The sequence below is a fragment of the Pinus tabuliformis genome, chromosome 6 (assembly GCF_031772625.1).
Source record: "Pinus tabuliformis cultivar Carrire ecotype Pingquan chromosome 6, CPIR1, whole genome shotgun sequence".
Taxonomy (NCBI): Eukaryota; Viridiplantae; Streptophyta; class Pinopsida; order Pinales; family Pinaceae; genus Pinus; species Pinus tabuliformis.
In genome coordinates, this window is record NC_142292.1 from 83804391 (window position 1) to 83876479 (window position 72089).

Here is a 72089-nt window from a genome sequence, read left to right on the forward strand (position 1 = left end):
GGAGGATGAGAATTTTATGCAGAAGTATCCAGAACTACTCAAGCGTTGAGGACAACACTTTTTTGAAGGAGAGGGGCATGTTGGGTCCCTATAATACTAGTGATTACCCCATTACTATTGTATTTATACCCCTTATTTATATTGTTGTGCCTCCATTGCCCCCATATTGTTATTAATGTGCCCATAGAATCTCTCTATTGTTATTTTTGTGGCTTTATATTATTATTGTTAGGTCGGCTGGATTATATTGTGACTCCTTAGACTCCTATATATAGAAAGGAGGTTTTGTCATTTGTATCATCCAAGAATTGTTCATTTATGTAATGTAAAGGAGGTTGCCCCCTCGAAGAGGCTGAATTCTAAGGCGTTGATCTATCTTTTCTATCTTTTCTTGAGCTGGTTTCATAACACAGACTAGTGGCATTAGAAAGAGGACATAGAAGGCTACTACAGGTCACAATTTCAGAACTGGATGATTCGAAATTACAGAGATACATCAGATTCAATATCAGGCTTCTATAAAGTAAAAAAAGGTGTGTAGTTTTTTTTTAAATTTTTGCATAAGCTTGGTTTGAAGGAATTCAAAGGGCATAGTAAAGCATTATTATCGATAACTTATGCCCCGAGGAAAGAAAATGCAAACACCTAGTAAGGAACCTGAAAGCTCTAGCATGACTCATGAAGAAGAGGAAGAAATGCTAAATGATATATCAAAATTACAAGAACAAGTGCAACAAATGTCACGCCCACAAAAGCTAACAGATGCTAAGATAAATGGCGTGGAATCTAAGATAAAGGACATGGAAGCTAAGATGGAAGATCTGAAGGAAGATTTGAGGACATATTTGAAGACAGACATGGCAGATTTGAAGACAGATTTAACAAAATTTCTACAAGAAATACTTACTAATGGTGAAAAGGTTGTAAAGGAAACTCATGATGTGAACAAAAGAAATGTTAATCATGATTCCATAGACTCTAATGTTGGATCGAAGACCCACCATATTCCAAAAATCGATATGAGGAAGTTTGATGGCAAGGATCCCGCCACATGGATATTACAGATGGAGCAGTTCTTCGATCTCAATAATGTGCAAAACACACAAAAGGTACGTATGGAAACTTTATATTTGGAACCAAATCAGTTTGTATGGTATCAATGGCTTTGCTCTCGTAAACAATTTATCACTTGGGCAATTTTTACGGAAGAATTGATAGCACATTATGAGGATACAAAAAGCAACACTTTTTTTAGCCAATTGATAAGTCTCAAACAAAAGGGTTCAATAATGGAGCACATTGAGGAGTTCCAAAAATTGAACATAAGGGTAAAAGATATTCCAGAGGAGCATAGGATTGATGTGTTCATAGGGTCTTTAAAGGATAATATCCAACATGATGTTCGCCTTTGGGAACCTGATTCATTAGAGAAGGCATTCAGGTTAGCAAGGAAAATGGAAAGCAAAATTATGGCAACCAGGAAGCATACCACTCACAACTATAAAGACGGAAGTGTTGTTGCCCCTAGTCTTCCACAACCTATAAGGTTGACACCACAACAATTGGAAGAAAAAAGAGCAAAAGGGCTTTGTTACAGTTGTGATAGCAAATACACTAAAGGTCATAAGTGTGCTGAGAAGAAATTATTCTACATAGATTGTGAAGAGGAAGAAGAAAAGGAGCAAGAAAGGTCAAAAGAAGAGGATATACTCCAGGAACAAAGCCTAGATGAAGAACAAATAAATCCGACCATATCTTGTAATGCATTGGCGGGAATTACCACTCCTCAAACCATCAAGATAGAAGGACAAATCAAGAAGAAAAAGGTAATAGTGTTGATTGATTCAGGAAGCACCCACAATTTTATTCATTGTAGGGTAGCAAAAGAATTGAATTGCTTCCTATATCCAGCACCAGAGTGTCAAGTGATGATTGCAAATGGAGGAACAATAAATTGCTCTGGAAAGTGCCATAATATCAAGCTATCCATGGGAGAATATGTATTGACTAGCCCAATGCTTTCCATTCCAATGGGAGGTGCTGATGTTGTACTAGGAGTCCAATGGCTACAATCCTTGGGTACAATAGCTTTTAATTTTCAAGAACTTTTCATCAAATTTTCTACGGAAGGAAAGGAAGTTGAATTAAGGGGTATTGCAGGGAAACCAGGAAAGATAATCAGCTCTAATGGTATGACAAAGCTTCTAAAAAAGGAGCAAAGGGGTGTAATTGCACAATTATGTTCGCTAGATGTTTCCACATTAGAATCATCTATTTCTCCAGATCTCCAAAAAGTCCTGGACAATCATTCCAAGGTATTTGAGACTCCCAAAGGTCTCCCACCTATGCGTGATCATGATCATGCTATTCATCTGATTCCAGGAAGTGTTCCTCCAAACATCAGGCCGTACAGATATCCCTATGTCCAAAAAAGTGAAATTGAACGTATGGTTGCAGAAATGCTAGAGGCTGGTATAATTCAACCGAGTCAAAGTTCTTTCTCTGCTCTAGTAGTATTGGTGCACAAGAAGGATGGATCATGGCGCATGTGTCCGGATTATAGGGAGCTCAACAAGCTCACTATTAAAGATAAGTTCCCCATTCCTGTCATTGATGAATTACTGGATGAATTGCATGGATCAATTTACTTCACCAAGTTGGATCTTCGTTCAGGATATCATCAAATCAGAATGAAGATTGAAGACATTCCGAAAATGACATTTAGAACTCATGAGGGTCATTATGAATTTTTGGTCATGCCTTTTGGCCTTACCAATGCACCTTCAACATTTCAAGGTTTGATGAATTCAATTTTCAAACCATTCCTTAGAAAATTTGTGTTAGTATTTTTTGATGATATACTAATCTACAACAAGTCTTGGAAGGATCATGTTGAACATGTTGACAGGGTGCTACAACTATTGGAGGAGAAACAATTATATGCCAAAAGATCCAAATGTTTTTTTGGAGTCCAGGAGGTGGAATATTTGGGTCATATTGTATCTCATGAAGGAGTTAAGGTAGACCCTAGCAAAATTAAAGCCATTAAGGAATGGAAAATCCCCACATCCATAAAGCATCTGCGAGGATTTCTTGGGTTGACAGGGTATTATCGCAAGTTTGTTAAGAATTATGGGAGAATAGCAGCACCTCTAACAACATTATTGAAGAAAGATGCATTTTCATGGACTCCGAAAGCAACAAAGGCCTTTGAACATCTTAAAGAGGCAATGTGCCAAGCACCGGTCTTAGCTACACCGGACTTCACAAAAACCTTTATTGTGGAATGTGATGCTTCAGGAAATGGAATTGGTGCTGTTCTAATGCAAGATGAAAGACCCATTGCTTTTGAAAGTCGTCCAATCAAGGGAAAGTTTTTAAGAAAAGCTATTTATGAGAAGGAAATGTTGGCAATACTCCATGCACTTAAGAAATGGCGACCCTACCTAATGGGAAGACACTTCAAGGTAAAAACGGATCATGATAGCCTTAAATACTTTTTAGAACAAAGATTATCCTCTGAAGAGCAACAAAAGTGGGTCACAAAGATGTTGGGTTATGACTTTGAAATCATCTACAAAAAAGGGAAGCAAAATGTGGTGGCAGATGCACTCTCAAGAAAGGATGAGGATGTGGAAGCATTGTTGTGCTCTATTTCTATCATCCAACCAGATTGGATAAATGAAGCAAGGGAGGAATGGAAGAATGACGAAGAAGTGTGGGCACTTATTCGAAAGCTACAACAAGATTCTAGTACGTCTGATACATTTAGCTGGAAAAATGATTCTTTATGGTACAAAGATCGCTTATACCTCTGTAAGAATTCCCAGCTAAAACAAAAGATTCTTATGGAATTGCACACTTCTCCCTTAGGGGGGCACTCAGGATTTTTAAAAACTTACCACAGGGTTAAGAAGGAATTTTTTTAGGATGGCCTTAAATCAGATATTCAAAATTTTGTGGCAGAATGTTTGGTTTTCCAACAAAATAAAGTTGAAACAATTAAGACACCGGGAATATTACAACCTTTATACATTCCAAGCCAACGTTGGGAGGAGGTATCAATGGATTTTATCACAGGTTTACCCAAGTCTGAGGGAAAGAGTGTCATCATGGTGGTAGTTGACAGACTTACCAAGTATGCACACTTTTGTGCATTATCACATCCATTTAGAGCCAGTACAGTTTCTACTGCATTTATGGAAACAATTCAAAAGCTACATGGAAACCCAAAGATTATTGTAAGTGACAGAGATCCCATTTTCACTGGAAATTTTTGGACAGAATTATTTTCTCGTCTTGGTACTCAGTTAGCTCATAGCTCATCTTATCATCCTCAATCTGATGGGCAAACTGAGATAGTAAACAAATGTTTGGAAGGATATCTTCGTTGCTTTGTATCTGATAAACAGACACAATGGGTCAAATGCTTGCCTCTGGCTGAATGGTGGTATAACACTTCCTTTCATACAGCAACAAAAATGGCTCCATTTATGGCACTTTATGGGTATCAACCACCATCCATCACATCATATTTAAGAGAAAATTCTAAGGTTTAGGCAGTGGAACATCACATCGAACATCAACAACAAGTCCTCCAACTCTTAAAGGATAACCTCGTGTTGGCACAGAATAGAATGAAACAACAGGAAGATCAACATCGCAGTGAAAGAAGTTTTGATGCAGGTGATTGGGTATTCCTATGGCTACAACCATATAAGCAAATGTCGATTGGGAGCTTCCTGCAGCTTCTCGATTGCACCCAGTTTCCATGTTTCATGCTTAAAGAAAGTTATAGGCGACAAGCTCCCAGTTCAAACAATATTGCCAGAACTTGACGAGGAAGGAAAAATTATATTGGAACCAGAAGCAGTTATAGAAACAAGAACTCGACAGCTACGAAATCGATCAATTTCAGAGTACCTTATCAAGTGGAAGAACTTATCCGCTGAAGATTCCACATGGGAGGATGAGAATTTTATGCAGAAATATCCAAAACTACTCAAGCGTTGAGGACAACACTTTTTTGAAGGAGAGGGGCATGTTGGGTCCCTATAATACTAGTGATTACCCCATTACTATTGTAGTTATACCCCTTATTTATATTGTTGTGCCCCCATTGCCCCATATTGTTATTAATGTGCCCATAGAATTCCTCTATTGTTATTTTTGTGGCTTTATATTATTATTGTTAGGTCGGCTGGATTATATTGTGACTCCTTAGACCCCTATATATAGAAAGGAGGTTTTTTCATTTGAATCATCCAAGAATTTTTCATTTATGTAATGTAAAGGAGGTTGCCCCCTCGAAGAGGCTGAATTCTAAGGCGTTGATCTATCTTTTCTATATTTTCTTGAGCTGGTTTCATAACACTCTCCTCACAGCCATGAGTTTGGAAATCACGTCCAGACTCTCCCCCAAGCACCTTCTATTCTTTATGTTGGATCTAGTCCAATCATAGCCAATATTATGGGCCTCAGGACTTTTGTCCAGCCACTATCTCTATACTCTCTGGTCAACTGTATCGATCAAATTTACCACTTGTTTGTTCCACCCAACTCTAGGACCATTTTCTGCTCTTCTTCCCTCTCTATATTACCCTTCTCAAGTAGAGGATAATTGCTTCTTTTAAATAAACAAAACAATTTTATTTTTGTTAAAATATTACTACCCATAATCTAGATAATTACCATCTTTATTATTCATCAAAATATAACAATATTTAAAATGTATTTTAGTAAAAAATTCACTTAATGATCACAATAATCTTTTATGCAACTAGGGGTGGGTTGATGCCTCGAAAATCGTTTCATCAACATTGGGGGATAACCACCCAGTCCGGACCTTAATACAGCTCCTTTTCCGTTTGGGATGGTGGCTCCAACTGGATATAATGGTACCAGTGTCCCAGTAATGAATAAAGAGGGATGGATGAGTGACTGGTTTTCTAATAAGTGATAATGAATGGATGACTTAATCTAAAATCGAAAATACAAATGACTATTCTATCCCGGGAAGCTTCTATTCTTAAGTGCAACATTTGATGATCTCTGTTCATCAATAGGCATATAGATGACTCTATTCAATAAACATAGACATTCATTCATATAATAATTGGTTTGTTCAAATAGTTGAACAAAGTAATTAATAAAACATTGTTACACTTATCTTTTTATATTACTGATACATGTATGATTAGAAATAAAGCACGCTGTAAACATCCAATAGCGGAAAGTATAAAGAATGTTGTTAAAACACATGCATATATTCAATAATAGCAAGAATGATCAAATAACAATTCACATAAAAAGAATGAATTCAGATATAGATAGTAGTACATATGAGCTGAAAATCATTCCCAACATCAATCGCAATTCGGATTCCTTCTTCCGACTCAGAAATACTTTTAAATAAAGGCAGTAGTGCACATCCACATAAAAGCTTTGTTATCAAAAATTGGAATAATTGGCCTAGTCTTTATAAAAAAATATATCTAAAGTACAGTAGTGCAACTTTAGGTTTAAGTCATATACAAAAGCTTACGACCCTTTCTAAATAAATGAAAGGGTCTATAAATACCTAATTGAACTAACTAACTACAAAATTAAAGTGCTACTAAATTGGTACAACTTGATCTTGAATATCTCCCCCAAAGCAATCTGGTAGTCGGCAGCATGATTCATCACTCTGGTTGTTTGCCTTTCGACTTGAGTTGGCATATCGCTAGCATCGGTTCCACTTCTTGAGGGCGGCTGAGACGAGAATTGAGTTGAGCAAAATAGGTGGCATCGTGTATATCGGGAATGATACACCCGATTGCATCTATTAGGGACTTGAGGGCAGCTCTCTGGCTGTATGGTTTTACTAGGAACAACCAATAGGTGTCCCAAGTTAAACTTTTAATACCTGTGATCAATCTCCTATTCTTTTCCAACTCTTGATAACATGATTGCTCCAATGTTTTGGCTGATAGTAATTTACCTGGTGTACATTGAGAGATCATATTAGATAAATAGAGAGTACTGTTAATTAATTCAATCAAATCACTTGTGGATAGTTTGCATCTAGAAACTGCTCTCTTTGCCTTCATCAACTGGGACTGCCACTCCATAAATAGAATTTCTTTATGGGATTCTAGGATTTCAGTCAAATTTGTTGCCTGTCCCTCATTAGTGTCCTGCCAAGTAAGAAAATATGTTAAGGTCTCATTGGCCTGCTCTAAGTCTTGTCTAGCATCGATTGTTTTATCGATTATTGATGTTGTTATGTCACACAGGGGTTCAACTTGAGCAATTTTATGACACAATAATCTTATTTGTGTTACCAGTGCCTTATTAATCTGTAGTGATTCTACTCTGAAATCAGCAGGCTGCGGAAGACTCTTGAACTTATCTATTTGACCTAATAATTGAGAAATTTGCTCATCTTTTGTCTTTACCATCTGTTCATTCATTGTCTCAATTTTGCTAATGCCTCCTATAGTTTTTTCTGCTTTTGAATCGCACTCGAATCTACCCTCTATTTCTCTTCATGCAGCTGCTTGTTCAATTAATTATTCAATTGTTGCTGTGTGGACAATTGTTGTTCTAATTGTTCTGCTTTCTGCTATGCCTCCAATAGCTGTGCTTGTAACAAAGCGATTGCCTGGTCTTTTTCTTTTATCAAATTACTCACTTCCGATGCCTTGTCCATGGTGGCCACCGAATAGGCTCCAGCATATTGGGACAAATTTGTTAGGTCATCAGAAGGATCGAACTCCTCCTTCCAAACTACGTTGGCTGTCACTGTTTGTTCAGGGAACAAGGAAGGTCGATCAATCCTTCTCCTTTTCCGTTGTCACTTTACTACGGCCCTGTGCTTTGGGCTATAAAAGACATCCAATGGAGGTATATCCTCCACTTGCAAAATGATTTGATCCGAAGGATCTTTGGGAATTATTTTTAAGTCTGTAGTAGGGGGTAGACCGATGGTTCCTTTGCTTGGAACCTCTTTTGATGTTGTATCCTGTGTATCAGCCGCTTTGGATGTATCAGCTTCTCTTGAGCTTTCTAGATTGCTTATGATTGAATCGAATTGCTACCATTCCTAGAGCAACCTTGGGTCAATCTGGGTATCGACATTCACATCCTTGCTGCTCTACTCCTGCTGCCTTTTCTGTTCCTCTTCACATATTCTCTCTTGTTCTTTCCTTTGTGCTTCCTCTTGTTCTTTCCTCTAGAGTTCCTCCTGCTCTTTCCTCTGGAGTTCCCCCTGCTCTCTTCTCTGGACTTCTTCAAAAATTTTTGATGTAGCAGGATGTTCGTTGGTAAGTCGCTGTTCAAGCTCGCTTGACTATGTCATCGGGGCAGTGGCTAACAAATCTAGAGGTAGAGTTTGCAACCTTTTCTCTCTAAGTTTTTTAAATTCGACTAACCCGTCGTCGTGATATCTCATTTTAGCTATCGCTTGAACCTGAAATAATGACTCAGCCAATGAGAATAGGTCATCAAACTCATCTTTTTTATGTTCAAATTTAGTGAGTTTTACCTGTTCAAGTACATTATAGACGATTTTGTTTGGATCAAATCGTTTGTTAGGAAGAGTGTCGAGATTCAATTTATTTATCTTTCCTAATTCTTTCTCTGCATGCTTGTAGTCATGCAGCGTGTAAATGCCATACCTTAGAGGAAAAGGAGGCCATACTTGCTTCTTTGAATTCCTCAGAGTCTTTGTAGCTCCTGCGTATGTAAGCTGATATGCTATCTCTCGAGCCAATAGTTTGTCGGGTATATACAAGGGGAGGACATGAGGTCTGGCATGACTGCCGAAAACTCTTACATATGTAAATTTTTCTTCTCCGAACCAGGTTCCTAAGGCTGTCAAGTCAATCTCTGCTTGTGAGGAAATCTTAGGAGCAGGTTTGTTAAAAATTGCATAGTAAATGGGTAACATAAATCCATTGCAAACTTGATATAGGTGGTGTTTATAATGGGCTTTCCACAACTTTTGGTGATAGTTATGAATGGGCATGGGGTCCTGTGGAGTCCATCTCCACCCCAGCATAGGAAATTCGAAGTTAAAACAGAGAGTATCTAAGATGTAGGCACTAAAGTAAAATGGAGGAATGAACTTTTCAATAACGTGGGATTTGTTTCTGAACTCAAGAATAACTATTGCTAACTTATCAGATAATATATTCCCCCAATCCATTATTTCTCTATTGCATGCTGCTTCCATTAAAGGTACCATCTCTATGGAGAATTTTGAGGAATCATGCAACCCCCAAATCCTACACATTATCGCTCGATCATAACAATAAGGAGAACACAAGGAATCGACAGAGTACTTACCCGAGGACTCATGCTTGTGTTTCACTGGGTTTTGTCTCCATTCCCGTATAGGTGCTGATTCAGTTTCATTTTCATCTCTGAACTTCTCTAGAAATGCTTTGCTATACTTCTTCTCTGGTTCGGGTAAATGATACATTTGTCTCAAATCATTGGGCTAAAATGAACCGAATACTCTCCCGTCGATAGTGCAAAATGTTCTGTTTGTAATTGGAATTTCCTCAACTGCCCATCTTACCACATCTGTGTATGGAAGAATTTGCTCTCGAGCCGTTATGCGGTGAAGGTAAGAATCGGCCAAATCCTTTAGGGTTGCCTCGGACTTCCAGTTCGAGTCTGCTGTAGCTTGTACTGATGTTTCCTGAGGCTCTTTAGCCTCAACGAGATTATAGATGCTCTGCCAAGTAGTATTACCGAGACCAAGACATGTGGTGTGTGAGATTAATCCTTTTTTACTTGGTCCCGGATCGGCATTGTGTTGTCCTGTTACTGCAGAAGCTGAAGCTGTTCCAAATTTCTTATACTTCTTCCCCATTTGGCCTAAACAGGAGATAAAATGAACGTAATGCGGAGAATAGGTGGCGCAAACCAAGTATGAAAGAGTTATATCAATCAATGAATAATGGAGGATTAACATAAGACTGTCGCGAATACAATCTCTGAAGAGATTTTGGCATAATTGCTCCATTAATTGGTCATTTAAACCTGTCAATCATTTAAATTCTCATCATATCGTTTATTGGCCGAATAATTTATTTAAGCGTGGCTTTGATGTTTTGGCGGTTGGGCGCAAGTGAATCACTATCGGGAAGAGAAAGGCTTTTAATAATAATTCAACACAATATACCCAAGCCTTATCAATCCTTTTTGAATGTCGCACTTAGCTTTATCGCAATCGCGGATCGGAGGAATGTTTAAGTAGTTATATTGGTGTCATTATGGAATCCCTGATCGCCGATAGCGATATTGCTAATTCGTATCGGGAGCTTTTTAGAAGAGGGCTTTTAGTTTCATGCATATTACATTCCCCGATCGCCGATAGCGATATCGCATCGGAGCAAAGAGAGGGGCTTTTTGTTACAATTTCTTACCTTCCCAATATCCGATAGTTATTCGCGCTTGTCACATCGGGGAAAACCAATGGGTCTTTTGTTATGCATCCTTTGTTATTGCGATATGCGATCTTGCGATCGCTTTATCGCAATAATAAAGAATTATTCATTTTTTATTATAAGACCGATTATATATTGTCTCAAAGGGTTTATAATGTTTTATTTCTTTTCGGACCTTTTGAGGAATGATAAGTTGATACCAATTTAATCTAAAAGGGACCCATTTCATATTATAGTTTTGAAAGTAAAATTTTATGAAATGGGGGGTTGTTGTACAACACAACAATTGGCGATTCGCTGGGAGAAATAGTTATCTCTGAGAAATATTGAAATACTTAGACTTTCTTTGTGTAGAAATCTTATCAAAGAGGAAAATTCTAATATAACTAGTTATACATACATTCTGAATATAATAAGAGCTATTTTTGCTAATTTCTTCTCTTGTTAAAATTAGATACATTCTAAGTTTTAAATTGGCCTCTATTGGTTGATAATGATAAAACAAAAAATATTTCCAACTTAGCCTTTTTAATTGACTCCTTTGTCATAGGTAGAGCCTCTGCTGCCAGCAAACGTTCATAGTTTCGACAGGGATACCTTTTAATCATTTGAATGTCCATTATCCCATCCATTTCAGAGTATGATTAAAATAATGAATTCAAAATATGCTTTCATATTTTGTATTTCATTTTTCCTTTTCTATTATTTTGTAAGATAAAAAGCCATTATCCTGGTTTAGTGGCCAGCTGTTTGACAATGCCATTCACTGGTTGTAATCTAACCGAACAAGCTGGCTCGTGATGAGACCCCTTGTCTTATGATTATAAGCCATTACCTTGTTTTGGTATGCAGTGTTGGTAATGTCGGTTAAACTATTTCCCAATGATCATGGTAAGCAGGCTTGTAATAAGACCCCTTATCTTTTATATCAAATATTTTAGAATTACACTCTGAGTAATCATAAACTTGGATGAATGGGATGGACAATTTTCTCCTTAAGAGAGAATGGATGACAGGGTAAGAGTTGAAGATGCTAAGATTGAATTAGTTTCTGTTTTGATATTGATAACCTTTTTGTGGCCAGTTTGAAAACCATAAAATGATTTACAGTACTTCTAAATCTTGAGAAGATTTCACAAAAATGAAATGGGGTTTCAGAATGTGAATATACCTAATTTCCTAGAAATTGTCCCTTTTGTTTAAGGCTTCTATTTTAAAAGTAAATATAAAAACTAATTCTTTTGAGCAACTTTTCAATATAGCAAAGGCCAATGGAAGATATCTTACAACTTTATTTCCTAATGGTCCTAAAAACTACAAATTCTACTGAACTTAAAAAAGGGAGAAGGGGTTACCTCCTCAATTGAAGAATTTCTTTAAGATGAGGCCATTAACAGGAAGAGAATCTCTCTTTCCTGATAAATCTTGTAATATGAATGTCGAATGGCCTATCTTCTCGTAGTTCTGAAATGGTCCAAGCCACATCTTCTAAAACTTTGTGTGTTTTCCTTTATCCTCATGGGATTTGTCCCATTTCAAAACTAGATCACCAACCTGTAATTGTTTTGAACTGGATGAATTTGAATCAAAAGATGAATTGATAATTTGCTGATGTTTTGCATGAGTAATTTTGGCCTTTTCTCTTTCTTCTTCTAATTTTAAGATTTGATCATGTCTAATTTGAATAGAAGAAGAGGCGCTTTCTTCAATAAACAGAACTAGGGTTAGAGAAGGAAGCACTAGATTGGTTGGTAGCACCGCTTATTTCCCATATAAAAGGTTGAATGGAGAAGTACCTATGGAAGCCTTCTGCGTTATTCTATCAGCCCATAGTGCGAATATTAAAGATTTGTGCCAGTTTTTATGATTCTGTTCAATAGTTCGCTTAATAATTTTAACTAGATTTTTATTGGTAGACTCTGTTAAACCATTACCCTCGGGATAGTAATTTGCAGAATATTTCAATTTAAATCCTCTTTTAATAGTGAACTCAAACATAGAATTTCTGGAGAAATAAGATGCATTATCGAAAACAAGAGCATTTGGGACACCAAACCTGGTAATGATGAATTGATCTATAAACTCTATAATTACTTCAGAGTTTGTTGTCTTTAAAGGAATTGCTTCAACCCACTTAGTAAAGTAATCAGTAGCAGTAAGGATATACTTATGTTGTTTGGAGGACTGTGGAGTTATTTCCCCAATGATATCTAATCCCCATTGCTCGAAAGGTTGATCAATGTTGATTGGTTGCAAAGGGAAAGCTCGTTTTCTTTGTCTTCCACTGGAGATTTGCCAACTTCGGCATTTCCTTACATATTCATGAGTATCTCTGAATAGTATGGGCACATAATATCTAGCATGAATGATTTTGTGGGCTGTTGTGTCAGCTCCAAAATGTCCTCCTGCTGGTCCATCATGTAGTTCCTGCAAAACCTTTTGTGCTTCAGGTTTTTCTAGGCATCTTAATAAAATTGAATCATAATTTTGCCTAAAAAGTACATCATCAATGATTATGAAGTTTTTTGCTTTTAATCTAATGGCCCGTTTGTTTTTATAAGAAAGGTTAGGAGGTGCATATCCATTTTTCAAATAAAAGATCAAGTCTGCATATTGCAATTCAGAATCAATGATACTTATCTGGTTGATTTCTTCAATACGCTCGGTATCACCTGGTTCTTGAATGTTGGATGCTCCTGCTAATAACCTGCAAAAACCTTGGCCTCTAACAATCTTTGCTGGCTTGATTTCCAAGTCATATTCTTGAAGTGCTGTAACCCAGTTTGCCCTTTTTTCACCTAATTCCCTTTGGATTAGTAATTGCCTTACTGCAGGAAAAGGAGCTATAACTTTTGTATGGGCTTTTAAAAGGAAGGGTCTATAATGTTTGACAGCTTTATACACAACAAAGGCTTTCTTTTCAACTTCGGAATAATTTATTTCAGCACCCTGCAGATTTGAACTATAAAATGAAATCGGTGCTTCCAAGTTGTGATCATTAATCTGAGTGAGTACTGCTGCATAAGATGAATCAGACACGATAGTGTACAATATGAAATGATTAGAAAAATTAGGAGTGTTTAAAGAGTGGGCATTGATTATTGATTGTTTGATTGAATCAAATGCTTCCTTTTCTGCAGATCCCCATCTAAACACTGAATTTTTCTTAATCATGGTCTGTAATGGTAAAATGATGTGGGAAAAATCGGGAACAAATCTCTTGACAAAGTTGATTTGACCTAAAAATGACTGCATAGATTTTTTGTTATGAGGAAATGGAATTTCAGAAATTTCTTTAATCCTATCCGAATCAATATAAATACCATCTTTGGAAACAATAAAGCCCAAGATCTTTCCTTGATTAAGAGCAAAGAAGGATTTTTTGGGATTGAGTGAAATACCATACCTTCTGCAGCGTTCAAAGATTTGATTCAAATCATGTAAATGATTGGATCTCTTCTTGGAAAGTACAATAATATCATCTAAATAGACAATTTTGTTGATCAATCCTTTGAAGGCTATATCCATCGCTCTTTGGAATGTAGCTCCTGCATTAATAAGTCCAAAAGGCATTTTCTGATAAGCGTAAGTTCCCCATTTTGTTCTGAAGGTAGTTTTGAGTCTGTCATCAGAATGGACCAAAATTTGGTTATATCTTGAAAAGCCATCTAAAAATGAAATTAACTCAAAACCTACTACTGAATGGAGTATCTGCTCCATGGTAGGTAATGGGAAATTATCTTTTTGGCTTGCCTTATTCAGATTTCTGAAATCTATACAAATCCTGATGTCGCCATTTTTCTTTCTAACAGGCGCCATATTGGAAACCCAGTTTGAGTGCCGAACGGGAAAAATAATCTTAGCTTTCAAGAGTTTATTGAGTTCTGATTTTATTTGACTCTCTAAGTTTGGATGTATTTTCCTCAACTTTTGTTGAACTAGTTTTTGTTCAGAAAGCATTGGAATGGTATGCTGGATGATTGATGTATCGTATGTTTTTAAATCATCATATTTCCAAGCGAAGACATGTTTATTTTTTCTTAATAATCTAATGAATGCTATCCTTTCTTCCACAGAAAGTCATAATCCCAAATTAATGTTTTGAGGGTTCTACTCAGTACCAAGGTTTATCAATTCAAATCTTAAGGTGGAACTTCGGAGCTTTGAATTGGTTACCTGTTTAAACCTGTCTTTAATATCGTAGAGATCCTCAAGTTTAACCACAGGTTTTGGTATTGAGTTTTCCTCATGTTTTTCTTTCATCTGAAGATCATGATCGCTTTCCTCAATGATCTGATCATCGTAGGACTTGTCAGAAGTCAAAAAATGTAAGATGTCTTCATCGTGATTGAACACTCGCCAATTGGTGACATTGTCAAGAATCGATGGTCTAAAAATTAACTCTACTGAAAATCTATCTGGGCTATAATCTTCGGAAGGTAGGAGTTTAGAAGCAACATTGGCTAGCAAGTCAGCTGTTAAATTCTGAGACCTAGGGATGGGAGAAATATTAAATGCTAAAAATTGAGATATGAGTTCCTGGACCAAAGACTGATAGTGTTTGAGATGACTAGAAAGACAATGAATTGTGTTTCTAACCTGTTTTATGACAATCTCTGAATCACCAAACACTTTCAAATATTGAACATTAATGCCAATAGCTTTATATAGTCCTTGAACTAAGGTCTCATACTCAGCTGTATTATTCGTGCATTCAAATTCCAACCTACAAGACAACATCGTTTTTTCTCCCTCAGGGCTAACTAAAATGCAACCTGCTCATGATCCTTCACTGGATTTAGATCCGTCAAAGTATAAAGACCTAAATAAAGAATTATAAACAATTTTATTTATAGTGTTCTCAGCAATATTAACACATCTTGATCTATCGGTTTGTGAAAAATTTTCGATTTGGGATGTGAAATTTTTTACTAAGAAAGGAGATGGTTGGGCAGTATAATTGCCAAAGAATGATTTGGAAGAGTAATTCCCCAAAATATTATTGTTAAATGCTAGTGGTTGATTCTCCTGTTCAAATTCTGTAACAATATGGGTCATATGTTTCTCCCGATTGATTTTTATTTGATTTGGCTTTCCCTTGTAGGGTAGCCACATATGGGACCAATCGTTAAAAATATACCCATGGAGCTTCTCAGACCAATTCCTACTCAAGATTAAACCATAAAACTCAGTTATATCAGTGATTAAGATATCAATTCTTTGAACCACTCGTGGATCAGCCGATAACCTGATAGTCATAGAGTTGATTTCCCCTAAAACCTGGACTTTGGTTCTATCTAACTGCACAATGTGAATTGAGGACTTTTGGGGCTCAATGTTCAGTTTGGAACAAACTGAAGCTGGCATTATATTAGAGGATGCCCCTGAGTCAATCAAACAATTGTGTAGATTTCGATTATAGATCTCGTAGGTTAAGAGGAAAGGAGGAGTATGAGAATTTGATCCGTCTCCAATTAGAATCATATCAGTAGCTTCAACCCTACCAGAAGGTGGTTGACCTGAATCATTTGTAGCTTTAGTACTAGGAAGAGGTGAAGAAGGAACTGCATTCAGTTCCTTAAGAAGAAATTTATGTTGATGTTTTAATTTGATAAGTTCAAACATGGTGATGTTTGCCTTAGTCTTCTTCATATCATCAACAATATTGTAATACATTGAATCCGATACTACCAACGTTTTAGATGTTGAAGGTATATTTGAGGATGATGGTTGGTTTTGAAGTACTGTTGCAGTCGGCTTCTTTGTGGGTACCTTTTCCTTTGTAGTAGTAGTACCTGCACTCCTTTTCTTTAAACTTGCCTAGACAGGTTCAGGGGCACCTTTACTCCTAGTAGTCACAGGAAAATCTTCTTGTTCATTTTCTGTATCGGAGTTAGGTAATATGAAGTCCCACATTCCATGGCATTCAACAAATTCCTCTTCTTCGGATTCATCAGATGGTGAAATTGTTTCATCTTCTTCTTCCTCTTCAGGATCTGAATTTGCATTAGATATAACATTTGGTGGTTTTGATTCAGGTTTCTTGAAATTTTTAAATGGCCTTTTTGTTGAGGTTTAAGCTACTTTTTTTTTTTTCAACCATTTCATTTGACATAGTCTTGAGGACTTTTTGTAAACCTTCCATATCATATGGATCTTCAGGAGTTTTCTTCTTTGAATCATCTCTGAAATAAACTTTTTTGGATTTTCTATCTTCAAGAGCAACTTTCTTTTCTAGAGCATTAATACGTTTTTCCACAGCAAGTGCTTCTTTCATGTTTTCAGCTAAAGTTGGTTTTGCAGCCCTATCTACGAAGATAGCTATATTGGCGGGTAGGGTAGTTATATACTATTCGCTTCTGATTTGATCACTTGGTTTGGAGGCCAATGGAATCTTATTCAAGAGTTTATTGAATCGCGAGTTGAATTCTTTAATGGGTTCCTTATGATCTATCCTAAGATTGGAGAGATCATTGATTAATGTGGCTAAAGATCTATCATCGCCATACTTAGTAAGAAACTTTTCTTGGCAAATTTTCCAACTGGTAATGGATCCAGAGGGTAGGGAAAAATACCAAGATCCCGCTGATCCTTGCAAAGTATAAGGGAAAAGCCTAACGACAACATCTTCCTCTGTTACTCCTTTCAAATTAACTGATAACATGAAGTTATTAATATGTTCTTCGGCTTGTGTTCCAGCATCTGGATTAAACTTGGGTAGCCATTTTTCAGGAGAATCAGGCAATGCATGTAATGGTGCAGGCATATTGACCGCACCAGGACTATTCCATGGATCTGCCATTGAAACACCAGTAGTGGATGAGATTGCTGATGAAATTCCAGATGTTTGGGAAGGAATTGATATTGAGGATTGAGCAAGTTAGGATGTTGAAGTTCCTAATCCCTGATGAACAACAATATGTAATGAGGGAGTGGATGGCTGACTTCACACTGGGGAAGATGAGATGGAGGATGTGGATGAGAATGCTTCACTGTCAGATCCTTCAGTGTTCTTCTTTTCCCTTTTCCTTTTAGGTAAGGGCAACTCAGTAGGTTTGATACCGAGCTTTCTGCTCTGAAGTCTGGTGAGAGGATGAGGTAGATTGAATTGCGAAGTCTCACTACCTTGAGATACCTCAGATTTCTGTGGTGATATCGAGAAGCCTTGAAGTTTATGGATGAGTAACTGAACTTCAGGAGACTCAGGACTTAATCGTTCTAGAGTATTGTGGGCTTAAGCAGTGGTAGTTGATTCCTCTTCTTCTCGCTTGGATGCTGGAGAACCAGCATGCAATTGGGAAGTACGAGGTGATGTGGAGGGAGATTTACTCTCATAATGGAGTGTAGGTTTGGGTTTGCTCGCCATTCACAGTTCATGCCCTCTTTCTAGCACCAAAAATGTTGATTCCTCATAGGTCATTGCATCAACATCGGGGGATAACCACCTGGTCCGGACCTTAATACAGCTCCTTTTCCATTTGGGATAGTGGCTCCGACTTGATATAATGGGACCAATTTCCCAGTAATGAATAAACAGGGATGGATGAGTGACTGGTTTTCTAATAAGTGATAATGAATGGATGACTTAATCTAAAAGCGAAAATACAAATGACTATTCTATCCCCGAAGCTTCTATTCTTAAGTGCAACGTTTGATGATCTATGTTCATCAATAGGCATATAGATGACTCTATTCAATAAACATAGACATTCATTCATATAATAATTTCTTTGTTCAAATAGTTGAACAAAGTAATTAATAAAACATTGTTACACTTATCTTTTTATATTACTGATACATGTATGATTAGAAGAAAAGCACGCTGTAAACATCCAATAGTGGAAAGTATAAAGAATGTTGTTAAAACACATGCATATATTCAATAATAGCAAGAATGATCAAAATAACAATTCACATAAAAAGAATGAATTTATACATAGATAGTAGTACCATATGAGCTGCAAATCATTCCCAACATCAATCGCAATTCGAATTCCTTCTTCCGACTCAGAAATACTTTTAAATAAAGGCAGTAGTGCACATCCACATAAAAGCTTCGTTATCAAAATTGGAATAATTGGCCTAGTCTTTATAAAAAAATATACCTGAAGTACAGTAGTGCAACTTCAGGTTTAAGTCATATACAAAAACTTACGACCCTTTCTAAATACATGAAAGGGTCTATAAATACTTAATTAAACTAACTAACTACAAAATTAAAGTGCTACTAAATTGGTACAACTTGATCTTGAATATCTCCCCCAAAGCAATCTGGTAGTCGGCAACATGATTCATCACTCTAGCTGTTTGCCTTTCGACCTGAGTTGGCATATCGCTAGCATCGGTTCCACTTCTTGAGGGCAGCTGAGATGAGAATTGAGTTGAGCAGAATAGGTGGCATCGTGTATATCGGGAATGATACACCCGATTGCATCTATTAGGAACTTGAGGGCAGCTCTCTGGCTGTATGGTTTTTCTAGGAACAACCAATAGGTGTCCCAAGTTAAACTTTTAATACCTGTGATCAATCTCCCATTCTTTTTCAGCTCTTGATAACATGATTGCTCCAATGTTTTGGCCGATAGTAATTTACCTGGTGTACATTGATAGATCATATTAGATAAATAGAGAGTATTGTTAATTAATTCAATCAAATTACTTGTGGATAATTTGCATCTAGAAACTGCTCTCTCTACCTTCATCAATTGGGACTGCCACTCCATAAATAGAATTTCTTTATGGGATTCTAGGATTTTAGGCAAATTTGCTGCTTGTCCCTCATTAGTGTCCTGCCAAGTAAGAAAATCTGTTAAGGTCTCATCGGCCTGCTCTAAGTCTTGTCTAGCATCGACTGATTTATCGGTTATTGATGCTATTATGTCACACAGGGGTTCAACTTGAGCAATTTTATGACACAATAATCTTATTTGTGTTACCAGTGCCTTATTAATCTGTAGTGCTTCTGCTCTGAAATCGGTAGGCTGCGGAAGACTCTTGAACTTCTCTATTTGACCTAATAATTGAGCAAACTGCTCATCTTTTGTCTTTACCATCTGTTCATTCATTGTCTTCAATTTTGCTAATGCCTCCGATAATTCTTTTTGATTTTGAATCGCACTCGAATCTACCCTCTGTTTCTCTTCATGCAACTGCTTGTTCAATTAATTATTTAACTGTTGTTGTGTGGACAATTGTTGTTCTAATTGTTCTGCTTTCTGTTGTGCCTCCGATAGTTATGCTTGTAACAAAGCGATTTCCTGGTCTTTTTCTTTTAGCAAATTACTCACTTCTGATGCCTTGTCCATGGTGGCCGCCGAATAGGCTCCACCATATTGGGACAACTTTGTTAGGTCATCAGAAGGATCGAACTCCTCCTTCCAAACTACGTTGGTCGTCACTGTTTGTTCAGGGAACAGGGAAGGTTGATCACTCCTCCTTTTCCGTTGTCGCTTTAGTACGACCCTGTGCTTTGGGCTGTAAAAGACATCCAATGGAGGTATATCCTCCACTATCAAAATGATTTGATCCGAAGGATCTTTTGGAATTATTTCTAAGTCTGCAGTAGGGGGTAGACCACTGGTTCCTTTGCTTGGAACCTCTTTTGATGTTGTATCCTGTGTTTCAGCCGCTTTGGATGTATCGGCTTCTCTTCAGCTTTCTAGATTGCTTATGATTGAATCGAATTGCTACCATCCCTTGAGCAACCTTGGATCAATCTGGGTATCGACGTTTACATCCTTGTTGCTCTACTCCTGCTGCCTTTTCTGTTCCTCTTCACATATTCTCTCTTGTTCTTTCCTCTGTGCTTCCTCTTGTTCTTTCCTTTGGAGTTCCTCCTGCTCTCTTCTTTGGACTTCTTCAAAAATTTCTGATGTAGCAGGAGGTTTGTTGGTAAGTCGCTGTTCAGGCTCGCTTGAATGTGTCATCAAGGCAGTGGCTAACAAATCTAGAGGCAAAGTTTGCAACCTCTGCTCTCTAAGTTTGTTAAATTCGACTAACGCGTCGTCGTGATATCTCATTTTAGCTATCGCTTTAACATGAAATAATGACTCGGCCGAGGAGAATAGGTCATCAAACTCATCTTTTTTATGCTCAAATTTAGTGAGTTTTGCCTGTTCAAGTACATTATAGACGACTTTGTTTGGATCAAATTGTCTGTTAGGAAGAGTGGCGAGATTCAGTGTATTTATCTTTTCTGCTTCTTTCTCTGCATGCTTGTAGTCATGCAGAGTGTAAACGCCACACCTTAGAGGAAAAGGAGGCCAGACTTGCTTCTTTGAATTCCTCAGAGTCTTTGTAGCTCCTGCGGATGTAAGCTGATATGCTATCTCTCGAGCCAATAGTTTGTCGGGTATATACAAGGGGAGGACATGAGGTCTATCATGATTGTTGAAAACTCTTACATGGTAAATTTTTCTTCTCCAAACCAGGTTCCTAAGGCTGTCAAGTCAATCTCTGCTTGTGAGGAAGTCTTAAGAGCAAGTTTGTCAAAAATTGCATAGTAAATGGGTAACATAAATCCATTGCAAACTTGATATAGGTGGTGTTTATAATGGGCTTTCTACAACTTCTGGTGATAGATATGAATGGGCATGGGGTCCTGTGGCGTCCATCTCCACCCCAGCACAGGAAATTCAGAGTTAAAACAGAGAGTATCTAAGATGTAGGCACTAAAGTAAAATGGAGGAATGAACCTTTCAGTAACGCAAGATTTTTTTATGAACTCAAGAATAGCTGTTTCTAACTTATCAGATAATATATTCCCCAAATCCATTATTTCACTATTGCATGCTGCTTCCATTAAAGGTACCATCTCTATGGAGAATTTTGAGGAATCATGCAACCCCCAAATCCTACACATCATCGCTCCAGCATAACAATAAGGAGAACACGAGGAATTGATAGAGTACTTACTCGAGGACTCGTGCTTGTATTTCACTGGGTTTTGTCTCCATTCCCGTATAGGTGCTGATTCATTTTCATTTTCATCTCTGAACTTCTCCAGAAATGCTTTGTTATACTTCTTCTCTGGTTCGGGTAAATGGTACATTTGTCTCAAATCATTGGGCTGAAATGAACCAAATACTCTCCTGTGGATAGTGCAAAATGTTCTATTTGTAATTGGAATTTCCTCAACTTCCCATCTTACCACATCTGTGTATGGAAGAATTTTCCCTCGAGCAGCTATCCGGTGTAGGTAAGAATCGGCCAAATCCTTTAGGGTTGCCTCGGACTTCCGGTTCGAGTCTGCTGTAGCTTGTACTGATGTTTCCTGAGGCTATTCGGCCTCAACCGGATTATAGATGCTCTGCCAAGTAGTATTACTGAGACCAAGAAATGTGGTGTCTGAGATTAATCCTTTTTTACTTGGTCCCAGATCGGCAGTGTGTTGTCCTGTTACTGCGGAAGCTGAAGCTGTTCCAAATTTCTTAGACTTCTTCCCCATTTGGCCTAAATTCGCTGCTTCGGAGGAGCTCTGCATAGGAGATAAAATGAACGTAATGCGGAGAATAGGTGGCGCAAACCAAGTATGAAAGAGTTATATCAATCAATGAATAATGGAGGATTAACATAAGACTGCCGCGGATACAATCTCTGAAGAGATTTTGGCATAATTGCTCCATTAATTGGCCGTTTAAACCTGTCAATCATTTAAATGCTCATCATATCGTTTATTGGCCGAATAATTCATTTAAGCGTGGCTTTGATGTTTTGGCAGTTGGGCGCAAGTGAATCACTATCGGGAAGAGAAAGGCTTTTAATAATAATTCAACACAATATACCCAAGCCTTATTAATCCTTTTTTAAAGTCGCGCTTAGCTTTATCGCAATCGAGTATCGGAGGAATGTTTAAGTAGTTATATTGGTGTCATTATGGAATCCCTGATCGCCGATAGTGATATCGCTAATTCGTATCGGGAGCTTTTTAGAAGAGGGCTTTTAGTTGCATGCATGTTACATTCCCCGATCGTCGATAGCGATATCGCATCGGAGCAAAGAGAGGGGCCTTTTGTTACGATTGCTTACCTTCCCGATATCCGAAAGTTATTCGCGCTTGTCGCATCGGGGAAAACCAATGGGTCTTTTGTTATGCATCCTTTGTTATTACGATATTCGATCTTGCGATCACTTTATCGCAATAATAAAGAATTATCCATTTTTTATTATAAGACCAATTATATATTGTCTCATAAGGTTTATAATGTTTTATTTCTTTTCGAGCCTTTTGAGGAATGATAAGTTGATACCAATTTAATCCAAAAGGGACCCATTTCATATTATAGTTTTGAAAGTAAAATTTTATGAAATGGGGGGTTGTTGTACAGCACAACATGGTGTTACATTGAATGATGGAACTTTTTTTATATAATTCTCATATTATAGTACACATGTCATGTCATTAGAGTATAGATTGATATGATGAGAGTTGTACAAATTGTACACATGTTATTTTTACATTTTTTTTTTTAAATTTATATTTTTCAAATTATTTTTTGTAAATTAAAAAAAAAAAAAAAACCCATAAAAATTATCTATTCAATACTCTTTACCAATGAGAAAATGGAATTTTTGAGTTTAATTACAAACTATTTGTGTTTATGGTACATAGTAATTAATATATAATGTTAATTTTCAAATTATTTATATTTATTGTACATAGTACTTAGTGATATATTACATGGTAATTAATAATAGAGTACACAAAATTCAATTCTTGCCATTATTATATAATAAGAGGAGATACATTTCAACCAATCATATTTGAGATAAATAGAAATAAATTTTATTTATAAATAATAAATTTAATTTCATAATGTTAAACTTTGGATAGATTTTAAATTCTTTACGTCAGGTACAAACTAATAGAAAGTCAATGAAAAACTAAATATGTTAGGAGTCGTCTAGAAAGGCAGGGGAATCATTTACGGAATTGCTCGTACCGCCAAAAGTGGCTCTGGGTAAAAAGTAATTAAAAATATTATAGATGCAATGTTTGAATCATGTTTTTGATGGTGGAAATGGATTCAACACCATGAAAAATGTCTAGGCACCTAAAATTATGAATTTTAACAGCTTTTACTTGGATGGATTTTTTCAAAATATGGTTGGAATTTCCATAACTTTCATGGCAAAAAAACATAATTTTTAGACTACGAAAATACGTTATAGGAGTCGAGGTAGCGTAATTTCTCATACTACAAAAGTAGCTGAAATCTGGGTAAAAAAGTAAAAAAATCTTGTAGACGCAGTGTTTGAATCATGTTTTTGATAATGGAAATAAATTCAGCACCATCAAAAATGTCTAAAACACCTAAAATTATGAATTTTAACAGCTTTTACTTGGAATTACAAAAATCCTCACAAAATTTTTTCAAACCTTATATCCTGCCAGCAACAAATATAATAAAAACTAATTACAAAAAACCTTAGGAGGAGTTCTTCCTTAGCGGCCAGGTGACGTCTTGCCTTGGGTTAAAAAAGCCTTAGTGGCGGTGAAACCAAATAAGTCATCCACCAAAAAGTGGACACTAGAGAAAAATTTAAGGAATTTTTTTGTACCACCCAAACTAATAACATAATACTGATTTTTAAATTATCACTACTACCCTAATGACATAGAAAATGAGGTGTTATGTAAGGGGCAGTCAAATTGCTGCATTTCTAATTAGGATTATTTTTTAGAGAAGGTAAAATTTATTCTTTTCCACTCATTTATTTTGAAAATTATGTAATTTGAATTATTATAGAATGGACCAAGTTATTTTTAATAGACCAAAACCTTGCTGAGAATGTTCCATGGTTAAAGTTTCACATCTCTTTACAAATTATTATTACGAAAAAATTTACACTTTTCTATCATTGTTTACAAATTCTTCATAGAGTGAGTACAAATAGTTTAGTTACAAAATGATTCTTATCAATTTTGAGTAAAATTTATTGTTGTGTTAGAGGAGTTCCCAAGTTAGTATGGTAGAGATATAATGTAATGTCTTGTTTAACATTTTGACTGGATCAGATTACATAAAAATAAAAATAAAATACATAAAATTAATAATTACAATTATAATGTTTTGTTTAAAATTTTGATTCTTAGGAATTACATAAAAATAAAATAAAATAAAATAAAATTAAAACATAAAATTAAAACTAATAATTAATAATTAATAATTAAATTAGCTAGATCCATCAAAGTCTGGATCTCTAAGCGTCAAGAAGGATCAAAATTTTGAGACAAAAACCTATTTAACGAACTTGATAAATCTAAAATTAAGATGAATCTAAACTAATTTCTACATAAAACCACAATATACTTCACTTGTCTAAATCATTTTTTTAAAAATGATCAATAAGTCATATTTGACTATGTTGTAGCAACCATTGCACATTCACAAGAGTATGCAAAATCTCTTCCCCTACCTAAAATTGGTCCACTTCAATTACCCATCGACTTAAACTTAAACAAAGAGAAAAATACAATGATAATGTTATAATAAAACTTGCATACCCTCTAAGCATGAAGATACCATGGAAGAGGAAGAGGTTAAATTTTGATTATGATTAATTTTTTGAGTAGATGTAAGTATAATTACTAATTCATTTAAAACAAGTCTTGTAGGAAGCTTAGTGCCTTCCACTCAAGTTAGAAATTATGTTCTAGAAAAAATTGCATAAAACATTGTAACTTGCATTGGTCAATGCTAAATTAATAGTGGTTAATAGTAGAATCAAATCCTATAGTCTTGATTTGGTAGGAACTAATAAATTGAGATGTCTACACATTTACAATTTTACTCTTGCATAAAGCTAGATAAATAATGTTGGAAGTAACTCCTAGTAAGTATATTTATTTATCTTTTATTCCCATATTTTATTTATGCAAAGGCTTGCTTAAATTATGGTGGAAATTAACTGATGTGTTAAACTATACTCCCACAAAATGCCAAGGAATCTGATCTACCAATGTACTTATTGTAACAAAAAATTGTTGCACAACATTTTTGTCTACAAATGGAAAATGCCAAGGAATCACCTTGCTTAAATAATTATGGTGGGAAATAACTGATGGGTTAAGCTATGCTCCCACAAAATGCCAAGGAATCATTGATCTACCAATGTACTTATTGTAACAAAAAATTGTAGAGCAATTTTTTTTTTGTCTAGAAATGAAAATGCCAAAAAATCATTTATCTACCAATGTACTTGTTGTAACAAAAAATGTAGAGCAAATTTTCTAGAAATGGAATTTGTTATGGATTTTCTACAACGCTATAAACTTTGAGGGAAGCCTTGTCATAAAAATTCAATGCAAGTCCACTTCCTGCTGCAAATGATCAAATTGAATCATATTTATTAGTTAGACTACGTTAACAAAGTTTTCTTATAACAATTTTAGACTTAAAAACATTCCACCTACTTTAGATTAAACAATAACAATTTTAGAATTAAAAATTTTCCACGCAATTTTCTTTTATATCATATTTAAATCTAAATTATACCTAATTTATATTTAAATCTATATTATACCTAATTTAAATTTAATAACTATAGTTTAAACCTCAAATTTGGGAACACCACTTTTCTCTTACAATTCTAAACATATTTAACTACCATAGAATTTAGAATATTATGCCATGAATGATAGAGAGTAATTTTTCAAACCTCATTCGAAACACCCATTCTTAATGTGCAATTTCATAAGAAAACGGCTTGATGTTGCAATTTCCTTCCTAACCTGTTTGAAAATCACCATATTCCCAGAAGTTATTCTAGATGCCTTGCATTGAGTTCTTTGTATAAGGGTTCGTCTATGTGAAGGGTAACAACTAAAGGCTTTGAACAACAAGAAATATGCACATGTAGAAACTGTACATGTCATATAAACACACTTTAATAATACACATAGAAAGGCAGTCGGATATGGACATTTTCTGCATAAAACATTTAAAGGTTGTTCTTATTAGATGCATGCCCCGTTACCAGAAGATAAACGATATTTACAGTGAGAGGGGTCGATCTTAATATGTTTTAACTACCATAACCATTTGATATGAAATGGAGTTGTTATATGTTTATCAAACTTTTATTAAGCATCTTACACAGAATTGCGGAGTCAATTGTGCCTAAATCGGAGCAAGATTGACAAAGCTGTAAGTAGCAAGATAAGGATGTATCTGTTGTTTTAAACAAATAAATGTTTTTACAGATTGTATACTTAATTGCGCCAACTGAAGGGTTTAGTTGGATTTTGGATGATGGAGCTGTTATCAAACGGATGTTTGTCAATCGCAGCAAAGATGGATGGAGTAAATTCTTTGCCTCTTACATATTTCTGGTATTTTCACCAGCTTAATTTCATCCATTACTTTGCATATTGTCATGGACGCCATGGAAGAAACACCAACCCCAATGCAGATCCGCTTTCCTCAAGTTCCTTCGAAATGAAATTATTGTACGGCCATCAGTCACATATTTGCTGGGAATGCAAGCCTCGACCCTCTGTTTGTCATATTCCAGGTATGCTTAAAACCATTTTCAGTTTTCCCTTATTAATTACCTTCATTCTTCAGGGATGATAAAACTTCATTCTTCGGCCACGGTGGCGGCGGCGTTCTGCACTGCCGTGAGTGGTTGGTCGTCTGAGCAACACCACAAGCGCCGCACCCGCACTCCGCACGAGACGTGCCGTTTTAGTTCAGTTTAGGTGAGGGATTGGTCCTATCAGCAGCATCAGTAACCCCGAGTCAAGCGCCGCACTTGCACTACGGCTGATACATCGTATGTTCGGATAGGCTCTGGACAGACGACGAAAGCATGTGGCCTAACGAGTAAATATAGAGCACCTTCCACCCAATAAATTCATACTTAGAAATGCTAATCGTATGCCTGACTCAGTCACATTTACATTCATCTACTATACCGTATTGTATCGTAATGGTATGCTTGACTTAGTCAGAAATGCTATTCCGTAACGGAGTTTACCAGGCTGAGTAAGCTAAAAAGGGGTCAGAATTTGGAAAAAAAAAAAAAAAATTGTCATAGCAGTGTTGGAATTATATTTTTACAGTAGTCATTTTAAATTATATTTTAGACGGTGGAAATGGATTCAACACCATCTAAAAATTCAATAGTAATATTTGAATAATATATATATATATTTTTAAAGTGAAAATAGATTTATTTATCATCAAAAAAAATTTGAAGAACCAAAATATTAAAATTTTATAGGTATAACTTAGATTTAAAAAATATCTAACCAGATTGGATCAAAATAACCTAAATTTCCATAATTTAAAATAACCTAAATTTCCATAATTTTTAAAATAAAAAACAGTCTCGTTACGGCATCCGTAACATATTTGGCATTGAGAATCCAGAGATAACGCTACAATGAAGGCAACCTATTTGGCTACCGTTCCGGCTTGGCAAGATCCTGCCCGCCGTGGCCGTATACGTCGGGTGAATGAAAATTATATAGACAGTGATCAGCCCACTGACATTTCTCAAATTCTGCGTTGCAACAAATCGTCCTAAGCTCGGACGCCGTATTGTAAAGCGAGTATGTGTTGAATCTCAGAAATCTGGGTGTTCGCCTCTGCCTGCTTTGCGGGAATGCAGAAGGAGGCAAGGTTAATGCCATGAAGCCGAGTAATGCCTACCATTCTCTGCATTTTAATCGTAAACAAAGAGCATTGTGTAATTCAATTATCTAGTGATGAGATTGAATGTCTTTCCTTAGAAACCAGCTCCAAAGTATCAGGCGATGGCCTGGCCGCCAGTAAATGTGAATTGTAAGGGTGAGTAAAGTTCCCCGCACACTAACAGCTGTCCTCCGCCGCCTCAGTTTATTTGTAATGAATTTCTACGTATAACAACTAAAACAATTTCATTCCAATTAACTTTTATAAATATACAACTTGGAAATGCTAAAAATTTTAACTTACAAGATATAAAATAAAATCGTTTTGAAGAATTCTCGTTTATTATTATTTTTCAATCATCTTGGCGAAGACGAGCATTATATACAGAAGTGATCTTGAGTATTGTTGGGTATTTTTGGATGGGGAAAATACCAAAACCAAGATTCAAACTAAACACAGAGACAATGCTCTGTTCTTTGACTCCAGGATCTTTTATGCACAGAGAGACTTAAAAAAAATCACTGAGGAACAGAGTATTTCACCATTAAAAAACATTCTATTCATTAAAACCTGATACAAAGATTTACCACTGTAAAATCCTTCTTATATTCACTGCTGTGAAAAACAACTTTTACAGGCTGCTGTAAAACAAAACTTTACTGCTGTAATAAAAATTACACACTCCCCGCACTGCTGTGCATTTTCATCTTACAAAAAAAACAAAAGTCAACTTAAAAAAACATCCGCTCCACCATTTGCGCTATTTCGCTTTGCTTCACCACCAGTAAAAAGAACATACATATTTTCATATGCGCTCCCACGGTTTTCATTTATACATTATGCACTGATGTGCATCACCATGGCTTTCATGGAAGTCAACCTTCTTTTTGCTGCAGCAAAAAAAAACTTTACACCACAGCGCGCAGGCACTACACTATATTCTATATATATCTAAACCTATGTATATGACCAAAAACATAAAAAAGAACAAAAACATATGTGTCGTAAACAGAAATTTAAATCATATACCAACTCTCAACAAACAGCAATAAATTCATTAAATTCCTTTCGGCGGTCAACGGAATGTCTAATACTCCACGCAATATTTAATTTGCTGCAGGCCCGTGCACCTTTAGGAGATCGACGGCGGAGGACACGGGAGCTGATCCTACGGTGGACAAAGATATCGGAAGCCCTCACTTGAGTGAACGATAGCTCCCGATATGTCAGAGTTGCTTACGTCAGGCGAGAGCCACGTGCCTGCACCAAAACGCATCGGAGGCCAATATATGGAAACTGCTTTTTGTTGGATGGCGGTGCGATATCCCTTGGCAGTTTTATGGTTTCGTTCGGTGGTTTTGGGCTGCGTACGTAGGCATCGTTGAAATTATGATTTCAACACTCCCCTTTAATTTCAACAGCTGGACATTCGGTCATACCGAGACACTTCCTCAAAAATTCAAAGCTCTTCTGATCGAGTGGCTTTGTCAAGATGTCTGCAACCTGTTCTTGAGTCCTGCAATGTTCCAAGACAATTTCTCCATTGTTCACCAATTCTCTGATGTAGTGGAACCTTGTATCAATGTGTTTCGTTCTCTTATGAAACACTGAATTCTTTGACAATGCAATAGCTGAGCTATTGTCACAAAAAATCACTGTCACTTTTGCCTGCTCTTGGCCTAAGCTTCTCAACATTCTTCTCATCCACACTGCTTGACATGCTGCTGCTGTAGCTGCCACATATTCAGCCTCTGCTGTAGACAATGCTACAATGGACTGTTTCTTAGAAGCCCATGAGATGGCTCCTGAACCCATATTAAAAACATAACCAGAAGTGCTCTTCCGATCATCTACACTTCCAGACCAATCACTGTCAGTGTATCCAACCAAATCTGAATGTTCTGAGGCATGATATAGAATTCCAAACATTTTAGTGCCTTTGACATACCTCAAAATTCTCTTTGCTGCCTGCCAATGTGCCTCCTTTGGCCTCTCCATAAATCTGAAAATCAAACTAACAGCATACATTAAATCAGGCCTAGTTGCTGTTAAATACATAAGGCTGCCCACAATGCTTTTGTACAGGCTAGGATCAAAATCCTTGCTGCTGTCCTCTCTGCTGAGCTTTAATCCCATCACTGTGGGAGTGATTGCTGCCTTGCATTCTTCCATCTTAAATCTGCCCAAAACTTGATTTACATATCTTGCTTGAGATATAAAAATTCCTTTTTCATTTTGATCTACTTCTATGCCTAAGAAGTATCTCAACAAACCCATGTCAGTCATTTCAAATTCATCCTTCATGACTGATTTAAAATTCTCAATAAGATAAATATCATTTCCAGTGAAAATAACATCATCTACATACAAGACAACAATTAAGATTTTACCATCATTTTCCTTGATGTAGACTGTGGGCTCTCCTTCACATTTTTCAAATTCATTATCCAATAGATATGAATCTATTCTGCTGTACCATGCTCTTGGCGCTTGCTTCAGCCCATAAAGAGCTTTCTTCAATTTGCACACTTTGTGCTCTTCACCTTTCTTCTCATATCCGAGAGGCTGTTCCACATAGACCTCTTCCTTTAACACTCCATTTAGGAATGCTGATTTCACATCCATTTGGTAGACTTTCCATTTGTTTTGTGCTGCTATGGACAGCACTGCTCTCACGGTTTCCATTCTTGCAACCGGGGCGAAAGTCTCCTCATAGTCTCTCCCATACTGCTGTTTGTACCCTTTAACAACCAGCCTTGCCTTGTGCCTTTCTATCTTGCCTTCAGCATTGCTTTTCGTCTTATAGACCCATTTCACACCAATGACTTCTTTGTCTCTTGGTAGCTCAACCAAATCCCATGTTTTGTTTCTCTCTATGGCATTCATCCCCTCATCCATAGCTTCTATCCATTTCCTATCTTTAATTGCATCCTCGAAATGAATAGGATCATCAACATGACAAAACAAGGCAAATAAGGAATTCAATCCTTCTTCATAAATTTCACTTAAATTTCTGAACTTCTTACCTCGTTCACTTGGTGTGCAAGTGCTTGAAGATGCACTTGAATTTTCTCCTTGTGGTGTGCTTGGAGAAGCACTCTCATTTATCCTCAATGGTGTTCCTTGCTGTCCTTGTGTTGGCCTCAATGGTGTCCCTTGCTGTCCTTGTGTTGGCGCTGCTGTTTGGGGATGCATTTCAGCCACCTCCTCATCATCTTCATCATGAGACAAACAGTTTTTGACATTCACTGTTTTCTCTATGCTTCCATCCCAAGCTTCCTCTTCAATGAATTGAACATCCCTGCTGACAAAGAACTTCTTGGTAGATGGAATGTACAGCCTGTAGGCTTTGGATTCATCACTGTATCCAATGAAGATGCATTTCTCCCCTTTGCTGTCCAACTTCCTCCTTAGCTGATCTGGTATGTGTGCATAGGCCACACACCCAAAAACTCTCATGTGGGTGACTCCTTGCTTTCTCCCACTCCATGCCTCTTCTGGCACTTTGTTCAAGACTGCTTTTGTAGGACACCTGTTCAATATATAAACTACACAATGTACAGCTTCAGCCCAATACTCATTTGGCAAATGCTTTGCCTTCAACATGCTCCTTGCCATTTCCATGATGGTCCTGTTCTTCCTTTCAGCAACTCCATTTTGCTGTGGGGTGTACCGAGTTGTAAACTGTTTATGAATTCCATTTTCTCTACAAAACTTTAGGAATTCATTTGAGATATACTCACCTCCTCTATCAGTTCTCAATACTTTTATGTGCAGCCCGCTTTGGTTCTCCACAAGTGCTTTGAAATTTTGGAATTTCTCAAAGACTTCACTTTTGTTCTTGAGGAAATATATCCAAGTCTTTCTTGTAAAATCATCAATGAATGTCAAGAAATATAGGCTGCCAGCTAATGATGGAGCTTGCATTGGTCCACACAAATCTGAGTGGATAATCTCTAAGGGTGTCTTTGCCCTTATGCTTTTCCCTGATGGAAAACTTTCTCTATGTTGTTTTCCCAAAATGCAACCTTCACATAGGCTGTCCGGTTTCTCTATCAATGGTAATCCCTTTACCATTCCTTTTCTGCTCAATAAGTTTAGACCTCCAAAATTTAGATGCCCGAATCTCAAGTGCCATAACCAGTTCTCATCCTTTGGCACGCTTTGGAAGGCCTCTTGGGTGACTGCTGCTATTTCCTTCTTGTTCTTCAAGTCCGCCCTAATCCGGAGAGGGAACATCCTGTTCCTTGTCATCTTCACTTCAACAATGCATCTTTTGTTGGGTGGTATATCCATGATGGTGCACACATCATTTACAAAGTAAACATTGTAGCCCTTTTGGATAAGCTGTCCAACACTCAATAGGTTACATCTCATTCCGGGGACATAGTAGACATCTGCTATGGTTTTCCTTTCTCCTTGTTTTGTAAATATTTTTACCTCCCCTTTTCCCATAACAGACACTTTACAATCAGTTCCTAGTGTGACCTCTGATTTCAAATTCTGATTTAAGGCTGAAAAGAGGGCTATATTCCCTGTCATATGGTTGCTGCAACCTGAGTCTAAAAACCATATGTCCTCACTATGTGTTTCAGCCATGTTACAAGCTAACAGGACATTCTCTTGACTGCTGTTTTCTCTTGTAACATTTGCATTTTGTCTGCTGTTCATATCATATTGTTTCTTTTTACAATCACTAGCATAATGTCCATACTTTTTGCAATAATAGCATTGAACATTAGATTTATCATACCTTTGTCCTTGAGCCTGATACTGATCTCTTTGTTGGCTGCTGCCTTGACCTTGGTTCTGATTTGGATTGCTGCCTCTTCCTTGTGCATTTGATGGGCTGTTCCTTCCACGTCTGTTCTGGCTTCTGCCTCTTCCTCTTCGGTTTCCTCTTCCTTGACCTCTTCCTCTTCCAAAGGACATCTGGGTCTTGAAGGCTTGCTCAAGAGATGAGTTTTCATTCCTACTCAACCTCTGCTCATGTGTTATCAGTAATGCATGTAGCTCATCAACTGAATAGTTTGAGAGATCCTTTGTCTCTTCAATGGTGGTGACTATGGCATCAAACCTTGAGGGTAAGACCCTCAATATTTTCTCCACTATTCTTCTATCTTCAATTGTTTCTCCATGAGTTCTCATTTGTGTGATTACACCAATCACATGAGTGAAGAATGATTCAATGTTGTCTGACTCCTTCATGTTCAAGTTTTCAAAATCCTTTCTCAGCAATTGTAGTTTTGTTGTCTTCACTCTCTCCATGCCTTGATAGGCTGTCTTGAGGGTTTGCCATGCTTCATTTGATGTTTTAGCTGCTGCTATCCTTGGAAATATACTCTGGTCTACTGCTAGATGCAACAATAAAATGGCCGTTGCATCCTTCTTCCTATTGCTCTTCAGGAGATCTCTCTCTCCCTGAGTTAATGCATTGAACTCAGTTTCATCTGCTGGTTCTTCAAAACCATCTTCAACTATTTCCCATAAATCTTGAGAGGCAAACAAGGCTCTCATAGTTATTGACCAGTGGTCATAGTTCTTCCCATTAAACTGTGGGAGCTGGGTGTTAAACATACCCATACCAGTGCTTGTGCTAGCCATTCCTTGACTATGTATGTTTAAAAACAACTGATTGTTTCTTCAGCAACACAAAAAAAACTTTTGAAATACTTGAATCCTTTGATGTCTGAGTCTTATGTCTGCCTGAGAAGTTTTGCTGCAGCAACAACCTTCTCCCTTCAGCTTCTTTGTCACCTTCAAAGAGCCTAAGCCTGCTCTGATACCACTGTTGGGTATTTTTGGATGGGGAAAATACCAAAACCAAGATTCAAACTAAACACAGAGACAATGCTCTGTTCTTTGACTCCAGGATCTTTTATGCACAGAGAGACTTAAAAAAAATTACTGAGGAACAGAGTATTTCACCATAAAAAAACATTCTATTCATTAAAACCTGATACAAAGATTTACCACTGTAAAATCCTTCTTATATTCACTGCTGTGAAAAACAACTTTTACAGGCTGCTGTAAAACAAAACTTTACTGCTGTAATAAAGATTACATACTCCCCGCACTGCTGTGCATTTTCATCTTACAAAAAAAAACAAAAGTCAACTTAAAAAAACATCCGCTCCACCATTTGCGGTATTTCACTTTGCTTCACCACCAGTAAAAAGAACATACATATTTTCATATGCGCTCCCACGGTTTTCATTTATACATTATGCACTGCTGTGCATCACCATGGCTTTCATGGAAGTCAACCTTCTTTTTGCTGCAGCAAAAAAAAACTTTACACCACAGCGCGCAGGCACTACACTATATTCTATATATATCTAAACCTATGTATATGACCAAAAACATAAAAAAGAACAAAAACATATGTGCCGTAAACAGAAATTTAAATCATATACCAACTCTCAACAAACAGCAATAAATTCATTAAATTCCTTTCAGCGGTCAACGGAATGTCTAATACTCCACGCAATATTTAATTTGCTGCAGGCCCGTGCACCTTTAGGAGATCGACGGCGGAGGACACGAGAGCTGATCCTACGGTGGACAAAGATATCAGAAGCCCTCACTTGAGTGAACGATAGCTCCCGATATGTCAGAGTTGCTTACGTCAGGCGAGAGCCACGTGCCTGCACCAAAACGCATCGGAGGCCAATATACGGAAACTGCTTTTTGTTGGATGGCGGTGCGATATCCCTTGGCAGTTTTATGGTTTCGTTCGGTGGTTTTGGGCTGCGTACGTAGGCAGCGTTGAAATTATGATTTCAACAAGTATTACACCAGCTCCGGTGAAGAAGAAGAAAAATTTAAGCCGCCAAAAGAAAAAGCTCTTATTACATTTACTGAAGAAGAAGCAGAATTGAAGATTTTATCCCAAATAGAAAAAGGAGATATGAAGAATCGCCTAATTGAAGCATTCACTGATTAGCTCAAGAATAAAGTTTTCAAAAAATCAGGTAAGAAGCTTTTATTTATTGATGCATCTTATCAAAAAATGATAAATCATTTCAAATGCATCATCCAAAGCCAGAAAAAGTGAGATCACTTACTCTTGGGTTGTAAGTGGTGAATCCACCATCTCAAAACAGAAATCTCTGCAATCAAAGCTCAACTAAAAAAAATATTATGGTTACTAAAGTCATTATTTAAGTCTAAAACTTTCTACCTTTTTATTTCAATTTTATATAAATATTTACCCATCACAAGCCTTACCTATTTCACTTAGTTTGAAAAAAATCCGGAATGTTCAAGGCAAGCACCAAGGTGTAAATTAATGAGCGGATAAGTTTAACTTTTTGGATATATTTTTCATTTATCTAAAATTTTATTATTTTACATTGTTTTTTGTTTTTTAAGTTATGGAAATTCCAGTTATATTTTGAGAAAATTTAGTAGGAATTTTTGTAAATTCAAGTTATATTTATTAAACTTCAAAATTTCAATTATTCTAAACTTTTTTTTATGGTGCTAATCTAATTCGGTATCAGAAATATGATTCAAATACTATCTCAACAACTTTTTTTTAAACAATTAGATTTTCCTTCCAAACTGACTCCATTTAAATTATTTTATAAATAAATAATCATTTTAGATAATATTATAAACCTTATTTTCAAAATTCGTGGTGTCATTAGGCTTCTCATGTCTTTTTAGTGATGCTTGTTTAACCTCATCTGCCTCTCCTTCTATCTTCTTCAATTTTTCGTTATTATCATTTTCTTTTTTTAAATTCGTCACGGTTTTAACGTTAGAGCTCCTTTGGATAGAGCACCCGATTATTCTTCAGATTCTTTTCGTTTTGGTTGAACAGATTGAATAGCAATGGAATGAATGTGACTGCAATCACTTGATGGAAGGAAAGGCTTGCGACTTTCAACGGTGGGCCAAAATAAAGATGTTACCAATTTAGCAAGACAAAAATCTATTTTAGTTCCACATCTTTTGCTGTTTGCAATTGTGTATTCTGTTTAATGCTGTGTATTTTAGAGGTATATTCTTATATTCCTAATATTTATGAAATGAATCACAAAGTCATTTAAAAAAAAATAATAAGTTTCAAAATTATATATGGATGTGTAAATATGGAAATAAAAATTAATTTTATTTAAAAATATAATTTAAAAAATATAAGAATATTTAAAAATATATATATATTTTTTAATTATAAATTAAAATAAAATTTATAAACAAATCTAAATAATTATGAAAATTTTGTAAAGAAAAATAAAATATAATAAATAAATAAAAACTAATTAGTGTGAAGTATAAAATGTCAAAATTTTTTACAAGATTAATAATCACAATAAAATCTCCAGAGTAAGAATATGATGATGTTGTTGAGAGAGTATAAAAGTGAATGAACACCTAATGTGTAAACATTTTATTAAATAAATAAGAACCAACGACGAGAGAGGTTTTGGGCATTGGAGCCCTGCTCCGCTCCAATTTGCTTTGGTTTATGTAGTTTTGGTGCTAATAATGTTAAATCTATAGTTTAGCGTATCAATGTTAAATTCATAGTTGTACATTGCAGCCCAAGAAAAATTTAAGCAATATTTTTTTACAATTAAACTGATAATATAATAAGTATTCTTCATTCTTTATAAATTTTTATATAGTGGTTGAGTACAAATATTTTAGTTACAAAATGGATGTTATTAATTTTGAGTAAAAGGTAGTGTTGTGTTAGAGGTTCTCTCGAGTTTAGTATGGTAAAAATGTGTAATGTAATGTATTGTTCAACATTTTGACTCGATCAAATTACATAAAAATAAAAATAAAAACACAAAATTTATAATTATAATCATAATTATAATTTATTGTTTAACAATTTGATTCTTACCAATTACTCAAAAATAAATAAATAAAAAATAAAAAACATAGAATTGATAATTATAATTATTATTATAATTATAATTAATAATTAAATCAACCAAGATCCATTTTAACTTTGTATCTCTCAAGGGTTGGGAGATCAAATTTGTGAAAAACAAATATTTATAAAAAAACATTTAATCCTTCTCAACACTTGATAAATCCAAAATTAACATGAACCTAAACTAATTATCCATTTTAATTTTATATCTTCTAAACGTAAACCTAAAGATCAAATTTATGAAAAAAAACTACATTTAATCTTTCTTAACACTTGACAAATCCAAAATTAAAATAAATCTAAACTAATTTCTCGATAAATCCACACTATACTTTACTTCTTAAATTATTTAAAAACCTACGGCATACTTTACTTCTTAAATTATTTAAAAACCTACGCCATGCTTAACTTCCTAAATTATTATTTTTAAATGATCAATTATTCATATTTGACTATTTTTTTAAATGATCAATTATTCATGTTTGATTATTTTTCCGCAACCATCGCACTTCAGAAGCAGGATGGAAACTCTCCTCCCCTACCTACCATTCGTCCACTTCAATTACTTGAAGAGAAAGGTCTACGGTGATTAGGTTACAATAAAATAATACTCGTAGTCGTATGTCTGACTCACTGGTCTGAAATCCTAAACCTTAACTAATCCAGACATCAGAGATAACACGAAAACTTAAACTATATGACGGTGACTAGCCCAGTGACAAATCTCCCATTGTGCGTCCTAAGCTAGGTTTGCCGTACTTCCTGGTTCTGTCAGGTCTGCATTTTTTTTGCATTTTTGCTTCTTGATTTCAGAGCTTCTTGGTATTAGAGCTGAACAAGATCAAAGGGGTTTCAGATGTTAGTGATCGGATTTGGAGGTGGTTCGCTCATTTTGGGTTTAGAATACGAAAACGCTAGCGAAGGCATCATCCTAATTATAATAGTGGTCATCATAACAATTTTATTGAGGATCTTTTAATCAGGAGGGAGGATACGGCAATGGCGCTTTATGCTGAGAAAACTGTGTCGGGACCTTCACGGCAAAATGAGGTCCTCACGGCTCTGAGACAGTACTACTTCTGCACGGAGGACCAGGCCGCCGCGGCTCTTGCTATTACAAATGTGTTGATTCATGAGACGGTCTGGGCCGCGCAGCAGTTTGCCAAGACCTTGAACTTGCCAGATCCGGAGCTTGAGATGATTTGGAACCTGATCGAGGGGGAAAACGGGTTGTATTCCTTGTGGAGAAAGGGCAGATTGGATGGTGTTTCTGAAAAGACAACTACTGGTGTTGATGACTCTGTTACGAAGAGCAAGGTATGTCGATAGATGAAAAAGGCTTTGCTTTATTTCAGAAAATTGTTTATGGGAGTTTTAGATCACTAATCCTAACTGATGAGGTTGGAACAATGATATGGTAGAAGTCGGTTTTAGTGGATCAGTGTGGGTTTACAAACATCTTAGTGAAGGGTAATTTATGAAGGTTGGATTGAGGGGGCATTATAAAAGAGATCTTGCGTTATGTTCTTGGTTGCATTGTGTGTATTGCTGGGCAGGATGCATTGAAGTTATTTTAGACTATATAGATTCCACTGTTTTTTATGCCTTGGGATTCATCGAGATCATAAGGGTGCTAAGTTGTTTGGGCCTGTTTGGAAGCTTGTTTTGTGTGCTTCGAAGCGTTGTGAAATTAGGTCCAGGGCTGGAAAGTGTTGTTCTGGTAGAGTTTTTATACTATTTTATTTGTGGGTTGTCTTGAATTTGATTGCGCCTTTGTTCTCTTTTCTTGCAGGGGAATGATTTAAATGGATGTAGACCCTCTCTCCCATTTTGTCGGATCGGAAAACATGTCATGATTGCTCATAAGGTTGGTGTAGGGTGTGGATATGGAGATGTTGGAAAGCCATTCTGTGCCGGCATCATCGGAGAACATGTCATGATTGCTGATAAGGTTGGTGTAGGGTGTGGATATGGAGATGTTGGAAAGCCATTCTGTGCCGGCATCATCGCCAACAGCGACATCATGGCTCTTGGAAAGGGACGTCTGATGAAGCTGGGTTATGTTACTTATGTTACTGACCACCCAGATTTTGTCATTGCTTTGTCCTTCCCACAGCTGGTAACTATTTGCAATGGCATGCAATATTATATTAGATTGCTTTATGTTGGATTGGTGGATGCGTCCGTTCATCGTTGATAATCGTTGCTTTTTAACTGCAGGGTATTGCTCCACTGGAGCTCTGTAACGAGAAGAAGTCAGGGAAGTATGAGGAGAAGGTCTATATGCTGCCTAAGCACCTAGACGAAACGAAAGGTGGCTACTTTGAATTTGCAGAATTTGGGGGCGAAGCTGACGAAGCTTTCTCCTTCCAGAATTCAGGGAAGTATGAGGAGGTCTATGTGCTGCCTAAGCACCTAGACGAAACGAAAGGTGGCTACTTTGAATGTGCAGAATTTGGGAGCGAAGCTGACGAAGCTTTCTCCTTCCAGAATTCAGGGAAGTATGAGGAGAAGGTCTATGTGCTGCCTAAGCACCTAGACGAAACGAAAGGTGGCTGCTCTCAATTTGCAGAATTTGGGAGTTAAGCTGAGCTTTCTCCTGAGTAACCTTAAGAGCCTGCCCACTAAAGATAGTTGTTGTTTGGATGTGTGTGTGCAGCCTTATTATAGCGTTGTTGTTTGGATGTGTGTGTGCTGCCTTATTATAGCGGTGCCGCTTTGGTACCTTATAAGATGCATTTGAGCTTTTGGAATTTGAGGATGCAATAAAGAAGATGTGGGTCAACCTTTGGCTTTTTGATCGAATATGGGGGGCACCTTTGGTTTTTTTGTGCCCAGCTTACGTTTCCGCATAGGGGAGATTAGTATAGGAAAGATGTTTGTAAAAAGTAATGTAATTTTTGTGCCCAGCTTACGTTTCCGCATAGGGAGATTAGTACAGTAAAGATGTTTGTAAAAAGTAATGTTTATTTTGTATTTTAATTAATTAGTTTAAATTTATTTTAATTTTGGATTTACTAATGATTAATAGGGATTAGATTTTTTTTTGTTTTTAAAGAAGGATTAAATCTCTTTTCTTTGTAAAAGATGTTTTCATCTCAACAAATTTGGTCTTTCTTGATTTTTTGTAGATTTAGAGTTAAGATGGATCTAGAAATTTGATAGGGTGGTTTACCTCCAAGTTTAAATAGGCTAAACTCCATATGAATACAAGGCTCAATACTATCGGTTCCTTGGAAGAATCACCGCACCTCTATGGAATTATTAATTTCCACCATGGGAATCCTAGTCACTGGTTTGGAACGTTTACCAACACACCAAATACCTCTTCATGGTATGAGAGGTACCATGAAAGCCTAGACTCAAGTTCAATTCCCCTTAGTTGCATTTAAGAGAGGGTGTTAGAAGAATCACTATAAAAGTTTTTATTTTATTATTATTAATTTTGAGCTAGTTAAAATATTTAAATTATATTATATTTTTAATTTATTTTTTATGTTTATGTATTTTGACTCCGTTAAAATGTGAAATATTAACCCATCACACAAATGAAATTAATCTGACCTTTTTTTATTTAGGTTTAAAAAACAGAATTCGGATTTGATTTGGAACAAAATTTTGAAAAAGGTGGAATTTTATTATGCAAAACTCAGGGAATCTAATAGATATACATGAGCATAAAATACATCTAGGTTTAGGGTTTTCTCTGTGTAGAGATTCCGGCATACGTAAGGTTTTATCTTGCGACGTTCTGGATTTTAAATACTGAATGATAATTGATATGCTTCTGAATGGGTGAACTGTGCCAAATCAAGAATTTGTTAGAATGACAACAGAAGGTCGAAACTGTTGAAATATATAATTTCACCTCCCGCATTTAATTCCGGAAAACCCCCTGTTCTCTATCGCACCGCCTTTCTCGCAATATTGGTATTTTCTCAAACGGCAGCGATAACAATCCTCGATTGACATGCGTCCACAGCAGATTTTCAAACAACTTTTTTCCGGGAGCGTAATGCTGATTGAGCTAGCGATAGCCGTTCGATTGAGATGAAGGCTGTCCACCGTCGATTGAAACCAAGCTGCGTACAGGCCTGCAGCAACATGGAGTTGACGTGAAGTGAAAGTTTTTGTTTGACCGCCGGCTTGTTCATAAATGTGGGTAAGATTTTAATTTTAATATATATATATTTTTTTTTTAAATTTTAAAACGTGAAGTAATGTTTTTTTGGTTGTCGAATATAATATTTTGTTGTGTTCATCGCATATGCAATGTAATGGGAAAGGAATGAAAAGCGCAGCAGCGCTTATGTAGTTTTTTTTGTTGTTCATTGTAATGCAATGTGAAACTTGCAGCAGCGCAAAGGAAAAATCTTATGCACAGCAGTGCGAATGTGAAGTGTAAAAATGCAGCAGCAAATGTAATGTTTTTTTTGTTGAACAAATGTAATGGGAGATGCAGCATAAATATATGTAATTTTTACACAGCAGTGTGTTGATTTTTTCGTTGAGACAGAGTAAAGTTTGCAAAGAGACAGAGCAATTTTTCTGTGGAAGTGAAGTGTTCTTGTGTAATCCTTTTGTTAAGAGAAAGATCCCTTTTTGTAACGGGAAGTCTATTAATGAATACAAAGTTCTTTTGTGTGTTGTTGAGTCTTTGTCCTCTGGAAATTTTTGATCCTGTGGCAAAAGAGAGTATCATTCTCTGTTTAACTTTTGTTTGAAATTACTAGAAATTTCCAACAAAAACCCAAGAGATTTTTAATACAGCAAATCATTTCTGAGTTAGCGTTTCCAAAGGGTATCCATTATGATAGAAGAATCTATGGGTAATCCCGAATCCATTATGCTAGAAGAATTTTTCTGGGTAATCCCGCAAGAAAGTCTTCTCTAAGACTTTTGAAAGCTCGACATTATATCATAAATGCCTACAATAACCTACCTTGAAGACAGAATAAAGACAAGCGGAATCATAAAAAAATGATTGGGAGAAAAGAGACACACGGGACAGTCGCGAATTATAAGCGGGCTTGTCCAAGCGCTTTATCTGTAACTGGGTCTTTGCCCCAGAGGGTCATGTTGTCCGGCCCGTGTGCTTTATCCTCTAGCTTTATGCCCGATCGCCTCTTCCCGTCCTGGGAGTTTCTGCCGGTCGGAGTAGTAGTTTTGCTTTCTCTTGTGGGTAACAGTGCGCTGTCAGCTCTCTGTCCGTATCACGAGTATTCTCTTTTGCACTTTCGAGAATCCTACAACGGTTTATCTATTTTATGCAAAGGCTAAGCTTACCAGGTTCGAGGATGGATCGGATCGTTTCCATGAAGTATTGTTTTTAATTTCTCGTTTTCTGCCATGTCATGTATATCCCATCTGATTGGCTCTCTAATCGTGAAATATCTGCCTTATCTGGGTTGATACATTTTGAGTGCCTGGAGCAGAGTGCTACAATAAGCACAGGGGCTCCCATGATGTTCTCTCGATTGCTCTATTTTTATTTGCTTCAGTTGATTCTTGGCTTCTTACAGTGATATTTTTTTGTTCGACATAACGATTCTGCGGATTTCTAGAAAATGTAACAGCTTATATGGTTCTTTTAATGGATGTTGTTTTTTCCTCTCAAAAAAATGTTCAATGGTTCGAGGAGGAGGAGCGGATTATTTCTGGAATGACGGGGTTCGATAGTTTACGGCCAAAGTTTGAAAGATTGCTGAGATGCCAAAAATCATTTTAGTTTTGAGATTCTCATCTGCAATTTCGAGTGCCCTTGATTCTGAATCTTTATGTGGAAAAGGGTTTATGTCCATTTGGTTTTGAAACTGAATCTTGGAAGCATGGGATGATATATGTCCGAAATCTTGGAAACATGGGATGATATATGCTCTAGATTTCTACGCTTAAATATGTAATTCTTGAATTCAAATTTCCACTTTTGTGTGAAACAGAGCAACAATGACCCTAGGTGTGTATATCTAGTGTTTGGATGTATTACCGAAGTGGTGTTTGAATGCATTAACAAAGTTTCATGTTGCACTCGCCATTCTGGTCCTTGGTAATGTTTGGGAGAAGTTTAAATTTGCCTTTGAATAACCACAAATCTCCTTATAATTGGTAATCGTAATTGGCAATGTCTGGGAGAAGTTTATACAAATTTTGATTTGATTTTAATGGGTTAATTTTTTTTGAATGTATAGATTTAGCATTATGAAAAAATTATGGGGCACATGATTTCCGCTTTTATGGGGCACTTGATTTCCGCTGATTAAACAACTGAAACTTCAGATTCTAAGAAGTACTATTAGATTTTGGATAGAATTCACTGGAAAAGGTGTCTGGAAAAGGAAAAAATAAAGGGCCAAATCTATTTCTGTATTCAAAAACTCGATGTAAATGATGAAACATTGTCATCACATCAAGAATTGTATTATTGAATTGTAAAAAAAATAAAAAATAAAAATATAGTGTAATATAAAGAATTTAGAAAAATGTCATTTTTTTTCCAAAATATTTAATATAATATAAAGAATTAGTTTGAGCCAATTTAGTCTCTGCCAAACCTCAAGTTCAATCCTTGTGGGCAAAGACCAAGGATAAAAATCATTTTAGAAGAATTAAACTATTAGAAAAAATATCCTATCTAAACTGACGAAAATATCCTATCTAAACTGACGTAATAATTTTAAGATAACATCTCACTGTTTATAAATATATAATTTTTAATGTTTTCATCCAATAAATAGATTCGATGAACTGAATAATATTTAAAAAGGAAATTCCATTCAATAGATAGGTTCGATGGACATATTTATAAAAGAAAGAAACAAAGTTCGTTTGTTTTGTATTATTTTATACTTTTAAGCTGGTTTTTCCGAGGCCAATTTAGCTGTGACGGACTGAAATCAAACTCTCTCACCTTCTTAAAGGTAAGAAGGGTTGCTGACTTGGGTATATAATATTATAATGGATGGTAGAATACGAGATAATTTCGTTTGACAATATCCTCTGACCGTTTTTATCAATCTATTAAATCCAATCAAACCTAAATATCCTCTGACCATTTTTATCCTATAAAACCTAAATATTATTATTCATAATGAAGAGTTGGCAAAAAAATTCTATACAAAATTTGTTAACCATGTTCATAGAAATTTCATATCATTTAATAAATTTCGTATCATTTAATAAAACTAATAGTGAAATGATATTTTTCATTTATTGATTTTAAAATAACAAATAATATTATATAATAATTTTGATAATCTAATAATTTATAATACATTAATTATGATTTGATTTATTCTATTGATATATATATTTGATTTTTGAAATATTAATTTTTTTTGGTAAAATAAATTTCTTTTAAAATTGGAAGCTAGAAAAGGCTATTAAAAGTTTTAGGTTGGTTTATCATGAGGTAGATTAGATCAAAGTTAAAATTGAGCTCTTAATAAAGAGGTATAGGATAATTGAAAGGTAAGATGAAAGTAAACAATAAGAGTTAAAAACCAAGAAGACAAAACTATGACATACAATGAAGTAGACGGATTGAGGTCCATGGCAACTTCGTGGATGGGGTCTTTATTTTCTCTAGTAGTGCCCCCCATGGAGGGAGGTATATCAAGATGCTCCTCAATGCGCTCCATCTGTTGATCTAGGTCCTTCATGTGCCAATGCAGGGGCTTAAGAGAATGGAGGATGTTTGCTTGATGATCATGTTGATCCAAAAGAATTCTTCCCAAAAAGAACTTCATATGCCAGTAGAGGTCGACTATCTGCATGTACTGATTAAACCTACCATGAGTGTGTTCAGTGTTTAGCACCCAATTCTGCCATCTCAACAAAAACCTCTGTGTCTGAGAGATTAAGTTTGTGTGATGCACCTTCTCCCTTGCCACAAATGAGCTCTTCCTAGATGGCCCCAGAAGTGAGCTCACAATAACAGGATGTTGCTTCCTCTAAATGATGATGCGCATACAACCATTATGGGTCCTCTCTTGGTAATAGGTTTCCCCCTATGAAACTGGACTTGTTGACGAGTCATGGGGGGTATTACAAAGAAATTGAAAGAGGTTGACACCAGAGAAGGAAAGAAAGAGACACAACTGGCACTAGGGGGTCGCCATGTCACTGAAGCACAAAGAGGGGGGCCAACGTGAAGGGGATGAATGCCATGGGGAGTTGCTAACCACTTGCACCAATGACAAGGGGGAAGACAACCAAGGGGTGTCCATAACAGCTATGAAGGTTCTGCGAGGAGCGCACCGACTGAGCCACTAAAGAAATTTTGAGGTCTAAAATGGGCCTCCTAAGGAATATTGTAAAATAATATTGGAAATAATAAAATAAGATAAGGTTACATCATTAAATTTTACAGGGAAAAAAGAAAAAAAACGAATTTTCAACTCATTTTCAACTTATCTCCCTATAGTTTTACTCAAATTTTGAGCAGGAGCACTCGTTGGATGAAAAATTTAATTCCTCATCCAAGGAGTACCTATATTGCATACTTTCAATGAACTCCGCTATACCTAAAATGCGAAATAAATTAAAAATGTGATTGCAATCACATTTCTTTTTAATGTATTTCTGGATTTTTGTGTAGTAGGGTCCATCGAAAGTATGCAACATGGGTACTCCTTAGATGAGGAATTTAATTTTGCATCCAACAAGTGCTCCCACTTGAAATTTGAGTAAAACCGTAGGGAGGTAACTTGAAAATATAAGTTGATTTATTTATTTTTTTGAACTTATTACTTTTTTACTCCAAAAATGGTGAATCATCTCCCATGGTTGACATTATTATCTTGACTCCTATTGGTTCTTATAAAGTTGATTTTGGTTGTACATATTTTTTTTTAGGCCCATTTTTTACCTCTCAATTTTTCTAATGCTTGAGAGGGGCAGGGGATGCATTGAAAGGGGGTGAACGAAAGATGGAAGGAATTTGGAAGGCAAGAGTAGAGAAGATTTGGATGATGATGAGGGGCCAGGAGGAGAGTAGAAAGAGAATTCCCAGGGGCCAGTTAGAGAGACACAAAAGAGGCCTTAGCAAGTAAAAATTCTTGAGCCCAAGACCTTGTAGACATAATAACAATATCATAAGAGGATTGAGTTCAACAGGGAAACAAAACAATAGAGCATAAGAGAGTTATTGCTTGCATTGTATGAAAATTGAAGCTGAAACTGAGCACTTTCCTGAAGAGAGCGAGTGTAGAGTTGGTTGAGATGTTGTTTCCAAAACTAAAGCATCGAGTAGCCAAGTGGAGGCAAGTTGTGGACAAAAATGCTACAAGTCCCTATTGCATCCAAAGGTAAGTTGTTATTTGAAATGATATAGATCTCGATTGTGTCCAAGGTGAATTACATTCCTCATTGAGTGTACCAATACAAATATAGGAAAAACATAAAACCTCAAAGTGATGGATAAATGTTGCCATCACTGGACAACATGAGTGAGAGTTCAAATGACATTTGAATTGTTTGAAATTCCACTAAGGGATTGCTACATGTAGGTCTATTATGGTTGACATGCTTCAATGCATTAGTTTTAATGACTATTAGGGGGTTATGTTTCCACTTCCCTTGGCCCTTTTGGCTAGGTGGAACAACAACAACCACCCACCCCCTTTAATCTTAGAAAACACCTCATCTGAGGTTTTAATTATTAATTTATTATTACTATTATCTTTTTAAGTGGAATGAGAATTTTTGGAAAATTTCGATTACAAAATATCTCTAGAGACTTGAACCTATGGACTTGGGAAAACAAACTATTTACCAAACCACTTGAGCTAAGATATTTTGACTTGATATTTTAATTTCATAAATCATAGAATTACATTGATACCATATTTGTCCTTGCTACCCTTTTCCAATAAGGAAACTAGAAGAGCAGTGTTGGATCCAATAAAGTATTAGTTAAATTTTGATAAGTGAAGGATTGTGCAAAAGAATAGAGGAGCACAAAAGGGGTATATGGTGCACAACAGAGGAAGTTAGCATAGGAGGAAGAGGCGCGATGTAGGGAAGTACCATGCAGGAAGGAGATGTTGACGTTTAGATAAAGGAGATGTGTGCAGGTAAGGATAGGCAGTTAAGATTTTGCAGTAATGGAAAATTAGGAGAGGGACACTATGGCAGGGAGGAAGTAGAGATATTTTGCAGGTAAAGGAAGGCTGGTGGAGTGGAGCAGACAGGTAAGATATATTTCAAAAGACGGTTAAGCATGCATGGGCAAGCTCGTGGAGGTATCAAAAATTATCTTAACAGTCCAGAAGCCAGCTGAATAGGTGGTGTAGAAAGCCAAGAAGAGTCAAGGAGCCTCCAGGGAGATATTAAAGGGAACGCTTGAGATGGATCACATGTTATAAGGCTGATCAGTGAAGGCTACAAGAAGACGAGAAACACTTCAGAAAATATTGCTCGAGCATTAAACATGTCAAACAAACAACAGATAAAATGTGATGCTTAAGCAATAAAACGACATAGAACTATTTCCTTCAAAGCCAAAGCTACCCAGCATTGGCATGAATATAAGTGATAAATATATAAAAGTGAGGACTGACAATTGATGTCAGAACACTCCTATAAAATCTAAATCACGCCAGCATTAATACAAAGCAGAAAATGCTTTCCTCCAAGACCATGTGAGCTTAACATGGCCACCCATATATAAATGCAATGTCCAGCCAACATATTTAATTACTGTCAACTTTTCAATAGCGTGCCATCTTATAAAGCTTTAATATCTACTTCAAATGGGAGTCAGAAGTTTGGATTTAAGATGCTACCTTAGCTTTGATAAGCGTTCCATCTCCCAGTTTTACTATAGTTAAAGAAGAATCTGTAGGTTGTTGAATGGAAATGACTTTAGATTTAGACAATGTGAATCTTTATGCAGAAATAAATCGAGAGCCCAATTAATGAAATGGCAATACCTTTATGTGTTCGACAGACATCATACCCACAAGAATACCCAGGCAGGCTTGATAGCCACAATTATCAACTATGTAAACCAATTTTGGAGTTAAAATAAATCCTCAGACATAGCTAGAATTTTCAAAGAAAGTTTTAACAAGCCATAATATATTACAAGCAACAATCATCGCAACTAGCATTTCCCCCAATAGTACACAACGAAAGGCACTTGAGCATTCTTGAAATATTTGAAGAGTACAAAAAGTTCTTGTGCAAAATGTGCAAAAGTATATAACGGAAAAAATTGTCTTAGCATATAAACATAGCTATGTAATGGAGTTGAACTAAGATAGCTTAGCCAACTCCACTGATGAAAACATTTGCACAGTACCCAAATCACATATAGAGAGATGCGATAATGCTATTCTAAGCCCCAAATACAAATCAGAATTAAATGTCGGAACTCAAGAGCAAACTCCAATGATACAAAACTAATTGAATCCGCCAATCCCTAAATATGCAAAAGCATCTTAACAAAGCTATTCAAAAGCATCATCATCGTCATCTGGAAGGGGTTGGGCCACAGCTGCTACAAGTTTTGCCTCGTACCTGACAACATAAAAGATTGTAAGCCAAAGTTTCAATCTTTTAGAAATGGAACAAATTATTTCAATAAAAGTTAACAAAAAATAATAAGAAAATAACATTCTACTTACTGTTGTTGGGTTGCAAGGTCTATCTAAACCTCAGGAGGAGTAAGAGCAGGTGACTCCACAAAATGAAGGTTTGGATCCCTATAAAAATAACCCATTATAGAATCAATGCAAATTTTTTAATATAACATTCATATTAGGGAGCATCAGAAACTAGATTAAAGGCTCACCCTGAGAGCTTCCTGTGATGCAGGAAAGTGTTCCCTCTGCGGACAGAGGCAACCCTTCTAGCCCTAGAGTGGGTCTAGTCACAAACAAGGACGAATCAACAATAGATTTCCTTAAGTAGTTCAAGTTGGAGGCATACCTCAACCGGTGGTCGATGGAGTTCTGTTACACTGCTCCAGCTTCCGCTTCCTTCTCTCAATGAGTAATCAACCTGAAACAATGCAAAGTAAATACGACAAAGCACATAACCGAAACAACAATGATCTATTTACCCACAAAGTCAAGAATTCATGAGCTATCTAATAAATTACATATAAGACATAGGAAAACATCATTGATTGCATTAATTATGAAATAAGAGTAAGCTTACAACCAAAGTCTTGACGTCACAAGCCTTCTCAGGAGGGCCCAGCCAGCATGTTCCTCAAGCATTCACTCTTGAAGATGGATCTCCCAATACACAAGTCTCTCTCACTCACAAGTTTTACATAAGATCAAAGGCACTTCACAACCTTCCTCAAGCTCTCAACAAAACCACACTTGTCACACTCACGCTAGCTATCTAGCAAACTCACAGTACTATCAGCAACACTCCAAAGACTAAGAATTCCAAAACTAGCAGCTCATAGCAATGGTGAGAGTTTAAATAGGAGAAAGAGTCTCCATGAAAGGTGGGAGGATGAACTTATCTCCAAGGAAGGTAGCACAAATGACGGAACAGCCATGCCAGAGAAAGGAGGGCGTCATAAACTAGGCCAACAACCAGGTCTGGAGTCATCTGGAAGGTCGACTGTTGGAACAAACTCACCCAAACTAGATTATCGTGGGCACATAACTGGTCTGCCGCGCTGACATCGCTATTGCATAATGGATATAGTCAGGTCATCGCGGGAAACTACAAACGACAGTTGCGCTGGCACATGAAATTCGACCATCGCGGGAATCACGTCTACTTCTGCGCTGGCAGCGCTTTTGGACTATTTTGGAATGCTCTTCAGCACGTTTATTTGGCCAACAGACGCGATGAGGTAGAAACCTTTGGAAAAGTGGGTCATTTGGCAACATCAGAGAGCATGAGCATGAATGATTTTCGACTCATGACACAGTAGGGAGACTGGGATGAAGGCAGTGACAAATTACTATGTAACACTTCCGTGCCAAGTACAGGAATGGTTTCTCAAAGTTGTAGTTACTTTTTGTAGATATCTCATAGTACTGAAGATTCTTCTTTCTATGAAAAGTAACTTGCTTAGCTTTCACTTTCCTATTCTTCACATCAACCTTGGTTCCACAAAGAACAATAGGAATGTTCTCACACACCCTGAAATTCAAAAAGATATTTAGCTAATCAGTTCAGGAAGTTGTGCCACCACACAATTAAGGAACCTTCATTTCTAATTAGAGATCTAACCCCTCTGTAAAAGAGATACCTGCAAATATATCTGTGCCACGTTGGGACATTCTTGTAAGTCAATCGTGCAATAACATCAAACATGATAACTTCACATTTCCCGTGAATACTGCAACAAGCAAAATCCCAATCAGTAAATAAGAAGGAAACAAATAAATAGAAGTGGAAAAACATGGAACCCTCGCCAATTCAATCAAGAAAATGCCAACAGAAACAGGAAAAGAAAACCAGTATTGATCAAAACAATCGATAACAGAGTCTGTCTATAAATTCAAAATTAAACTAAATTAAATTCAAATAAATATAAGTGGAAAAATACAGAACCCTTGCCAATTCAACGAGGAAAATGCCAACAGAAGCAGGGAAAGCAAACCAGTATTGATCAAAACAACCAATAACACAGTCTGTCTATAAATTCAAAATTAAATTAAATTAAAATTCAAAATAAAGAGACATAAACGAGTAAAACAGAGTGCTGATAAAAAGGAACCAAAAAAGGGCTCATAGTTGCTCCATTGTCATTGATATTGAGGTTAAAAGGTGTTGCTACTGAGCCCACACTACATACATATCAACACGGGAAAATAGAATTGATAAGTCAAAAGTTCTCTTGGGATCGATCCAAGTTTAAATCCATGTAGGACCTTTTTAAACAAAAAGTTGAAAAGGCACCCCAAAAGCTCAAATGTACAGTGCTCCAATCAACAGGTGTCTACTACACCTGCAGAGGATGACAAAAAACACTACTTTCGTAAAGTCCCAAGAGACCTAATTTCAAGTGAAAATCAAAATCAGTCTGGAAAAATACAGAAATGGAAAATAATCAAAATAATTATTGACGTACCTTAACCACATTTTGTCATTAAACCTTACCTGACTGAGCTATAAAGTTGGGTCAGCATTTCATCCTTGGCTTTCTCCACTTGAGAAAGCACCATAGCCTGCAAATCATCAAATCATCAATTCAAGTATCATGGACTGAATAAACACTGAGATTCTGTATGGTTGTATTGTGTGCTCATCCACATGGATGTCTTACTTTGGGAACATTTGCAGCAAGACTATTCAGAACAGCTTCCACATAACCACGGACTTCTTGAGCCATCATTCTGAGCTCCTCCTCTGGATCTACAGGCCTTCTTACCATGGTTTCCTGGATTATAAACAAGAAAATCAAACTAAGGTTGAATATTAAGTTGGGAAATAATTTTTCTATTCTCATCGTTGTATATGGTCATGGTCTCCTAGGCTAAAATGTGTATTGATTCTTAAATTATTTAATAGCAAACATTTTGATTATGTACATGTGCAACTTACGATGGAACTTTATGTGCTTCATTGCCTATATGCAAGTGTTTCAATACAAGCTATAGTTGTTCATGATTATACTTTGGGTTACATAAAGTAGTCTTGGCCTCTGGCCAGCTAAATATTGCCTACCCTCTACCTTATATCTATTTAAGTTTTAATAGTGGAAATAGTTTGTCTTGAAGATCGAAGAAAACTCAAAGGATGTTAGTCCTCGCTGAAAGCAAAGACTAGCAATCTATTTTCATTTTCTGCTAAATAGTTCTCTACCAGAGAAACCAAATTTTTTGGTTACCTGTAATTATTCATAAGTTGAACAATTGTCCAGCAACACAATGCCTACTTATCTGCAATATAATTGTCCAGCAGAAAATAATGTGACTAGCATGCATTTGAATGCAGTTTACTAATTTTTTAACCTTAAACAGACATGTGAGTACTCGATAGTAAATCAAGACAATTCCATATAACATAATGTAATTCAGTTAATGAAGGCTTCTCACCAGATCATGCCATCATTATGTTAGTGGTTATACTAGCAATTGTCCCAAAAGGTACAAAGAGAGGCCAATAGGATTATTAAATTGGAATTGTTGAATTTTTCTAGAAGAGTTAATTGGTTTGTGGAAAACCTTGTTTTCTTGGACTGGATCATTATGCAATTACTTTTCTTTATATGTTTTGTTTATATCTGTATTACAAAGAACACATTGAATGTCTTATTTCATTTTAGAATAAGTTAATTACCCAAAATCAAGAGGTTAAGTTAATTACCCAAAATTAAGAAACCTCTATAGATGGCCAAGCATATACGAAGAATGCATCTCATTCATATGCAATAGCAAATCCATCTTTTCTTTTCTCTGAGTAAAATTTCAAAAGCATGAACACATGCGATTTCATATGTACAATAAACCAAACTTCTGAAATTTCAATTCTTGGATGCATCCCATTCATATGCTACAGTAAAGCCATATTTTCCTTAAATTTCAATCCATAAACACATCCTTTTAAACCAGTTATAAATTTGGTCTGAACGTTTTTCTGGACTCTCCCTGGTTGAGTCACTAAGCTCAATGGCATATGACACGAGGTTTTGATCATTCCAACAAGAACCTTTTATACCAATGTGCAGATGCTTTAGGGTATCTCTTCAAACCATCTTTATAATCGATATAAATAAAACCAAATCGAGATGTATAACCAAATCCCCATTCAAAGTTATCCATAAGCGACCAAGCAAAGAATCCACAGACATCTGCACCTTCCCTGCAAAACATCATATTATAGCTTTCGAATTTTCCCTTCTCTGCTTTGGAAAAAGCAATAATTAAAACTGCACTTGTATCCAATAGTGCACCATAGGTACTGTGCACTATAAAGATTTATACTCGTATGCTCTTTTTCTGTATAAAGATTTATACTCATCTGCTCTTTTGTGTCCAATTACAGTATATAAAATAATGGAATGAAATAGATTATGAATGTTACAGTGCTTCATGAGTACCTTATAGCTTGAAGTATGTAGTGCAGATGCTCTGAACAGTAATTTATACGCCATGTATCATTCAGTGCTTCATCAAGCGATGGATCAGAGTTTTCCACAGGGAAATCATTCACTCCTGCAACCAAATTTTAGCATTATGTCTCCATCTATTGAAACCAAAAATGAAATGAAAATCGGTAATGTGATTTACTTACCATTTTCTGTTATAAATATAGGTGGATTGTTATACCATTGTTTTATGTAGATTAGCAAATCCCTTAGCCCTGGTGCATACACATAAAGCCAAAAGGATGCCTGTGCAAATGTTACAGATATATATCAGCATCTGTGGCTTTAGCTTTTAAATTAAACTACATAATTTGAGCTCAATTTTAAGCTTGAATATCAATATTTGTGTGTAAGTTTTGTTCTAAATATTTTAGCATACCTTGACTCCTATTGGCACCCCACTGTGCTCTGCTGTAGAAATCAAGTCAAATGCAAATCAAATGTTAGTAAGTAGCAAGAACTTCCTGGATATACTACTGGATTTGATCCTTAGTTTGTTACATGTGAACAGAATGATAGTAAATGACGAGGCCTTACAGATGAAATTGGCTCCGTTGTCCCTGTTCCAGCCAGAGTTCGCCTTGGTTGGGTCCAAACAATTAATTGCGTACTGACTTGTATAATAATTCATTCCGAGGAAGTCGAAGGATCCTTTTAACTGTTCAGATTCTTGCTCAGTGAACTTTAGCAAATGATCACCGAGCCTATCTCTCATTGTAAATGGGTAGTCCCCTGACGTTACTGGATCGATAAACCTGCCATACAAAAAGTCATAGTGGAACAGAGTACTGTAAGCAAATAAGCAAATATGATGATAGAAAATTTATGCACCTAACAAAAGCCATAAAAACAACTGACCACAAAAGAATCTTATATTAAATTGTAAGGATCCAAAACCAGAGACAAGTAATACCATCCGAGCATGAAATCAATCGCTCTCTGCGCTGCATTTTGGTCATCCTAAGATGACGAATAAGGATAAGTCCAGTTGCAGACTAATGTAAGCCCTATACAACCCTTTTGCTCGACCTGCAAATATTTTCACAACACAAATCTCTCTTTGTGAGTGCAGCGAAAACATAGCTAAAACTGAGAAGCTAGTAACGAAAAATTAATGAACTTTTTAAATGCACATTGCACAGCCATTTCAAGTATAGTTAGAACACTGCTAAGTAAAAAATACTTGCTTAGATTTATACCAACTTTGGAGCTATCCAATGTTGAGAAGGATCAAAAGCCATTTTGTAACTGTTTTAGTTGATCATAGAAAATTTTAGGGGTGAATGTTAGCCCTTTGGCGAAATTAAGGGGTTTTAAATTTTTAGTGGGCGAATATTTTGTATCATAGTACATTTTTACAAATAACCTCAAATAGCCCACCTTATTTTAAGGGAGAGGGTAAAAAAGGTAAATTTAGCCCTTGAAATTAGGAGTTACAACCTTCTATTCGCACATTTTCAAGAATAGATTTTATTTAAGTGAATCCATTCGCCCATTTTCAAGAATAGGTTTTATTTAAGTGAATCCTATGGGCCAAATACCATATTTATAAAAGAGGTATGGTAAATTAATAAAAATATAAATAAATGAGAGGTATGGTAAATAAATAAAACATTTTTTATATTTACTCCATAAGTCACCTTATATACATGCAAGGGTGTAAACAAATAAAAATATAAGTAAAGTGGAGGTATGGTAAATAAATAAAACGTCTTTCAAAAGGTATGGTAAATAAATAAAAATATAAATAAACTAGACGTATGGTAAATAAATAAAGCCTCTTTTTATATTTAGTCCATAACCCTCATTCTATTTATGAAGGCTCAAGAAAGAGGTTTTATTTAAGTGAATCCTATGGGCCAAATACCATATTTGTAAAAGAGGTATGGTAAATTAATAAAAATATAAATAAACGAGAGGTATGGTAAACAAATAAAACATTTTTTTATATTTACTCCATAAGTCACCTTATATTTACATTTAAGAACACTCCAAAAATGCGTTATATTTAGGTGAAACCCATGGACAAAATACTATGGGACAAATACCATGGACTAGATTGTTATTAATACCATGCAAAAAAAACATTATTAACCCTAATATTAGTATTAATAAAAATAAAAATGGCACATTGTATTGACCCATGATATTCACCAAAATGGCACCTGGTATTGAACCATGGTATTCACCAAAATGGCACCTGGTATTGACCCATGGTATTCACCTGGAATGTAGCCTATTTAAATGGGAGAATTAAACCAACATAGATCCATCTTTACTCTGGATTAAATATTTGATCCCTCTCGGGGGTGGATCAAGAGTAAAAGTGGATGTTGTAATTTAATGTATGTTAAACATTTTAGCTTGGTTAAAATAAAAAATAAAATAAAAATCAACTATTAATTTTATTAATTTTTATAAATTACTAATAGTAACTTTTAAGCTCCAGGTTTATAATAACCCATGGTATTGACCTATGGTAATACCAAGATCTTACAAGATTTTATAATTGAGTAAAATATTCGCCATGCTTGGTGAGAGATTTGCCAAAAAATTATATATACATATTATATTATTGATAAAATCGCCTTCCATTTTTCCTATATACCATGGAGATTCGCCCATTTATTATATATATAAATTTAGGGGGGGTTCTTGAAATTTTCCCTATAGTTGATAGTGCGAATATCTCAATCTTCCAATAATACAGCTTATATGGGGATGCCTAAGGGGCAGGGCTACTTAACAGATGCCAGGCTTATTGGTCTCTGTATGCATTTCTCTTTTAGACCCAGTATAGATGTACAATTTTAGTGACAGCTAAGACAATGAGAACGCTCAAGTGGCCTAATTATCATCATTCACAACTATCATGAAGGAGTAGGATGATAGGTTTTTATTTCATATATCAGATAAAAATTCAACCATCAAATTGGGAAGATCTTACGGAAGGAGTAGGATAAGGGATTTTTGTGAAAACTGGGTAAACATTCCATTTGCATCATGAAATAGCACATATCGAATTCACATGGTAAAGCATAATCCCAATATAGTAGCGTTTTCAAAATTGTTGTATTCATATTATCAGAATCTACCATTGCAATAAATTTCAGCATAGATTGGATAGCAGGATTCCAATGAAAACAAATTGGGAAAGAGGCTAATCATTATATTCTTCCAGTTATCCTATTCTATAAGGTTCATGGTGAAATCACAATGTTCTCTTGTTTAAATTGTATTTTTGAATGCAGATATGGATTCAGCACGTTGGAAAACCCCAAGGTTTTCCCAAGGTATATGAATTGTGGGACTCGATAACTTTAAATTACAATTTTCCTAATATTTCAACAGATTTTGAGCAAAATCAACCAGAAAAGCTGTCCAAAACAGGGCCAAAAGGTCGCCCCGTTAGACTACTGCGATGGGAAATTGGAAAATCATCATCAGTAAGCTGAGGTTCGAGTTAATTGGGTATCCTATTGCCTCATAAGTTAGGGCCTAATGGATCCCGGATATAGTAGCCTTTTATGCAGTATGCCTGGTAACTGCATCCTCTGTTGCATCTCTTACCATGAATGTATGTCAACCAACTATATATTTGAAGATCAAACCCTAAAACAGAGCACTTCCCATTGCCATAATGTTTATAGCTTAACCACTGTAAATCCATTTGTACATAAATCAACATTTTTATGTGCTCTGGGGTCTTTTGACATAAATCTACATGCTGACCAATTGAAAAAACAATCATGAAAGCTGATGTTAGCTTCAATTCTCTTAGGCTTTTGTGTGTAGAATAACTACTCTACCTTGTATTTGCTCCTATATACTTCCACAATAGCTGCATGTGCGAGAAGCATGTAATGGCCCGCTGTGTACATTTCATCTGCATCAGGTCTCTGAAAACCACAGAGGCCAGGAGCAAGAATTCCGACATCATATCCTAGGGTACAATATATAAAAGGTTCGTTGAATGTTATCCACTATTTAACCCGATCACCAAATAATCGGAAACATGCTTTTGCATAGGCAGTGAAATCAGTCCTGCATCATGATATCATTATAACATAAAAATGAGTGATCCGTAGAGCATGAATATCAAAGTACAGAAACTTAAGTTTTGCTAATGGGGAAATCCTAATCATACACTATGTTTGGAATCAGAAATCCTCCATATTCATCCTCCAGAGATTGGGGAGTATCCCAATGAAACAAAGTGACAGATGCTTGGATTCTTGCAATCAACACCGTTTAGAGAAAGAGATGATCAGAACCTAATAAATAGGCTACATTACATGTGAGATCAATCAAGCTACAGTAAGTGAGAATATTGGATATAACCATTCTGGAGGAGTTCATTGATGAGGTTATTGTAATAGTCTACTCCTTCCTCATTGATCTCTCCTTTTCCCTCTGCAATAATTTATACACATTTGGTTAATGGACATCATAGATATCAAATTCATCTGTGAGAATTAATAAAATTTGCTGGACATTGAGAACTGTGAATGCATTTGGTGATTAATTTTCTCTGTTGGAGCTTACTTGGAAATATACGAGGCCACGAAATCGAGAATCTGTAGGTATCCACTCCCATATCTTTCATCAGTTTTACATCTTCCTGCAGGATATATGAAAAATTATATAATGTTTTCTCATTTATGAATGAGATACAAAGAATTTAACCTAATCCCAATATCATTAAAAACTACCATATTAGGAGCCCTAGAATACTAAACCATTTTTTTTTTACTAGGCCACGGTTAGCTCTTCTATTCAATGGAAGAAGATCAATCCAGGAGGCTTATTAGGATTGTGTGAGGTTCCTAGTTGCCCAACTTCCCATGAAATAGCTTCCATCCTCAACTCCTCCCATGAAATTGAAACCAGTAACCAGTAAACCAGCAAAAAAAACCTAAACCCCAATCTATACCTCATAGATAACCTTAAATCGTTACCTTAACTTAACTCCCATTTCAAAATATCTAATACCTTATAACGATGATACTGATCCACTGCTACATCACCATTGCTTCCAGAATATCAAAGTACAGAAACTTAAGTTTTGCTAATGGGGAAATCCTAATCATACACTATGTTTGGACTCAGAAATCCTCCATATTCATCCTCCAGAGACTGGGGAGTATCCCAGTGAAACAAAGTGACAGACGCTTGGATTCCTGCCATCAGCACCATTCAGAGAAAGAGATGATCAGAACCTAATAAGTAGGCTACATTACATGTGAGATCAATCAAGCTACAGTAAGTGAGAATATTGGATATAACCATTCTAGAGGAGTTCATTGATGAGGTTACTGTAATAGTCTACTTCTTCCTCATTGATCTCTCCTTTTCCCTTTGCAATAATTTATACACATTTAGTTAATGGACATCATAGATATCAAATTCATCTGTGAGAATTAATAAAATTTGCTGGACATTGAGAACTGTGAATGCATTTGGTGATTAATTTTCTCTGTTTGAGCTTACTTAGAAATATACGAGGCCACAAAATTGAGAATCTGTAGGTATCCACTCCCATATCTTTCATCAGTTTTACATCTTCTTGCAGGATATATGAAAAATTATATAATGTTTTCTCATTTATGAATGAGATACAAAGAATTTAACCTAATCCCAATATCATTAACAACTACCATATTAGGAGCCTTGGAATTCTAAACCATTTTTTTTTACTAGGCCGTGGTTAGCTCTTCTATTCGATGGAAGAAGATCAATCCATTTATGGGAGGCTTATTAGCTGATCCACTGCTACATCACCATTGCTTCCATCAAGAATTTTGCCTGCATTGCAAAGTAAAAAGCACACATCAACATACATGTCCTGATAATGAGATTCCTCAAACTGTGAACCCAAAGAAGAAAAACAATCTGACCTGGTGTTCATGAAAATGAGTCCTAGATGCTTGGGCCTTTTCCACCTTTGTTGGCAGCTCCTTCACACTGCATTAATCATAAATTCAGAAAAAAAAACGTTACGCATTGATTTGGCATGGTAGGACCTTTACACATTGCATTTTCTTGATTGTAATTTAAATACCTTGAGAAGAAGAGAGAATATAGAATGCAACTAAGAATTACCAGTACCTGATAAGCAGAAGTTGTTATCCCAAACATGAAACTTGGAGGAAAGTAACTCCTCCTTACTGCGTTATCACCATTAATCTCTTCCATTCTTAGCTTGGATGTATCACCAATTATAATCTTTTGTAATTGCCTGCAATGGATTTACACCATTTATATATCAATGCTCAGGGTTCTGATGCAGCTTAGAGTCACTTTAGGAAGGGTACGTGTCCTGGTGTCCATGTGCAAAAGACTGGAAGGTTTGACATCTAACTCCTCACCCATGTTGATAGCAGTTGGCAGTTAGGGAGGGTAAAGCTCACCGCAGGATCAAAATAAGCGGCATTATTAAACATTATTATTTTAACTGTTTGGATAGTCAAATGTAAGGAAGAACATCAACAACAACTCGCATGGAAAAAGCAGTAAAAATATCTTCAAGAGTAACATAAAAGAATGGGAAAAAGCAGTAAGGATATTTGGAAAAAGCAGTCACACTTCAAATCAATGGTTGAAAGTGTCTCACCTAATCCAACGGAGCAAGGTAAAAGTGTTGACGATTGTTGATGCATAGGAAGGCCTATCGGCCTAAATATATACAATGTACAGTTGAGGAGGAACTTCTATTTATGGATATATAACAGTGAACTCAACTCAGCTTGCATTTTATTTGTCTCAAACAACCTATGAAAGGTTTGTTGTAGTATAAAGGGTGCATCTTTATCCAATGATTTAATTGTCTTTGCAGGTTGACATTGTAATGGGCCAAAGGTTAACGACTCTATCTTCCAGCAAGAATTGGCAAGCAAATGAATTTCACCAATGGCTTCAACATAGAACCAAATTTCAGGAATGGCAGACTAGTTCCTTTCTTGCTGGGAATATCCTAAGAATGGTCCCTTCATGTAGGGGATGTCCCAGCGACATCCAATGAGCCGTTCCCACAAAACTGGAGATGGATCAAATGATATTTGTGGCATTCCTGTTCTCATCCCCATTCCATAGAAAATAGGTAAAAAAACATAGGAGAACAGGGATGCCTCAAATATCATTTGAGAATCGAAGTCTATAGAAGGATGTCTCTACAAGGGCTCAACACTCTGTTACATTGTTACATTCCAAGCATATGTGATTATTCTGATTCAGCTTCAAAAGGCTTATTGTAGCGTAACTGCTAAGTAATTTGTCTAAATTACGCCCAAGTTTTACTACTTCAAATGGGAGTCAGAAGTTTGGATTTAAGATGCTACCTTAGCTTTGATAAGTGTTCCATCTCCCAGTTTTACTATAGTTAAAGAAGAATTTGTAAATTGTTGAATGGAAACAACTTTAGCATTGAATCTGATCGTTCCTGGAGCCAATTCTTTTGCAAGGGTATCCAGAAGCATACTCCTTTGCACGCATTGAACCTCATGATTTCTACTGATAGACAGGAAAAGTACTTAGTATTACAAAGCATGCGAAAAAAAAGATGACCAAAATAGTTAATGGGATAGAAGGTACATCATGTCACAAATCACAGCATATCTATTTCATGCCCTGCAAAAACTTGTAAACTCAACCATTGAGATAAAATAATGAAATTAAACAGCATTTTGAACTATTGAAAATAGAAGGAACGAAGGCCAAGTACTATGTAGTCCACACAGTCCACCAAGTGAAAAGGCTAGTTGGCCTTGAGCTGCATCTGTGGCTCTAGGAATATCAGTCACTATCCTGAGTGAGATCACCAATACAAAAACAAAAATTATTATTTATTCAACTTATTGACCATTATCGTAAAACAACCGTAAATAACCTAGTAGAATCCAACATAGTTCCATTTAATCTAACATAAGAATGTACAAATCTATCTAATCCGTAAGAATATTAGTTCCATTTAATCTAACCTAAAGATAGTATAAATCTATCTAAACCTCGAAAATATCACACCTCAATGCTTAAAAGTCAGTATTTAAAAAAACTGACAAAAAAATCTCAGTTCAAGAGTTTATCACCTTAGGTAAAAACAACTAAAAAAGTAAAACAATTAAAAAAACTAAAAAAGTAAACCAAAACAAATTAACCTCACAAGATAGAAGAGGCTAATCTTAACTAAACCTAAAACCAAAAAATTTTAGACCTAAAATGATTCATCTTAACTTCATGTTATCTTTAAGATGATGAGAACAAAAAAATTACTAAAACAAAAAATATTAACCTAGTAAACTAGAATACATTAATCTTCATCAAACCTATTAAAAAAGCATCTTAATCTCAAAGAATATATCAACTTAAGCAAAAGACAGGAGAAAATAAATAAATAAACCATCTTAACCTAATACACTATGATAGAATTTTCTTAACCATTAAAGTCCACAAAAATCCATGATGTATTAAAGCCAGATGAAAATTAGAGTAGATCCAACTGAACTACGATCTATCCATCAACCAGCTGCAAACCTCAAAGAGATACCAAATTATAAGAAAAACTATGAATAAACTCCCATTACCAATACCAACCAGCATTATATCCATCTTTATCAATCTATTTTTAAACTGGGTGCAAAGTTCACTAAGATACCAAATTTAAAGAACTACCATAAATAATAGATCCATTTTCACCAGATCTATTTTGGTTAACTAGAATAAAATAATTACTGTGTGCAAACCTCATATTCAAAAATTTGAACCTATTATTCTCTAGTACCAATTATATGGTATTTTTACAAGACAAAAACTGTTATTTTAGTGTTTTAAAAGTGAATATATGATCGCTAGGTTTTTGAAAATACTCAAAATATTTATTAAATAATAGTTGATTGTCCAAAGATTATTATTTCGAACTGAATATTTATTAGATAGTGTTTCCCAGGCCAAAAAAAAAAGATATATTAACCTTGAATATGGATCTATTAAGTTATTAACTCTAGTTGCAGACCTGAATGTTTTAACCTTGAATCTATTAGCTCTTGCTGAAAAGAAACTCTTTATTAGATAATATTGATTTTAACTTTGAATCAACAGACTCAATGAGCAAACAAAATGTTTCTTAGATAATGTTACAGTCCAGAAGCAAAAAACCTTGAATCTATTAGGGCTGGACACAAATCTCAAAGTTTTACCCTTGAACCTATGAACTCCATGTGCAAACCTGCATATTTATTACATAGTGTTTGACATGCAAAGACATTAAGGTCTTAGCATCCTACTTTACTTTTAATCGTTTCTAGTAGCATAGCTTCTGGTGCCTATGTTAGTGTTACAACAATACAACTGTGCATTATATAGCTGGGATGACTAGGACAGTGTATTGGGATCTCATCCACATAGCAATTTGACTGCTAAAGTCTACCATACATGTTAGGGAGCTTATCTACTTTTTGTACATTGATGAATCAACCAAATCTGAATCTGAATCTACTGAAAACTTCAAAATATGTATCATAAAATTAGCCTAGGGTTTATTGTCCATTATCCGAAACTTCTTCAGAATCTCAATTGCTTATTTACCCGTGTTTGAGGACCAGCTCACCTCAACTCAGCCAAACCTCCAAGACCAAGAAATAATACATGTCAACTTCACTTGCCAGTTTCTTATTGCACCATGGGATAGAGTTCTTTAAACTAACTGTTAGGACCAGGTAATCTACATACAACACAAATATAAGTATATCAAATTTATCATAATCAAACAAATAATAAAATTTAGGACCTGCAACGGTCTTAGTGATGCCCATAATCTATAAGTACTCATAAATCCATGAGTACTAAGCACAAGAGGTTTTAGCCCAGAAAGGGAATTCTTCAACTTGCACACATGGGTATCCCATCCTAACAAAGATATTATATTTGAACCCAAGTTGAAACAAAACCATGAATCACTCTTCCTGCCACCTGCGTCTGTGGCCCTGTCAAAATCCACTAAAGCATGCAATAGCTCAAAGCACTGTGCCAGTGTGCCCTTTAAGTACCTCGCATACCTTAGATGATGGAGCATATTTGCAGCAACCTCAGCTCAACCATATATTAGTAGCCAAGCTGGACAATAAATTGGTGTTTGAGCCCCCCTTGTTTGTGAGACAAGGGATCTCATGCACACAACAATTTGACTGCTAAAGTCTACCAGATATGTTAGGGAACCTATATACTTTTTATACGTTGACAAATCAACCAAATTTGAATCTTAATATACTGATAACTTCAAAATATGTATCATAAAAGTAGCCTATGGTTTATTGTCCATTATCCGAAACTTCTTCAGAATCTCAATTTCTTACTTACCTCTATTCGAGGACCACCTCACCTCAACTCAGCTAAAACTCCAAGACCAAGAAATAACACATGAGGTGTATGTCCTTCATGTCAACTTCACTTGAAAGTTTCTTCTTGCACCATGGGATAGAGTTTTTTTAACTAACTTTTAGGACCAGGTCATCTACATACAACACAAATATAAGCATATCAAATTGATCATAATCAAACAAATAATACAAGTTAGGACCTGCAATAGTCTTAGTGATGCCCATAATATGTAAGTACTGATAAAAAAACAAAGTATCTTCAAAATTTGTTTTGTTGCACACATAATTAGTTTATGTTTGGACCCTCACAACCTAGTGCACTCCCTAGAAGCTAGAGCGATGCACGTTCAAGTTATTAAAATTTAACACATATCAATCCTTTTTGTCCTCTTTTTGGGAGGCGCTACATCAACCAAATTTGAATCTTAATCTACTGATAACTTCAAAATATGTATCATAAAAGTAGCCTATGGTTTATTGTCCATTATCCGAAACTTCTTCAGAATCTCAATTGCTTACTTACCCCTATTCGAGGACCACCTCACCTCAACTCAGCCAAACCTCCAAGACCAAGAAATAACACATGAGGTGTATGTCCTTCATGTCAACTTCACTTGCCAGTTTCTTCTTGCACCATGGGATAGATTTTTTTTAACTAACTTTTAGGACCAGGTCATCTACATACAACACAAATATAAGCATATCAAATTGATCATAATCAAACAAATAATACAAGTTAGGACCTGCAACAGTATTAGTGATGCCCATAATATGTAAGTACTCATAAAAAAAACAAAGTATCTTCAAAATTTGTTTTGTTGCACACATAATTAGTTTATGTTTAGACCCTCACAACCTAGTGTGCTTCCTAGAAGCTAGAGTGATGCACGTTCAAGTTATTAAAATTTAACACATATCAATCCTTTTTGTCCTCTTTTTGGGAGGCGCTACATTAATTGTGGGTGTGGAATGCTCATCACATTGAACACCCTCCTCATTATTTCTGTCTCCCATTCACTAAAATTCAACAATGGTTTCCTGCCAAGGTTCAGGAATGACTATTGGATGATTTTGTGCAACAAGCAAATCATCATGTGCTTGTATCTCCTCCCCATGCTCACTCCTAGATGTTTCACCTGATTCCTATACACAACACACTTTAACTTGTTATAATAACATTAAAACCTCCAATTGATTTATTGCATTATTCATATAATATTATAAACAACTAACCTCGGATCCATAACCAGTAATTATTTTTTCCCCTCGATTTATCATGTGTTGGCAAAGACCTTGGGAACCATGTAATACAACATATTTTAGGTCTTCCTCTAAAGCTTCCTTTTGAAACTGGTGAACCTACATTAACAAAGATAATCATATCTATAAGGTAAAATAACTAATAAGATACAATTAACTCAACGTGACCATGGTTACTTTGCCTAAAATATAAAATATAATATATGGAAATATCACTTACCATACCACCACGAACACTATTATATCCACCAGAGCCTAATTTGTGAGATCCAATTTTTGACACCCTAGCTTGGGTTGCTTTTCTTGTATCTCGTAGGCGTCTCTTAGCTCCTCCTTGTGTAGATGGCGTATAGTTCGGATTTCTGAGGACTTTCCTCTTAAACTTGGCATCTTTCATAAGTTCATCCCACGTCACTTGGTCTATGATCCAAGCTCGACATGGATACATCAAGTTTTTTGTCAACTTTGTCCTTAAATTGGACCTCTTTGAGTGCATGTATTTACTTGCAATCTGTAAAATAAGTTCCTTATCAAATCCAGGATTACCAAATGCTATTACTACATCTTTAAATAGTTCCTCTTTTTTGGCATTGACTTGTTTCCTCCAATTCATTTGGATAGTATTTCCAAATAATTGTTCTGCACGACGAAAAATAAAGTGATAAAATTTCAACCCTGTTTCATCCTTCAATACATTTCCTTTTGAAGTGAGCAAGATTGTAACTTCTTGCATTCCTTTTGTGGTCACCGATGATATTGTTGTAGTCTTGGGGATTGAGGAAGGTTCCCTTATAGATACATTAGGCACTGTGTCACTTACTTCCTGCATTTACAATGAAATTGTGGAACTATTAAGAATCCAACCAAAATATGAAACTATTTTTCATATCTAAAACAATGATCCTAAACATAACAAATGAAATTATAAAAAAAATAAAATAATTTTACCTGTTGATCTCTTACAGGAGCTACACTCTCCAACAATGACATTTCCCATAACTGAATTTGTTCAATTATTTCTTGTCTGATTTGAACATTTGCAGGAATATCTGGTAGGAGCCTTAACATTCTTATTTGTGAGTCTATAAGACTCCTCAAAGAAACTTGTTCCGGTCCTGGTGGGAGAATGCTGACTAGACCCACATTTGATGTAGAGGGCATGCTATGGGGTTCTGGTCTAGGTGTAGATGGCATAACATGACCCTCTATACCAACAGATTGTGTAAAGGGCATGTTATGGGGTTCTGGTCTAGGTGTAGATGGCATAACATGACCCTCTATACCAACAGATTGTATACTTGTTGGAGTCACCCTAGAAACATCCTGCAAGGCACAAATATAAATAATAAGATGGAATAACAGATGAATAATGTTGAAATATGTAACTAGGTTCGGTCTTCATAATGACATATCTAATCACAATTCTATGTAATTTATGTAAGAAAAGGAAAAAGAAGATTATTTTTGTTATGACTGAGGCATGGGTTTCATGAACACATGAAGAATCAAGTCCCATTATAGAATGACAATATCTCGGAAGACTCATTAAAAGAGGGTCATGAAGGTGGCAAATGATCAATGAAATGTATAGTAAAGTTGCAAATAATCATGGCAACCAAAATACTAATCAATATAGATAGGTGTCCATGAGGTATGTATAATAATTTTCTTTTAAAGGGTCCATCATAAGGTGTAGTAGGGTTGAATTTATGGGTTTATATTTTAAGAAATACCCTAGTATTTAGAAACCTTAATCTTAAGGTATTTGTTCCCTATGATTTGATTTCTAGGGCATGGGATAAACTCTAGAATGACATAAAGGGAAAAGAGTATGATCTAAGGTTTGAATTTAAGAAACCCTAAAAAGGCCTCTTGATTACATAAAAACCCTAAAAGAGTAACTTGACATCATGTTTTGGAATAACATATTGCCTGGGTTACTTGTTAAAATAGTATTGTATGTACAAGAAGAAAAAAAACAGATGGGGTGATCCATTTGAAGGCATGATGTAGCTCTTCGTAACACCTCATAAATCATGGAGTCGTTGTGCAAAAGCTTTATTAAATATATGCCCTAGATTTCTCAATAAATAACATAATCAAACTCACATAAATAAATGGTTGAATCTTACATCTTGCATAACATTATATGTATATGGGGGCATTAATGATCCCTGCATGCCAACATTGGTTCTATTGAGGGGCATAAATGAATCCTGCATGCCAACAAAATGCACGCTTAGTAAAAACACAAATATTAATAAATATATATAGTGAAATAAGTTAACTAAATGCACAAAAATATTGATCAAGTTTTACCACTATCATTACCTTAGATGTTTTATAAGGTGTTATAGGGGTTGGAATGACTTTAGCGATTGCCTGCATTCCACAAACATAAATTAGCATAATATAATAAGGAATATAAGATAATTGAACATATAAAAGATAATATTCAATCTTACCTAATGCATCATCATAGCAGCGTCTTGCCCTCGTGCATTTGTTAACATTTCCATAAAAGTAGTGAATATCATTGAATCCCCCATAGTAGCATCGGTAACACCCATGGGTACATTCTTAAAAAAACACATAATAACATAAAAATAAGAAAACCTTGATAAAAAAACTGATAAGAAAATAGAATCGGTAACACCAAATATGTGTTGAGTGAGCATTGAAGATCTGTCCAACACTTTGAGGCAAGCTTATCAGAGTGTTCCAACAAGCATTTAACTAGTCACAAACAAACTTTTGAAGTATCATTTTAAAGTTATTTCTAAAAACAAATCCAACCTCTAACTAAATCAACAACATAAATAATACAAATACCAAAAGCAACATAAATACCTAGTCTGCCATTTTGTATAGAATAATGTAATAGAAATCTGTGAAGAAAAGTTTGTGGACACTAGTTAGGATCATTACATAAATAAATGTTGAAATATATGACAACGTGTAAAACCATAAAATTATTCTAAAATATGTTGGTTTAAACTTCTATGCATGTAATACTAATTTCATTGAGGAGTTCTCTGGATTATATTACAAAGGGTAATGCACTGTCTTAAATTGTTGTCGCATAATGCAAAGTAATCTCTATAGAATATCTCCTTGCTACCTATAAACATTACTTCACTATCTCATTGCAGCCACAATCAACTCCAAACTAGACCTTGATTGCCTCAAAACCCTAGACCATACCTCAAGATGATTTGTTGCCACATAAAAACCTTAGGGGTGATTCGTTGCCACAAACAATCCCTTATAGGTGGTTCGCTGCCACAATTGATACCTCAGGGATGATCTGTTGTCATCAACAGTGCCTCAGAGGTATCTTTCTATCTCAGAATTGCTTCATAGACATATTGCTGCCACAGTGAAGCCTCAAATTTAATGTGTTGCTATAGATAATGCCTTAGAGATAGGCCAATTCCTCAGATAATGTCTCAGGGATGATTCGCTGTCCAGATAATGCCTCAAGATAGTTTGCTGCCACAGTTAGTGTCTGTTCGATCATTTATATAACAACATTCAGAAGTTGGATTAAAGTGAGAGATTTTAGAAAATTAAATGAAAGTCTGGTTGGTTGACTCTCTGCAATTATGGATTGAAACCAACGAGGTTCCATATATGGTGCTCAAAAAATAAACAGTGTTCCTAACAAACAAGCATCATTTTGTATATAAAATATTTAAATAAATTATCACTAGTTTATATTAAACTGTGAAATCAACATTTGAAAACCAATGCATATGAAGCATATTAAGCATGCATGGAAACTACTAATCAGAGTCCAAAGAATTATTATGGTAGATGAAGCTATATGGTGTGCTACCTTAGAAGAACACCAATATGCAATAAAGAACCCTGAAATATGCTTGGAAAATGAAAAGACATAAAATAATGTAGAGCACTGGTGGCAGAGATGGTATAAAAACTCAGAATTATGTTTAACCCTCCAATATAGTTAACCACACATGGAATAAGTGAATTCAAATGAATGAAAATGCAGTGAATGCCCATGAGCTCTCGTTTCATCAATTCATGAGTAAATGTTGGTGTGGGATTAAACCAAATAATGCCAATTTCATGCCTCATACTTCTCAAAGACCCAAGCTACAAATATCATGGCTTGGTATTATACCTATGCACAGATTTGAGATGTTCAGAGCAGAATCAATCATATTTCCATAACACCCTTCTCGAACCTATTTCATGCTAACGAATTAGAGTCTAGTGCCAAACACATGATCACATATCCAAGCAAAAGATCATCCCAGTGCATCTCCTAGAATGGTGGATATCAAGTGACTCAATGTGGCCATTTATTTCACAGAAGTTGAAATATATAACAATGAGCCAATGGGGTGTGCATTTTCATAAAAGGATGACCTCATTTCTCAAAACACACCCAAAGGAACTAGGATTGTTACAATGTTGTATGTTGGGTTAGGGTGCAACACTATCATGTTATAAGACACAATTGCATATAAAAGGTTATACTCCATGGGATACATAAAGAAAATTCCTTTTCTTGTCTTAATTAGAAAGGAGACAGTTTTTCATTGACAAGAAAGAATTGTTATTTAGAAAGGATGCATCATCCAATGATGTTCGAGATGGTGAATAATGCACCATACAATACATTTCAGCTACTTCTGTTAAGGAAAATCCCATCTCACTTGTTAATAATGAAACTCACGAGTATGGGTTTAAGAATTCAGATGCAACTGAAAGATATCAAGATCATGTAGTTGAAAAAGAAGAGCAAATTGATCAGGTTTACAAAAGTGAAACTCACGATGATGAAGAACGTAAATCACATAAGAATTATAATAGTAGCCAAAATGATGGTTGTCCCATGTTGTCTAATGCAGATTCTTTGAAATTTGGAGATCATCAACTGATTCATTCATCATACGATGAACCTCAAGAAGCTTATGAAAATATTTGAGTTTCAGATGTTGGTCTGCAACCTCATAACTCAGCTATTGAGGATGAAGTTCATGAAGACAAATTTCATTATTCAGAGTCCATACAATGACAAACAATTTTATGGCCTTGATGAATTGCATGGTCCGAAAGTGGACAATGTCTCTAGTATGTATGAGCCAATGCCTAGTGTTTCCCAGCATGCAAGTGAGTCATCTCATTACAAGGTTGATTGGATTCATGTCTACACACAAATAGAGAGTGATACTTAAAAGTAGAAATTAAGTTGTTCATGTAATTATAAAGAAACAGAACCAGACACGGCTCAGAAAATTGTTGATTCTTCAAACAGTTTTGAAGGTAGTATTGATGTGTTCGCTAGTTCGGGAATGCCTTGACTCTATTCTAGTTCCCCTAGTATTAATATTAATGATGTGTTCCCTTTGCTATAATGATTTCAATACTCCATTAAACAAGCCCAACCTTACCGACAGTAATGATGTGTTCCTTGTTCAAGTATGGATGAATCTGTTCTTGAAAAAGCAGTCACAGCTGAGGAGACTGTTCAAAATAAAATCAATTCTTAAGACAATACTGATTTGTTCCCTTGTTTAGGTATTATTCTTCAAGAAAAAATATGGGTTTCCTCTGTATTTATAGTAATGATGTGTTTTCTCCACATTTATAAGTGTTTTTACTCCATGAAACACAACCCAGCCACTAAATTTGTGCTTGAGCATTGATTAATTGTTAGAGTATGGGTAATCTCGACTTAAGACCACATGGCGAACCACTACCTTTATGTCTCCATATACATAAAGGTGTGCTGCTTTAGAAGAGCACCAATATGCAATAAAGAACCCTGAAATATGCTTGGAAAATGAAAAGACATAAAATAATGTAGAGTACTAGTGGCAGAGAGGGTATAAAAACCCAGAATTATGTTTAACCCTCCAATATAGTTAACCACACATGGAATAAGTGAATTCAAATGAATGAAAATGCAGTGAATTCCCATGAGCTCTCTTTTCATCAATTCATGAGTAAATGTTGGTGTGGGATTAAACCAAATAATGTCAATTTCATGCCTCATACTTCTCAAAGACCCAAGCTACAAATATCATGGCTTGGTATTATACCTATGCGCAGATTTGTGGAGATTTGAGATGTTCAGAGGAGAATCAATCATATTTCCATAACACCCCTCTAGAACCTATTTCATGCTAATGAATTAGAGTCTAGTGCCAAACACATGATCACATATCCAAGCAAAAGATCATCCCAGTGCATCTCCTAGAATGGTAGATATCAAGTGACTCAAGTGATATCAAGTGCATATCGTTTCTTGAATTCTTTGTTTGGATTGGACATTAGTGATCCATTAGATATGCCCAAGATTATGGAGGGTAATGATGCATTATTTTGTTAAGGTATAGCTAATTCTCTTACAGAAAATATCTCATATATTGTTACAGAAGCTGCATGCAGGTAGGAAATTTACCAATTGGATAATCCTTTGAAGACCATTGAGGTTACAGAGGGATATAATATAGCTGTGGAAAAGAATGAAGTTGAATATGGAGCATGCCAGGAAAGCATTTTTATTGTTGATGGCATAACTGATGCAAGTCCAATTAGAGAACAATTGTTTGATATGGACAACAACGAAAAACATGAGTGATTCATTGACCTTGCTAAAATTGAGGGAAACAATGGCTAGGAAGCTTGAGAGACCCAAAATTTCAAAGTTGGAGAAAATATACAGATTGTGGTGAGAAAGCAGGAACCTTCCCAATTTGATACTCCGTTGAGGATCCCTAAGGTTAAGGAGGGATATAATATATCTCCTTGTTTAAGCACTTGATTTGGCCTAGACTCCAGTATTCCATCCAAAAGTTCAGGAACTTAGAAAAAGTTACAATATATCCCCTTGTTTAAGTATGAATGAATCTCTTCTCGAAGACAAGGATGTGTGCAATCAACAACTTTCCTTGGATAATCCATTGAAGAGGCTTGAACATGTCGAGGGACCAGAATATGATACCCTAGTGAAAAATCTTGTGCTTATAGAAATTGATGTGACATCAAAGACTGAATATTTGTCACTGCATGTCCCACTTGGAGACCATGTGTGTGTCATGGAGAAGGATGCTACGGTTTTGGATGGGACAGATCATTATGAAAGTATTCTCCTCACATAAAATCCTGTAAAATCTGGAGAAGTAGCTAAGGGTTATACTATTTTGGATGATATGAATGTTCCTAGTAAAGGGGATTTAAGAAGAACTAAACTTGTATACAGAATATTGACTTTGAGCAATAGATTACAAACTTTGTAATTGGACTTACAAGGACCATTCCCTATATTGTTGATAAAGAAAATTTCCATATTATATGTGATTTTATCTTGCTGGTAAAAGCAAGTTGTGTGTGATATGGACCTATTTCATGCTAAAGAATTAGAGTCTAGTGCCAAACACATGATCA

At 35.8% G+C, this 72089-nt stretch overlaps 2 protein-coding genes and 1 pseudogene across 3 annotated transcripts; 1 reads left to right on the forward strand and 2 right to left on the reverse strand.

Annotated features, from left to right (window-relative positions):
- Window positions 1-37694: 37694 nt before the first annotated feature.
- LOC149257372 (adenosylhomocysteinase-like) lies at window positions 37695-39776 on the forward strand. Its single transcript, XM_089369658.1, has 3 exons — window positions 37695-38288; window positions 38764-39090; window positions 39192-39776. The coding sequence occupies exons 1-3, from the start codon at window positions 37971-37973 to the stop codon at window positions 39555-39557; spliced, it is 1011 nt and encodes a 336-aa protein (XP_089225784.1). The 5' UTR covers window positions 37695-37970; the 3' UTR covers window positions 39558-39776.
- An 8645-nt stretch (window positions 39777-48421) lies between these two features.
- Window positions 48422-51321, reverse strand: LOC149257373 (GTP-binding nuclear protein Ran-2-like). Its single transcript, XM_089370575.1, has 5 exons — window positions 51214-51321; window positions 51048-51115; window positions 50194-50283; window positions 49929-50084; window positions 48422-48491 (listed from the first exon to the last, which is right to left on the reverse strand). The coding sequence occupies exons 1-5, from the start codon at window positions 51319-51321 to the stop codon at window positions 48422-48424; spliced, it is 492 nt and encodes a 163-aa protein (XP_089226701.1).
- Window positions 51322-52582: 1261 nt separating this feature from the next.
- On the reverse strand, window positions 52583-59232 carry LOC149257374 (beta-glucosidase 12-like; annotated as a pseudogene). The gene is made up of 13 exons (XR_016245948.1): window positions 59146-59232; window positions 58925-59001; window positions 58030-58078; window positions 57583-57658; window positions 57354-57450; window positions 57185-57271; window positions 56847-57081; window positions 53951-54066; window positions 53575-53792; window positions 53417-53448; window positions 53184-53283; window positions 52990-53104; window positions 52583-52751 (listed from the first exon to the last, which is right to left on the reverse strand). The product of XR_016245948.1 is annotated as a beta-glucosidase 12-like (transcript).
- Between the last annotated feature and the right edge of the window lie 12857 nt (window positions 59233-72089).

What these genes read in the sequence shown, in the direction of transcription:
- LOC149257373 (XM_089370575.1), bottom strand. Translation starts at nt 51,321, where the DNA reads ATGGTAAGAAGGCCTGTAGATCCAGAGGAGGAGCTCAGAATGATGGCT. An exon ending in CAACTTTATAGCTCAGTCAG is followed by an intron (nt 50,284 to 51,047) that starts GTAAGGTTTAAT and finishes TGCTTGTTGCAG; the next exon opens with TATTCACGGGAAATGTGAAG. An exon ending in AACTTTGAGAAACCATTCCT is followed by an intron (nt 48,492 to 49,928) that starts GTACTTGGCACG and finishes TTATGTTGTCAG; the next exon opens with GTACGAGGCAAAACTTGTAG.
- LOC149257372 (XM_089369658.1), top strand. Translation starts at nt 37,971, where the DNA reads ATGGCGCTTTATGCTGAGAAAACTGTGTCGGGACCTTCACGGCAAAAT. An exon ending in ACTCTGTTACGAAGAGCAAG is followed by an intron (nt 38,289 to 38,763) that starts GTATGTCGATAG and finishes CTTTTCTTGCAG; the next exon opens with GGGAATGATTTAAATGGATG. An exon ending in CTTTGTCCTTCCCACAGCTG is followed by an intron (nt 39,091 to 39,191) that starts GTAACTATTTGC and finishes TTTTAACTGCAG; the next exon opens with GGTATTGCTCCACTGGAGCT.